This window comes from Zea mays, chromosome 9 (assembly GCF_902167145.1).
Source record: "Zea mays cultivar B73 chromosome 9, Zm-B73-REFERENCE-NAM-5.0, whole genome shotgun sequence".
NCBI classification, from domain to species: Eukaryota; Viridiplantae; Streptophyta; class Magnoliopsida; order Poales; family Poaceae; genus Zea; species Zea mays.
Genome location: NC_050104.1, coordinates 153,822,836 through 153,892,014, shown reverse-complemented (window position 1 = coordinate 153,892,014; position 69,179 = coordinate 153,822,836). Strand labels below are relative to the sequence as shown.

The 69,179-nt window shown below is 42.7% G+C and overlaps 7 protein-coding genes, 1 non-coding gene and 1 pseudogene across 14 annotated transcripts in view; 4 read left to right on the top strand and 5 right to left on the bottom strand.

Moving 5' to 3' along the window:
* Positions 1-3,171, bottom strand: part of LOC100283910 (uncharacterized) — a 3,993-nt gene extending 822 nt beyond the window's left edge. The window contains exons 1-3 of the mRNA NM_001156808.3: positions 2,548-3,171; positions 1,076-1,212; positions 329-981 (exon numbers count right to left, since the gene is read on the bottom strand). Coding sequence (NP_001150280.2) covers positions 329-981; positions 1,076-1,212; positions 2,548-3,101 — 1,344 coding nt within the window. The 5' untranslated portion in view covers positions 3,102-3,171. The remainder of the gene's footprint in view (positions 1-328; positions 982-1,075; positions 1,213-2,547) is intronic.
* Positions 3,172-11,485: 8,314 nt separating this feature from the next.
* Positions 11,486-14,814, top strand: LOC100280138 (uncharacterized). Of its 3 annotated transcripts, none has more exons than XM_020543632.3 (8): positions 11,493-12,098; positions 12,568-12,800; positions 12,883-12,916; positions 13,426-13,502; positions 13,645-13,675; positions 13,758-13,910; positions 14,131-14,265; positions 14,344-14,789. In XM_020543632.3, the coding sequence occupies exons 1-8, from the start codon at positions 11,796-11,798 to the stop codon at positions 14,413-14,415; spliced, it is 1,038 nt and encodes a 345-aa protein (XP_020399221.1). In that variant the 5' UTR covers positions 11,493-11,795; the 3' UTR covers positions 14,416-14,789. The 3 variants fall into 3 exon arrangements, with proteins under 3 accessions (XP_020399222.1, XP_020399221.1, NP_001313490.1); NM_001326561.1 differs by having other exon boundaries at positions 11,645-12,098; positions 12,883-12,964; positions 14,344-14,814; XM_020543633.3 differs by lacking the exon at positions 13,758-13,910 and having other exon boundaries at positions 11,486-12,098; positions 12,883-12,964.
* A 2,448-nt stretch (positions 14,815-17,262) lies between these two features.
* On the top strand, positions 17,263-20,274 carry LOC103640410 (cyclin N superfamily pseudogene; annotated as a pseudogene). The gene is made up of 6 exons (NR_144503.1): positions 17,263-17,698; positions 18,476-18,708; positions 18,787-18,868; positions 18,963-19,039; positions 19,821-19,955; positions 20,028-20,274. The product of NR_144503.1 is annotated as a cyclin N superfamily pseudogene (transcript).
* A 660-nt stretch (positions 20,275-20,934) lies between these two features.
* LOC100191571 (Mannose-1-phosphate guanylyltransferase 1) lies at positions 20,935-26,097 on the bottom strand. Of its 2 annotated transcripts, NM_001346587.1 has the most exons (15): positions 25,716-26,034; positions 25,523-25,620; positions 25,336-25,436; positions 25,169-25,247; positions 24,869-24,929; positions 23,853-23,899; positions 23,646-23,738; positions 23,386-23,476; positions 23,022-23,070; positions 22,466-22,582; positions 22,244-22,391; positions 21,995-22,087; positions 21,832-21,900; positions 21,392-21,434; positions 20,942-21,303 (listed from the first exon to the last, which is right to left on the bottom strand). In NM_001346587.1, exons 1-15 carry the CDS (start codon positions 25,771-25,773, stop codon positions 21,203-21,205), a joined length of 1,248 nt encoding a protein of 415 aa, NP_001333516.1. In that variant the 5' UTR covers positions 25,774-26,034; the 3' UTR covers positions 20,942-21,202. The 2 variants fall into 2 exon arrangements, with proteins under 2 accessions (XP_008658014.1, NP_001333516.1); XM_008659792.4 differs by lacking the exon at positions 22,466-22,582 and having other exon boundaries at positions 20,935-21,303; positions 25,716-26,097.
* Positions 26,098-29,493: 3,396 nt separating this feature from the next.
* On the top strand, positions 29,494-29,566 carry TRNAK-CUU (transfer RNA lysine (anticodon CUU)). The gene has a single exon. It is a non-coding gene; the product is annotated as a tRNA-Lys (tRNA).
* A 4,083-nt stretch (positions 29,567-33,649) lies between these two features.
* LOC541767 (MFP1 attachment factor 1) lies at positions 33,650-34,446 on the top strand. The gene has a single exon (NM_001111458.1). The coding sequence runs from the start codon at positions 33,706-33,708 to the stop codon at positions 34,132-34,134; it is 429 nt and encodes a 142-aa protein (NP_001104928.1). The 5' UTR covers positions 33,650-33,705; the 3' UTR covers positions 34,135-34,446.
* A 2,488-nt stretch (positions 34,447-36,934) lies between these two features.
* On the bottom strand, positions 36,935-40,634 carry LOC100273877 (Got1/Sft2-like vescicle transport protein family). Of its 2 annotated transcripts, XM_008660066.4 has the most exons (7): positions 40,399-40,634; positions 39,874-39,960; positions 38,539-38,630; positions 38,363-38,443; positions 37,933-38,030; positions 37,555-37,636; positions 36,935-37,470 (listed from the first exon to the last, which is right to left on the bottom strand). In XM_008660066.4, exons 2-7 carry the CDS (start codon positions 39,902-39,904, stop codon positions 37,432-37,434), a joined length of 423 nt encoding a protein of 140 aa, XP_008658288.1. In that variant the 5' UTR covers positions 39,905-39,960; positions 40,399-40,634; the 3' UTR covers positions 36,935-37,431.
* Positions 40,635-42,289: 1,655 nt separating this feature from the next.
* On the bottom strand, positions 42,290-45,617 carry LOC103640409 (WEB family protein At1g12150). The gene is made up of 2 exons (XM_008662998.4): positions 44,314-45,617; positions 42,290-44,201 (listed from the first exon to the last, which is right to left on the bottom strand). The coding sequence occupies exons 1-2, from the start codon at positions 44,413-44,415 to the stop codon at positions 42,459-42,461; spliced, it is 1,845 nt and encodes a 614-aa protein (XP_008661220.1). The 5' UTR covers positions 44,416-45,617; the 3' UTR covers positions 42,290-42,458.
* A 104-nt stretch (positions 45,618-45,721) lies between these two features.
* LOC100304428 (uncharacterized) lies at positions 45,722-56,362 on the bottom strand. Of its 2 annotated transcripts, XM_008660536.3 has the most exons (14): positions 56,196-56,362; positions 55,775-56,101; positions 55,593-55,699; positions 54,834-55,063; positions 54,156-54,323; positions 53,570-53,930; positions 52,921-53,064; positions 50,178-50,330; positions 49,979-50,095; positions 49,588-49,668; positions 49,356-49,505; positions 47,850-48,110; positions 47,246-47,350; positions 45,722-46,127 (listed from the first exon to the last, which is right to left on the bottom strand). In XM_008660536.3, the coding sequence occupies exons 2-14, from the start codon at positions 56,055-56,057 to the stop codon at positions 45,996-45,998; spliced, it is 2,292 nt and encodes a 763-aa protein (XP_008658758.1). In that variant the 5' UTR covers positions 56,058-56,101; positions 56,196-56,362; the 3' UTR covers positions 45,722-45,995. The 2 variants fall into 2 exon arrangements, with proteins under 2 accessions (XP_008658758.1, NP_001348349.1); NM_001361420.1 differs by having other exon boundaries at positions 45,731-46,127; positions 55,775-56,263.
* Positions 56,363-69,179: the final 12,817 nt, after the last annotated feature.

Genomic DNA, 69,179 nt, shown 5'->3' with positions numbered 1-69,179 from the left:
GTCCCAATGACAGGGCAATGGTATATGTGATAACATGTCGATACTCAGTAGGTAGCCTAAGTTCCATAGTATGAAACACTAAAAAATCATGTGAAGGCATCTCGATTTGATAAAATCTATAAGTTAAAGAAGAGCAGACAACTGAAACTAAGGATTCTTCTATAAAGAAAATAAACTAAAGACTCCAGCTTCTAGTTCTTTCAGATGTTGACACGCCATGACGCAATGGAATAACAGTACCATGGTCTCAAGTAGCAACAGTCAGTTGATCATTATTTAACTCTCTGCAAACAGGATTTCCATAAGCAAAACTCAAAGAAAAACTTACTTTGGTGATGGGACCAATTACGAACGACCCCATGATTTGCTCCTTTGAAACGAGGGTGATGAGAGGAATTAGAGCAAACGGAATCTGTATGGACTGAAGAACATTGAGTGCTTCATTCAGAATGTCCATAGTAGGATCTTCAGTATCGAAAAATAAAGCCACAATCATAGTTGGAATAATGGCAAAACTTCGAGTAATCATTGCCCGTAGCCACTTCTTCAATCGAAGATTAAGGAAACCTCCCATAACAAACTGTCCTGCATATGTGCCAGTAATTGTGCTACTCTGCCCAGATGCTAACAAACCAACAGCCCAGATATAGAGGATGGGAAAGAATGCAGTTCCATATTTTTCTTGTAAGTACTGCCCAGCATTCTCAAGACCTATACTGTCAGCCTGTTTAGACCCATAAAATCCTTTGGCAAAAACAGTTGTGACACAGATGTTAATGAAGAAGGACACGATGAGTGCAAGAATTGACTCGATGTTATAGTAGTAAACTGCTTCTAGAACACGAGATTTCTTGTTTGTGTCAATCTTCCTGGACTGCACTAGTGCTGAATGCAAGAAAACATTGTGAGGCATGATGATGCAGCCCACAATTCCAACCGCTTGCTTAATTGTCTTTGAACTCAATTTTGGAACCACCAAACCTGTATAAAATATGAAATGAGCAAACTCCTTAGATTCCCAAGGATATACAGCATAAAGGAAAAGATTTTGCCGACATGTTATAGTGAGAGTTACCGATCAGAAGTTCCTTGCCACTAGGCTTTGTTTCACCAAACATAACCGCAAATGAAACAGCCATAGTTGCAATCAGTACAGCGAAAAATGCCTCGAGTTTCCTCACGCCATAATTCTCCAGGAAGAGAAAGATGAAGCTGGCATCAGGGAAATACCATGAGTCAAATGTATCAGTTCTGCTAAATCCATCAGATAATTATAGACGGTCAATAGAAAAAGAGATAACCATAGAGTACCAGACAAAAGACAAACTGCTGCCATTTCATCATCACTAGACGATTTATTTAGCAGAACTCTTATATTTAATTCTTTCTGTTACTTTCACCGTTGCCAATCTCATATTCTAAAAGCGCCTAATCTTGTTCAACAACCAGTAATGCTGAAAGCAGAAGGCTTGACCAGGCAAGGGTAGAAGATAGGCAGCAAGTAGCAGTGTACGGATAGTAAACAAGGTCAGGATATGTCCATAGTTTAATGAATAATCCGAGATCATGGGTACAAGTCTCTAACTGGAGAGGAAAAAATATTAAACCAACCAATAAGCATAAATAAATATGTGAACCGTTGGGAAATTCTCAGCAGCCAGCAGGCCACAATCATGCTGCCATCGCCAACAGATGAAGCATGCTCTACTAGCAGAGAGAAACTGAGCAAGCAGAGTACGCAAACAGCAACAAAGTCAAAACGCAACCTAATTCGATCAGCGAGCAGCACATCAGCATCTCCACAAGCTACAGCAAACCAGTACAAGTGCTACAGTTTGTAGCTGCTCAGGAAGCAGATAATCACCAGAGAACTGCAATTTTTAATCCAAGGGATGCATTCGTACTGATTTTTTCCTGCGTCCAAAACAGGTGTACTCAGCAGAGTAAAAGCTTTTTTTACGAGTAAAAGATGTTATCCGATGACACACGGTAGCCATCATGCCCATCATCAAGTAATTGAACAGATAAACAAAAACAATGCTCCCATAAGCAGCAAAGGAACACCAGAAAGCCAACAAGAGGAGTGATCCCACTCAAAATCGATTTGACTCCAAGCACACCACAACAAAGGACGCGGAACTTTATATTACCTAATAATAGACCGGACCAAAGAATCCAAGGCAGAGATCCGATTAGAAGGAGTTAAGGTAAAAAGAACGGACAAAAACACTTGATCCTGCCAACATGAGGCATGAACTTTCCTGAGATGCCATTTGATTATGCCTAACAGAAGAAAGCAATAAATCTATTCGCTTCATCAACACAGCAGCAGAAACACCACATAAATTTATAACTTCCAGTTCAGGAGAAGTGAGGAGTAGACAGAGAGATTCAATTCAATCAATTAGAGGGGGGGAAAGCACGTACAGGGAAGGAATTTGCTATCCGTCACCCCCACACCAAAGCAGTCAACAAAAATGATTATGGACGGGAAAATAAATTTACCAACACTTTGGAGGTTCAAAACCGAGAGCGAAGCAAACTTACCAATCGAGCGCGGTGATGACGACGCCACCCCAGAGCGGTATGGCACCCCCCGAGAGGATCTTGATGGCAATCGCGCTGCCAATCACCTCCTGTATGTCTGCGCCGACGAGCGCGAGCTCCGTCATGGCCCAGAGCGCGCGAGTGGCCCAGGGAGGGTACTCCTGGCGGCAGAGCTCGGCGAGGTGCTTCCCCGTGGCCACGCCTAGCCGGGCGGAGAGCAGCTGCATCAGCGCGCCCATGATCGTTGCCCACAAGAGCAGCCACAGCAGCTGGTACCCCGCCGCGGCGCCCGCCTGTAGGTCCCCCTCCAGATTGCCCGGGTCCAGGAACGCGATGCACATGAGAAAACCCGGGCCCGTGAAGCGCCAGAGCTTCCGCCACGAGAAGGGCGGGCGCGACGCCGGCGTGCCGTCGTCTTCGCCGTCGGAATCCGACACGGCGATGGAGATCTTGTCCTCGGAGTCGTACGCGCGCTCCTCGTATTCGTCATGTGAGGCGGAGGCTCCGCCCCCGCCGCCGGGGAGGAGGCTCTCGGCGAGGTCGCTCGACGCCATGAGGAAGACCGGAAGATGCGGGCGAGTGGGGGGAGTGAGGATGAGAGTTGCTCTAGAACCAGGGCTGATTGGTTGGATGGTTTCTGCAACGATTTATACTATTTACTTCATCATTTTTCCTTAATACTGAGATGTCTGATTTTACCTTGTTATCTTATATCATCCTTTATTTCAAACTTCTTGTTATAAACAGTATTAAACGATGTTATATATAATTATGTGTCTCCTATTTTACAACATCTACTAGAAACAGTCTTATGGACCACTGAGACCTTGTTTGGAAGTGACCTATTTTTTAAAAAATCATCTATCTCATGTTTATAAAAACTCATTTATGAAAAAAAAACTACTTAATAGTGTTGTGAACCACCTCAAATTTTATAAATTAGTTTTAGCTATAGAAAACTAGCTTCTTTGTTTTTAAGAAAATAAGAATCCAGTTTCTATAAACTAAAGCATAAATTGATATATTTAGAACCACCTCAGTTTCCATAAACCAATTTGGGTCCAATCTTAGGCCATGTTTGGTTTCTTTAGTCTAGGGACTAAAGTTTAGTTAGGGGACTAAAATTTAGTCCCTAACATGTTTGGTTCTAGGGGCTAAAAATAGTAAGAATATACTAATTGACTCATAAGAAGACTAAAATGCCCTTTAATATTCTCTTGCTATTAGTACAATTGAACTAAATGAGAGGTAAATGTGGAATTAATATGGTTTAGTCCCTTTTAGCACATATGTGAAGGACTAAAGACTAAATCATTTTAGTCCTAGTGTTTGGCAAAAAAGGGACTAAATGGGACTAAAAACTAGAGACTAATCTTTAGTCCCTCTAACCAAACACCCTCTTAGTAGAGCTCTCTTAGCTTTGCTCCCAACGAGAACCACTCTCACCTAGATAAACCGTAAAAAACTGAACTACTCCATGATGAGAGTAGAGTGAATCTAGCCTATATTTTTACAAGATAGTGGGTAGGCCAAAAAATCTGCTCCTTCCACTTTCAACCTGCTCTCTACACTTCAACTCCTTAAAAATCACTTTATAGACGGTTTGTCAAACGATTTTCGTTAGATATATTGACATCCGCTATAAAATCCCTCGAAATCAATCTACTGTTACCAAACATGCCCTAAATGATGTCTCCTACTCTATTTGATTCCTTTAGTCGTCTCATGGTAATAAAATATCCTATTTAGACCATGTTTCTTTACTCCATTATTATATAATCCAGTTTTATATAGGTCACACGACTTTGTTGGCAGGATAACGAGTTAACGACCACCAAATCGTGGGGTCAGATCACCTTTTTTCCTTGCAAAAGCAAAAAAGGCCAAAAAAATGGAAAGCAAAAAAAGGCCAAAATAGGAGAGAACTCTCTTCTTCTCGCCTTCCGCCACTTCAAGGTGGGGTGCGGCCGTTTGGCCAGGAGCCATAACCTTTAGAAACTTTCGGCGTATCACAGAACTATGAGCAGTGCCAGATCTTAGGTCATAGCAAGTTTAATAATAAGGTTTTTCGGATATATATATATATATATATATATATATATATATATATATCATTATAAAAATTGAGTATTCTAAAATTGCATTATAATTTGTGATATCCTATAGTTGTCATTATTCGGTCGAAAAATGTTATTTTTCGCACATGCACCCCTTTTACATTTCTTCTTTCCTGCTCTTCTTCCTCTCTAGTTCCAAACCCTCTCTTGCTGCTGATGACAGAGTATGCGCCATGTCCCACCATGACCATGGCATCGACGCTGGCGATGGCGACAAGACCCCGTCTCCATACCCTTGTTGGGTGGCTGAGTGGCTCCTATAAGTTCCTGACGCCCTCCCACCACGCAAGCGCCTACTGTTGCCTGAACTCCGCGCTAACGTTCGAGACCGAGGCCACAACGGCGGTGAGGATGGAGGTCGGGACGACGAAGAAGGGGAGGGTAAAGAGTGTGTTCCATGTTAACCCTTCGTGTTGGAGGCTAGATCCGAAGGTAGACGGAAGTTGATAAGGGCATTTTCGTCTTCTCGGGCGAGTCATGTACACGCTAATATTGATAATGGTGCAGACCAAAATGTTTGATCGAATAATGGCAACCATCGGAAAACGTGAATTATAATAGCATCTTTAGAATACTCGGTTTTCATAATGGCGTATATATGAAAACCCCATAATAATATAGTCCATATCAGTCATATATAGCTAACTAAAAAACAACTAGTACAATAATTTTTCCATGATATAAGCTACATATTTAATATTTGTTCCATCTCTTACCCTCACAAAATGTTTTGGGATAGCCCACCTACACCAGCTTATTGCACTTATGTCGTGGTTTCGGGAGCCGGGGGGAATAAGATTTATGTTCAGCAGGAGTGCTAGCGCGGACTCACTCCGAATGGTGAATCGCTGGGACTCGATGAGAGATCTAAGACAAAGGATTATACTGGTTTAGGTTTACCCCCTATTCCAGTGTAGTGTTGATCGTAGTATTGCTTGGAGCGTGTTACAACAAGTGTGCTTGTGTATGAGATGAAGAGGGACCTTCCCTTTTATATCTTAAGGGGCAGACTACATCGATGTCTCTCTTAGAGAGAGAGAGAGAGTCCTTCGGTTGTCGTGGTGGGCCTCTCCTCTAGGTCGTGCGAAATAGTACTTCTGGTATGGTGTCGTCTGTCACACCTGTTGCTGTTGCGGGTTCGTGGCTGACGTCCCTGGATGATATGTGGCGGGTCTCGTGGTTCAGCTTCGAGGCTTGATTTATATGGCACAACCTTCTCTTGTCGTCGTGGGCCCTACGTCGTCCTTCCGTGCGGATGGATTCGCCTATTCGGTATGGCACCCTGTCGTGACGCTTCTAACATACCAGCTACCGCGGAGAGTTCGGTGCTGAGGTCGCCTCTGACCGGGGCTGCTTCGTCCCATCAAACAGCGTGATATGCTCAAGTTCGGTGCTGTGGTCGACGTATGTTCGTGGTTGTGGTCTAGAAGTTGGGCTCGCTCGGTGGGTACCTGGTCGGCCGCTACGTATCGCAGACTTGCTTGGTGGGTACTTGGTCGATCGTTCCGCCTCTCAGACTTACTCGACAGGGACTTGGTCGTCCCACCTTGCAGACCTTGATCGGCAGGTACTTGGTTGGTCGTTTCGCCTCGCAAACCTGCTTGATGGGGACTTGGTCGTCCTGCCTTACAGACCTTGCTCGACGAGGTCCTGGTTTGCTGGGCCATAACATGGATTATATGCTTACTCCGAGTACCCCATTCCGGGTACCTGACAATTTGCAAGGCGTCACCTAGGCGCGGCTCAACCCCGACACGTAGTGCTGGGCATTCAGTCTATTAGGGTAATTCGGTTCGATCTATTTGGTTTTGTGAATTTTCGGGTTTAAAAAAAATGAAAAATATGAACCAAAATTTTCAAAATGATTTTAGGAACGGTAACCGAATAGACCCAAATAGTAGAGAGATTAGTATCTTTGTTGAATATATACAATGAATAATTAATTATAAGTACTATTATTACAACCAGCGTATGTAAAAAATAGCATATAAATATATATACACTATGGTTAAGATGATATTATAATTTTTAGTTAATTAATTCATAAATCACATAATAATATCATCACATGTCAAGAGCTTTTTTATATTTCAGATTATTCGGTCTATTCGGGTTTTAACGATTAGAAACCGAACCTAAACCCATACCACAAAATGTAGCACATATATAAACCGAACACGAACTAAAAACCCGAATAGACTAGATTCAATTCGGGTTTCGGTTTTAAAGTGCCACGTACCAACACGCACGCAGCCAAGCACACACTTTGTGCATTATTGCATGCTACTCGGAGCGCGGTGATTTTTTTGATTTGTTGCCACTTGCCGCTCCAGTCACTGGATCACAGAGATCAATCAGAAAAAAAGAGATTAACCGTCCTGTATGTAGACAAAATCACGCTGTGGCGTGGCCTGACAGATTGACAGTGGTGCAGTGCAAGGCTGCATAATCAATCCTGCACGCACGGGAAGGTGGTTGGTAGGCTATCAAATCCGTCTCCAAACACGTGCAACACAACACAAGCAGCGCTGCCTCTGCGGGCTCTGCCACAGTGGTCGTTCCCTGTGGCCACCTCAACGCAAGGCGAGCGCTCTCGCCACCGGCCTGACCGTGTCGGCGGCGTGGCGCCACGGGACCGCCTCGTGTCCTGGCTTCCATGGACTACTCTGCCCGCTCGCTCTCCTCCTGCTGTGATCTGCAGTACGTAGTGACATATAGAATGACGTGGCATACTGCACCCAGATTCCACGTTGGCGACAACCACCCACGTAGCCGGTAGCCTCGCATCATGTCTGATCAAGACCTGCAAAAGGGAAGCAATATTATAATCTGACCAAAGTACCAAACACTGCGCTGGAAAGTATTTGCCTCAAATACTCCCATGTGAACGTGGCATCTCCTTTGAGAAAAATTCCCTATTTAATACACGAGATTTTTTTTTTCCTATTTGACATCTTAATTTAAAATATTTACTATCACTTGTTTTTTTCTATTTAACACTTCCGTCAACGCCGTTACTCATCGCTGTTAACTCTCTCTCTCTCTCTAAGTGGGTCAAAAAAAGAAACTTAAGCAAAAGGATTAAAATGGTGTACCTTAAAAAGTTATATATCTTTATTTTTTATGAAACTTTTAGTTCTCAATGACATCTACAATATTGTATTTTTTTATTAAAAATCCTTAAAATATGAAAAAAATAATATAAAATTTTACATCATATTAATCATATATCAGGGTTATCATCTTAGAGAAATCATATCGTTCTTAGAGAAATCACATCAACCTACAACCATCTCATCACCACGTAACTTTTTCTTCTACGATCTTTTAACTGACATGAAATGTTGTAATTTATTGAAACTGAAATATATCTGATTATATAATTAAGCAAATAAAATTAGATGACGCAAAACAACAATCAGTCGTTGCATAACTCAATCACATTAATTTAAAATATATGTTTTATAAATAAATTCACATAATTTTAAAATAAAAAATAAATACATAAAATATAAATTATAGATCAGACTGTATGGTTTTTTTAGTATTTTTGGACTTTAAATTGTTACAAAACAACTAGATAACGTAGCACACGTATGAACCAATCTAAAACACTCAATGTCACTAAATTTGGTCGTTACCAAACAAGTGCGGATAGGTACCGATAGATTCTACGACGATCGGTAGAGCTACCGTTCTACAGGTTGAACCAATCGAGGTTGATATCGCTATGGTCGATAACGACTACTACATGTCAGGAGTCGATACCGATTCGTGTTGTATCGAGTCCGATGAGGTTTGTTTGGACAAGCCACATATGGCAGGCGTGACAGGAAAGGACTCTTGTCGTGCTCAAAGTTTCTTATTGTCGTCAAGCCTTTTTTTTTTGGTACCCATCATGGAAAAAAGTCAATAGGAAAAGGATTTTTGTTTTCTTTCTTTTTTTTTCCCTGCGCCGCCAATGAGGATATATCCGCGCACGCTCCAGCGAATATACTTGTAGAGGTAGAGGCTGCATTGCACCACACGCAATAGAAGAAGGCCGCACAGTTTGGACCGATCGGACGAATGGGACATCTAAAAATTCTAAAACGATCGGGATACCAAAAGAAGCGAAGACGACTGGGCCTTACTCTCTATGGAACCGTGCCACCGGATGTCGACACCGTAACGGCGACGCGTGCACCGGCGGCCGGTGGCGGCAGCTGTCTCGTGTTCACTTCTCCTGCCATCAGCCGATGCTGACGATCAGCGCCAGCGCCCGTGACCCGTCGAAGCCGGCCCTGAAGAATTTCACCAGCGGGGAGGGCGAGGCCGCGGATAGCACCGTAGGCCCAGAAAGAAACGCAGCAAATTCGAGCCCATCATGAACTCCAGCGGGCCCCCTCTTCTCCATCCCCATAGCTAAGCTATGGGCCCAAGGAGATGTATGCGCTAGGGCGTGCTAGCCCTAGCCAGATGCCCCTGCCTGCCTGCATACAAAGCAGCGATAAGGGATTTTGTTTGTAGCGAAGAGGCTTGAGATGCATTCGCTCTGATGGATCAAATTGTCTCAAAGGGAGCGATGCCGAATCCCACAAATTATAATATATAACCTTTTCCTTGCTCGGTGTTTTGCTACAATTATTATATACTCAAATATAACTATTATTTATTTTCAAATACTAAGGTTTATGTGGTCTGCTGGTTAACCCTAAATTTTGAAGCAGCATTAGGCTCTTAATAGATTAGTATTTCATACTTATGCAGCTAGCTGAGCGTGAAAAGCCACTTGCCAGGTTAACTGAAAAAAAAAGACGGCACAATCTGGTCGACTGGCACCTGAAGATTGGCAGAGTCCAACACTCTGTTGACAGCAGGCCTATCAATGGTATGGTGAACTGGCTGGTGTTGATATATTGAGAGAGCAGCTTAGTGCATGCATATGGATGATGACCGTCGTGAGTCAACAACAATAAATTATTTTGTTCACCATATGGACACTTTTTCCGGTTATTTTCGTTAAACGTGGATTCGAGAGGATTGACAAGGATTGAGATGGATTTTACCTGTTATAGATTTAAACTGATTCTAGACTTGTTTGGTTATTGATATTCCATGTGGATTGGTGTGTATTTTGTGAGATTGAAATGCATTTTAACTTGCTATGGATTTAAACCGACTCAATCCCACCTAATCCACATGAATTAACACAAAAACAAACAGGCCGTCGATATCATCCAATCCATGTGGATTCACGTCAATCTATATGGATTGTGTGAGATTGAGTGAGTTTAAATTATAAACAAATCAAAATCTTTCATATTTTTTTCAATCCCATCCAATCTACGTGAGATAGAAATAACCGAACAAGAACTTAAAAGATTTTTTCTGAGTTTTGTACTCCGATGCCTTCCATAAATGTTTTCAAGATTCATGGTTACGCTTTGGAGTGATAAAGTCAGCAACAGGTTCGGATCATTCATGTTGGCATCAGATGTGCCGCCTAGCTGGCCTGCTGTGTGATGAGGGGAAATTTGAGGACTGAGGTGTTCCTGTCAAATGGTTGGTCAGGGGGCCAAAAGCCCAGCACGCAATGTTGTATTTAAAAGGATAGGAGGTACTTGTGCATATTGTCAAGCACGAGTAATTCCATTTCTAGGTTAATTGCAAAGACGGCACAATTTGGTTGACGCAGATGAAACCAGGCCTAGTACGATCGATCACGTAGCTGATGCTGATATATAGATTCTGACATGATTATGAACCATTGAAAAAAGGTCGATCAACACTTGTTAGATATTTGTGAGTTCCGTACTCGAGTGTCTTCCATAAAAGTTCTCAAGCGATGACAGAATTAGGCACTCTAATTATATTGTCAATGTAATGAGTGGCGTAGACAAGGGGAGTGCAAAAAGATTTTTCACTTCTATATCTATGACTAAAATAAAAGAGTTAATTTATAACTTAACACGTGTATGTGTTAATTGTTATGACTAGCAACTATTATACACCAATGAAATGTATATTTTATTTGTTAATCCTAGTTTTTTTTTACAAAACCACCAATAAATTAAGAATGCTGGGCCTGCCGGTAGCATATCATGATTTGGCTGTCTTGGAGAACCATAAAGCTCCCTTAACTATATATAGAGGAGCAATGTTGTGGCTCTCTTTCTCTATCTACTTTATTTATGCACATGAAAGTTTGTTACACATGACGCATATATTAAATTATTATCATTCATCTCAAATCTAACATATCTGATTGTTTGTTATATTTTACAGATAATATCTTACACCACTACACCCTACCATTTTAAATGGTGTTCTTTGTAAAATGTACAGAGCAACTATAAACATTGGATTTGAAATGGATGATGATGATTTAATATATTGCTCTCTTAAATCTTATGTATAATGAGAAGAATATATATATATATATATATATATATATATATATATATATATATATATAAGAGTGATACTATACTCTTTTTATACTTTAATCACGTTGTTTTTTGCGATGTTAATTCTATTTAAGCTTTATAACACGATGATAATACGTATCATGGCGTACAAATGTTATATGATTTTTTTATAAAATTTAAGAAATGGTAAATAAATGTTAAACAATTAAGTTATCGTATATAGAGAAACTGTATATGACAAATGATCTGAGATGTCCTATATATATATAATTAAGATGGATAGTAAAATATATTAGAAAGTATATATACATAGAGATATGGAAATGGTTAGAGAATTCGCAGAATCCGCGCGGTCAAATCGACGTTTTCAGGTGGAAAATTTGCGGGAAGCCGGGAACCCTCCAGAACTTTCACGCTTCTTTTTGCACCGTGTGGGTCCAATGAGTCGGTGGCACCAGTCTGGCTCTGGCTCTGCCTCTGCGTGATAGCGCATTTCGGCCTGCAGATGCCCGCCACAAGGCCATCTCAAAAATTCAAACCGCATCAAGCTTCCCAAGACCCCAGACGAACGCCGGCGCTTCACACATCGCCCGACCCGAACCAAACCCTTCAAACCCCAGCGAAAAGCGAAGGCAATCGGAGGAACGAATCCGCGCGACCAACACGTTGGCAGCAGCATTAGGATCCGGATCCGAAGACCGCCAGACCGGAGCCGGAGGCGATGAAGAGAAAGGAAAACTCCGCGCACTCGGCGCCGCCTCTCAACAGGCCGCGCGGGAAGCGCAAGGCCCTGGCCGAGCTCCCCAAGTCCAACGGACTGAACATGAACCACGACTCGGCGCCGCGGCCGTCGAAGCCGAGAACGCGGTCGGCGGCGCGAGCTGAGGCCGAGGCGGAGGCGGCGATGAAACGGCGGAAGGCCGGAGACGCCGCGCGCTGGCCGATGGACACGAGGCAGCCTGACGCTGAAGCGGCGGTTGCGCCATACGTCGGGGACATCGACCGGTACCTCCGGTCCCTGGAGGTGAGGATCTCACCCTTTCCACAATTCCATTGTGTCTAGGAACATGCGCGTGAGCGTATTTAGTTCTCCTGTTTGGCTGATCTGGGCTGTGAATGTGTGGTCGTAGTTGTAGATGATGTAATGGGCTCATTTCGGATGCGTGCTCATAGTGCTGAGATTTGACCAGTTTGATTTTAGTGGGGATTACGTGATTTAAATTTTGTTGGAGTGAGACGTTCATAGCTTTACTTGTTTTAAGCTTTTAACTGCTGGCTAGGTAAGTGGACAGTGGTTACGCTAGGATGTTGCGTAGTGCTGCCGTGGTAAAGGTCCTCGTCTAGAGTCTAGACTAGACGTTGCGTGGCCGCAACACCTTCACAAAAGGAAATGACTGTTTGGAGCTCAATTCAATCATCTTAGGTTTTGTATGGAGATGTGCAATTGTTAGCCTCTAAGGAGTCACTTTCTCTAAACTTTCTGAAACTGCTAGGTTGAACCGTTGAGGAGGCCAAGCCATAGCTATTTTCAGGATATCCAGAAAAACATCTGCCCCAAAATGAGGGCTATCCTTGTGGACTGGTTGGTGGAGGTGGCTGAAGAATTCAAGCTTCACGCAGAAACACTCCACCTTGCGGTTTCCTACGTGGACCGCTTTCTCACAATGAATGTCGTTGCTCGGAACAAGCTGCAACTACTGGGTGTCACTGCATTGCTCGTTGCTGCGTATGGAACTAAACCGTTTGTTTCCTTCTTTTTGCTTTTCTTTTAAAACTGCTCTTTGATCTGCATATTTCAAATGTTGCAGTAAGTATGAAGAAATTGAGTCTTCTAAGATGAAGGTGAAAAGATACACCGATATCACGGATAACACTTACACCAAGCAGCAAGTAGCCTTCCTTCTGCTGAACTTTCAATTGCATATGTTTATTTCCTTTGGACCGTAGATGATAGGCACACATTTCTATAAGGGCCCGTTGTTTCCCTTCATTTTGAGAAATTGAAATTTGATTAATATAATAGGCTATTTTTTAGAATGTGATATTCCACAACTTTTCAAAGTGTATATATAAGCCTATCTCAAATTCATGGGGTGAGAGATGAAAATTAATTCTATAGATTTACATGCTACTTTTCTAATATACAATTTATAGCACACTCTTCTACTTGTTTTTTTATAACATAAATGTAGTGTATAACTATCTATCTGATATGATTTAGAATAATATACAAATACATTACATAAATAAATATATTAACTCAATTAGTTTTGTCTAAATTATAATTATTAGAATAGAATTTAATTCCAACGAAACAAACGGGGCCTAAATCTATTCTGTATGCAACACAGGTGGTCAAGATGGAGACTGACTTACTAAAATCTCTTAGCTTTCAGATTGGGGGTCCCACAGTGACAACATTTCTACGGTATGTCTTCTCCATCATTGTTTCCTGTGCTTAGAACAAGCATAGCATTTGACGTAACTTCCCTTTGTATGTTACCATATAAGAATTATGCCCTGGACTTAAAGAAGTTCAGAATCTAATACTAGATAACTGTTTGTTTTAGGCAATTTATAGCTTCGTGTCGTGGAGGCAATGTAAGCGGTACTTTGGAGCATGTGCATTTACTTCTCTTAATGTTTTTTTTCGATAAATCTGTTTTTTTTATTCAAAATTCAGAGTGCAAGCAGAGGAAAACTTGAGTTTGTGTGCAGCTACCTTGCGGAATTGAGCTTGCTGGATTATGACTGCATAAGCTATCTACCCTCAGTAGTTGCTGCTGCCTGCTTGTTTGTAGCCAGATTCATAATCCACCCAAAGACTCGTCCTTGGGTAAAGACAACATGACCTTTATTGCCAACTACACCCTCGGTCCCCGAAAAATATCATTCTAGTAGTAGCTATGAATCTAGATGAATAACAATAATTATCCAGATTCGTAGCTAGAATGTCACATTATTTTGGGACAGAGGGTGTATCTAAGCTGTAGGGTTTTTCTGACATCAGTGTGTATAGTTCTCTTTTTCTGACTTCAGTGTTTATAATTCCGCAGAACTTGTCACTTGAACAAAGCACGGGTTATAGAGTCTTTGATCTGCAGAAATCCATTTATGTCATACATGAATTGCAGTTGACAATAAGGTGCCCAAATCAGGTAGCCATCAGGGAGAAGTACAAGGACCCCAAGGTAAATCCATTTTCACCGTTTTGTTGCTCTAATCTACATTTCGTGTTCTGTTAAAATCTGTTTGCCTGACCATTTCAGTTTGGGTGCGTGTCGACAATGGTTTCACCACGAGAAATCCCTACGTCTTTCCTTGAAGGTTGCCATAAGTGAAGTCCGGACTTGGACTTGGAGAAGGGTTTTTGCAGTAATGCTGCTGGCGAGTGGCGATGCAGAAAATAGCTTGATGGTAGGATAATTTAAGGGTAGGTCGGAAAATATACCATGGCCAGCGTTGTAGATCGTTGGTACGGTACTGGTCTCACAGTTGGTAGAATATGCAATTGAAGGCTTTTTGTACAGGAGTTAGGCTAGTCCGTGACACACACGTGTGCATCCTCTATGGTCTGTCTTTGCGCACATTATGCCGAGCGCCGACCATCTCGTGCTGTTGGCCTGTCTCAATTACCACCAGACATTTGACACGTGGAATCTTTTTAAGATTCAATTTTTAAAAATTGTATTTCTCAAGCTGTAACTTCGATTCACGAACGGTTTGAAGCGTGTCATTGAGAAAAATATAACGAACAAAATGAGATCCACGCCTATCTTAAGTTGAAATTTTAAAAATGTAAAAGAAATAAGACGTAGCTATTAACAGCTCTGCTATAACTGGTGATTTATCATTTTCGTTATAACTGAAATTTTGTATCTGTTGTAATTGCATCAAACTAGCTGTAACGAGGATTCTGTTGTAGTTACATGAATTACAGTTATCTAATATTGGTCTGAACTTTTTAAAGTCTAGTAAGACATCTAGTTATTCATGAGACTCTTATTAAAACTTATGATTATGAGAAGTTCAAAAAAGATCATTCCTCTTTTATTCAAAAAGGAGTCTATTGAAATAACAAGTATATATGTTACATACAATATTCTTTATGGTACTATTTGTCCACATATCATTATTGCTTCTACTAATACTCTTCGTAGCAATACAATTTTAACATCTTTGTGTAATAATGATACCTCACTTGTAACTGAAAGTGAAACACTTAAAAAGGAAGTAATGAGATCACTCATGCATTATGTAAAGTCTACGCCACTTGCTAAAGTTTTTGGGTAGCTAAAGAATTTCTCTCAACAAAGAAGGATTGAGCTACACCTCCAAGAATGGTAAGGCGACCTTTGCAACCCACAAAACTAGTTTTGTGAAGGAAAATGGTCATTTTTGATCAACATGAAATCAACTTTGGAATTTAGATAAAGCTATAAGAAGAATAACAAAGCAACATCTTCTATTAGGTTTGATTCTTGCTATTTACCTTTAAAAGGTGTTAATATATTAAGGTTAAATTCATTGGTGCACCTATTATTAGTCCAAAGAAGGCAATTTAGTGACCAAAAGTATAACACCCTAAAATATTATTTTGGAATTTAAGAAAAAATTCTCTAAAAAATCGAATTAAAATATATTTTAATAAGTTTTTTCTTACCTTTTGAAGTTACACCTCTAAAAAAAAGAAAAAGGAAAGAAGTAGTGCATTTCGGCCTACACGGCCTGCAGACCGATTTTTTTTGTTTTAAGCCATTTTTGTGACAAAAATTTACACTTAGACCCCTGAAAGACTTATTTCCCGTTTTGGACATGAAACTCGGCGCCATAGCCTATGGCGCCAAGGTAACACAGCTCGGCGCCATAGGCTATGGCGCCGAGCTCTGATGTGGCTAGGCAGCTCCCGATGGCTAGGGCTAGCGTGGCGTCGATGCGGGCGTGGCGTCGATGCGGCATCGACGCGACCTCCTAGCTCGGCGCCACATATCTTAGCGCCGAGCTAGGGAGGCCTATAAAACGGCCGCGCTGCTGGCCGAGAAGAGCTCATTTCCCCTTAATTCAAAACTTCTTCAAAGTTGCTCTATTCAAAGATTTGAAGCCCCACAAACGCCGCGAACAGGATGAGAAATCTCAACCTCGTTCGGGGCCGATTGAGCATCTAGCACAACATCTAGCAAAGGAGCTTCACTATGAGATGCATTTGGTATTTGTGGAGATAACCCGACTGGAGCATCGTAATGACTAAATGATAACTTTTGAACAACCACATCCAAACATGGTGGAACAATTGTCTTCACAATTTTGACATATTTCACCCAGTCATCTTCATTGGAAATGGAGATCAACCGTCAGACAATTGTCTCAGATGTAACATGGGACAACAAACCCTGAATTGATAGGGTATGGTCGTTTAAATTGCAATTAATCTCCTCACAAGCTCGAGCGAAAATCTGGCCAAAAAGGGCCTTTCATCGAACATCACAGTCACCTTCTTCATTCCATAAAAACTAACATTCCCATAAATATCTTCTTCCATGATTCCTCCATGGTATAGTGTCACTAGGGTGTCCATCTATTGCAAACACGACTTACTAACTCAATAATGCCTAAATACTTACTAAGTAATAAATAAGTAATAGCTACTTATTGACTACTAACTATATAGTAACTATTAAATAACCATAGCAAACAAAATTACATAATCTATGATCTAATAACTATATAAACTTTTTAACTAAAATAAATGAAAAAATTACCTCATGGCGATTGGCGGACGGCACACGGTGAGGGCGTGACACCGGGTGGCTCAGGGACGGAGCCGGCGTGGCGAGGCGCGGGGGGGGGGGGAGCTACGGCGGGAAGATAGAAGAGAGAATGGGGAAGATTCTAGCTCGGCGCCAAAATCTATGGCGCCGAGCTAGGGAGCCACGTAAGCAAACACGTCATCCATCGACGCCACCGCCACGTCAGCACTTGACGCCATAAGCTATGGCGTCGAGCTATGTAAACTCGGCGTCATAGGCTAAGGCGCCGAGATTCGGGTACAAATACTGAAATAAAACATTCAGGATCTAAATGCTTACTTTTTTCATAAAGAAGGTAAAAAAAAAATCGGCCCTGCAGATGCCCACCACAAGGCCATCTCAAAACTTCTAACCGCATCAATCTTCCCACTTCCCAGGACCCCAAACGAACCCTGGCGCTTCACTCATTGCCCGACCCGAACCAAACCATGCAAACCCAAGCGGAAAGCCAAGGCAATCGGAGGAACGAATCCGGATCCGGAGGTCGGACTCAGAGGCGATGAAGAACAAGGGAAACTCTGCGTCTCCGCGCACTCGGCGCCGCCTCTCAATAGGCCACGGGGGAAGCGCAAGGCCCTGGCCGAGCTCGCCACGTCCAGCGGAGCGAACATGAACCACGACTCGGCGCCGCGGCCATCGAAGCCGAGAACGCGGTCGGCGGCGCGGATTGAGGGCGAGGCGGAGGAGGCGAGGAAACGGCGGGAGTCCGGACTCCGGAGACTCCGCGCGCTGGCTGTTGGACACGAAGCCGCCTTACCCTGAAGCGGCGGTTGCGCCGTACGTCGGAGACATCGACCGGTACCTCCGGTCCCTGGAGGTGAGGACCTCTTGAGATTCCCACCCTTTCCACTGTGCCTGGGAACATGCGTTGGCCGTATTTACATCTCATGTTTGGTTGTTTTGGGCTGTGAATGTGTGGTCGTAGTAGTTGATAGCATTGATTACTAATTATAGTTGTTGTATATCTTGCACTTGCACTTCGATAGATGAGCTGTTTTACTGACCTGATGCTAACCCCATGTGTTGTGCTAATAAAGTCGTAGATATCTGCGGACAGTCTAACGGCCTCATTTCAGAGGGGTGCTCTCATGATGTACGCTTCAGCGATGAGATTTGACCAACTTGATTAGCGGGGATTATGTGATTTAAATTTCGTTGAAGTGAGACGTTCATATGTTTTCTTAGCTTTTAGCTGCTGCTGGCTAGGTAAGTGGACAGTGGTTGCACTAGGATGTTGCTTAGTGCAGCTGTGGTCAAGGTCCTCGTCTAGAGGTTGCGATGCCTAGGTAACTAGGTCCACAGGCCGCAACACCTTCACAGGTCCTCCTCTAGAGCTCAATTCAATTATCTTAGCTTTTGTGTGGAGATGTGGAATTGTTAGCCTTTAAAAGAGGTACCACTTTCTCTAATGTCATTCTCAATGCACAGTTTCATCACACTATTTCTAAGATGTCATGTTAACATTTGTCTCGTAAACAGTATATACCGAGTTTCATCCTCATGAAACTCTCCCATATCTTATGGTATTTCATTTAATGAGAATGAAACTCTAATGAAATACTCACTGAGAATGGGCTAAACTTTCTGAAATTAGGTTGAACCGTTGAGGAGGCCAAGCCCTGGCTACTTTCAGGATATCCAGAAAGACATCTGCCCCAAAATGAGGGCTGTCGTTGTGGACTGGTTGGTGGTGTTGGCTGAAGAATTCGAGCTTCACGCAGAAACTCTCCACCTCGCGGTTTCCTACGTGGACCGCTTCCTCACAATGAATGTCGTTGCTCGGGACAAGCTGCAACTACTGGCTGTCACTGCATTGCTCGTTGCTGCGTAAGGGACTAAACCGTTTCCTCCGTTTTGTTTTTCTTTTAAAATTGCTCTTTGATCTGCATATTTCAAATGTTGCAGCAAGTATGAAGAAATTGAGTCTGCTGAGATGAAGGTGAACATATACATTAATAGCATGGATAACACTTACACCAAGCAGCAAGTAGCCTTTCTTCTGCTGAACTTTCAATTGCATATTTTCATTTCCCCTGGACCGTAGATGATAGACACACACTTCTATTCTGTATGCAACACAGGTGGTGAAGATGGAGGCTGACTTACTGAAATCTCTTAACTTTCAGATTGGGGGTCCCACTGTAACAACATTTTTACGGTATGTCTTCTCCATTTTTAACTGTGCTTAGAACGAGCATAGCATTTGACATAACTTCCCTTTGTATCTTACCATACAATGTTTCCAAGTCTCTTGCTGGTCATTCTGGTTGACCGGCTTGGACAATTAATCGCAATTAATCATGATTAGTCGGACCACTTGGACAATTAATCGTGATTGGTTCAAACCGACTTGGATTATTAATCATGATTAATCGAAGGACTTGAAAACATTGATACCATATAGGAATTATGCCTTACTGGACTTAGAAAAGTGCAGATTAATATTAGATTACTGTCTGTTTTAGGCAATTCATAGCTTCATGTCGTGGAGGCAATGTAAGTAGTACTTTGGAGCATGTGCATTTACTTCTCTTATTGTTTTTTTTCCCGATAATCTGTTTTTTATTCAAAATTCAGAGTACAAGCAGAGAAAAACTTGAGTTCGTGTGCAGCTACCTTGCGGATTTGAGCTTGCTGGATTATGACTGCATAAGCTACCTACCCTCAGTAGTTGCTGCTGCCTGCTTGTTTGTAGCTAGATTCACAATCCACCCAAAGACTCGTCCTTGGGTAAAGACAACATGGCTTTTATTGCCAACTGCACCCTCCCTTCCCGAAAAGTACCATTCTAGTAAATATGAGTCTAGATAAACGATTAACCAGATTCTTAGCTAGAATGGGACATTATTTTGGGATAGAGGGTGTATCTAAGGTGTAGGGTTTTCTGATATCAGTGTGTATAGTTCTCTTTTCTGACTTTATTGTTTACAATTTTGCAGAACTTGACACTTGAACAAAACACGGGGTATAAAGTCTTTGATCTGCAGAAATCCATTTATGTCATACATGAACTGCAGTTGACAATAAGGTGCCCAGATCAGGAAGCCACCAGGAAGAAGTACAAGGACCCCAAGGTACATCCACCGTTTTGTTGCTCTAACGTACATTTTGTGTTTTGTTAAAATCTGTTTGCCTGATCATTTCAGTTTGGGTGCGTGTCGACAATGGTTTCACCACGAGAAATCCCTACATCTTTCCCTGAAGATTGCCATAAGTGAAGTCTGGACTTGGAGAAAGGTTTTTGCAGTAATGCTGCTGGCGATGTAGAAAATAGCTTGATTGTAGGATAGTTGGTATAATACGTGCTAGTTCACATTAGAATAGTAAGACTGAATTAAGCTTACCTGTTGAGTCTGAGATCTTGAACAAGCCATACAGTCAAGGTTTTGCTCAGTAACCTAGTTCACGATTCTCTCTTTAGCAGTAATGGATGAGACATTTTTACTATTAGAAAGGGATGTTAAACTAAGAACACAGATTTTAAAGCTCTTCTATTAAAAAACGCAACCGCTGGTATAGATCTTCATCCTTACAAGAGGAGAGGAGAGATGAGAGACACCTCTAATATAAGGGCAATAATGGATTACGATCCAAATGATTCTTCATGATTTATTTGAGCCCTCAGTTAATTTTAGATAAAAAAGAATAGAAATAGAGTATGACCTAAATACGATCTGATCCATGAAGTTTATAGTGTAAAATTTAGAGATCATCACCACTACTACTCTCAGGTGACACAGGCCAGCTTAAACCCATATTACGCTCAAATTTTCATTTTTTTAAAAGTAAAATGAACTAATTTCTCTTGAAAAAATAGAAATTCCTTGGGAAGATAGGATTGCCAAACAAGGCCTAAAAGAACAGAAAAATCAGCATCCAAATTTAAGCCAAGAGAGAATTTGAACCTAGTGGGGTTCGGTGTATGATCACACCTCTCACCCAACCAGCTAAGCTAGGCTCACGTCCTAAGCCCCTAGAGTTTGCAACAAATTTCTGATAGAGTAGTGCTCTAACTGCTCATGCATTTTTGTTAAAAATTTATACAACACGCAGTTGAATTCACATTTGATGTAATGTCTTGAGTCATTCTCACAAAAAATGGTGTCACCTGTTTGTACATTTTTTACATCACCACAATCGCTAACCAAAGTAGCATAGCAAGTCAAGATTGTGCAGTGTCATGCTGCAAGACAGGTATAAATGCAAACTAATAATCTCAATCTAATGGAAGGTTACATTACATGGTGAGAACGAATAAACTTAAACTATGTGATTGGTACTCAGACCTTATATGGAATTAGACAAAAAAAAACGATGGTTATTATAGGATGATCTCCTCTTGGACACTGACATTGAGAGTTTTATTTGGGAGCACGATGCTGTTAACTACAACTACTTCATCTTCAACATCAACGGCTTCACCTGTGTTAAAATAGGATGTCAATTCCAGAAACGAAATTATCACAAAATTATTTGGAATACTGTTGTAAATCATCAATTTGGGTCTTACCAAGAATAGTAATGCCAAGTTTGGCATTGTGATCACCTTCGCCCTGAATTCAGAACAAAACTTCCATTAAATGAAGCCAGCTGATGTGCTCAGGAAAAGAGTAGATCATACAGGCATGCATAGTCGCACCGATTTCAAATGTTGTAACTAAACTATTTGCATCCAATGTTCAACGTGGAATTTATTAGCTTTGCGGTTGGAACTATCAAACATCGATTCAAGAAAACTAGGTGCACTGAACTGTTCAGATTTCAGAAGCATAATCTTGGCAGAGAGAATGATCATTGTAACACTAGGACAATGCTCATGCAGTCACGCTTCTTGAATTGAACTTGAGAAAGAATCCTAAGACAAGCTTTTTAAGCTTCATACATAATGAGGATTGAGGATTCATTAATTTTGAAATGAATAAAAATGAAATGGTAAAGAGGAAAGCTTGCCTGTACACGTGACCATTTTCCAATGGATGATTTCCACCCTACAATTGAATGTATAACAACAGCATTTTCCTGATACACAAACAGAAACAAAAGAAAACAACAATGAGATATTCATGTCCCTAAACAAGATTTATCACTTGGTACAAAGGTACAGAAAACCAACCATAATTTCAACATCATCCAGAATTATGCAATTGATAAGCCTGGCACCAGCTCCAACGCGTGCATTTGCTGATATAGAGACATTTGGGCCAATCTGTTTACAGAGTTACATGATTATTGGTTAAATTTTATTTCTTGAATAGATTCTCCGATTTAAAAGCTATAAGCACTTCATTATTAGCCAACAACAGATAACTGAATATAATCCCATCATAATCTGACCAAAATAGTTAGACGAAACAGGCATTACCTTTGAAGTAGGATGCACCTTGGCAGATGGATGGATATAGACATCGCCAACAATAGTGGCAGTTCTTTTGCCATCTCCTGAGGCTAAAAGATGAGGAGAGGTATGGCGAAACTGAGAGAGATATAACCCAGAGCATCTCAAAGACATCCTAATCAAGATGAAACACAATGGTTAGTTAAAAATTCCAATATATTACAAAAAACATGAAAAGTATTTGTATACCCTGGGGTTTTGATCTGTTCCCAGAAATCAAGTGTCTGGTATGTGTACAGCTCCTTCTTTCCCGCTCGAGGGGATAAAATGTCTTGATCTAACCTAACAAAGTCTGGTGGAAGCGCCCTGTTTATATTAAGCTTATAAGGTCTATATAATAATAAATACTTTCTAGTTGGATTGGTAGCAATGATATCAATTGTATACTACTACCCTCCATCCCAAATTATCGGTCGTTTTGGCTTTTCTGCACCTAGATGTATGATATGTCTAGATACATAATAAAAGTTGTGGGCAATGTTCGCTTCTAAGTGCAGCTGCACCGCTGCAGACGTAGAACTATGTAATACTGTTGCTGGTACTTGTTTGGAATTTTGGATGCAGCCACAGCTGCTGTGGCTGATTCGGATACTCTGTATTTAGAAAAGCCAAAACAACCTATAACTAGAATGGAGGGAGTAGCTAGTTTCTGGAAGAACCACCACATAATGGTGAAGAGAAAGGGGCTAACAGCAGAAAACAAGATTTGTGAAAAAAACATGAAGAATATATCACGAATACATACTTAGTTGCTGAATGAAGAGCTTCAATGCTAGATACACGCCGCAAATTTGCTGAAACGTAGCACTTAAAGGGATTAAACTTGTGTTAAAACTGTCAATCAAGGGAACTAGAAGATTGAGTTAGAATATCTGCTACAAGTAATACATTTTAGAGCACCCATGTATGAATTAATATAAGAATATGAATATCGGCAAATCAAACATTTTTTTCCCAAATGACTTGCGTCAAAAGTAAAGAAGGCATTTACATCTACTTAGTTAAGAGAAGTTGACATTTGAAGCAATAGAATAAACAAAGAATGTTCTGTTTCAAACAATCACACACATTTACAAGGAAAATCGTTGTAATATAACATGAGACAATACCTCTGTCTTTTTTCTGTTTTAAGACATCCTCAATGGCGCTAAGGATATCGGGAGTAAATATATATACTCCGCAATTTATGAGATCACTCACCTACACATAGATAAACTGCATTACTGCTATCAACTATGCCAATTACTCACTGAGAATCATTGCATGTGAAAGGTGCAATCAATTTCAGAGCAAAAATATGACATGCAAAATCTCAACCGAAAAAATTACAACGAGCAAATAAACCAACAAAGAGCAAAACTGCACTCACAAAAGTCTCCGGCTTTTCCGTATAGTGCAGCAGTTCATTTGTTTCAGGATCAGCTACCAACTCGCCGAACTGGTTTGCTGACTCTGCTGATACCTGATTGAAAGTGTTAGAATAGAATATTAAAAGTGGGAATGATGTTAGGAGTAACAAATTATGCATGAGAAAGGCCAAATTAATATGTAATATTTTAGAATATTATCAGCATACCTTGTTGACTAGTAAAGTACCCATTCCTCCATACTTTTTATGGGCCTCTACAATGATGAAAACAGTTATACATTTAGCTGTTGGTATCCAACAAGACCGGCACTGCAGAAGCTATGTAGATGGAGTTATCTAATATCTTACAACAAAAGGCAATTATTAGAAGTGTAACACACTATCGTTGCCTCGTCGGACAAGTTTGACTTATATCTTCTGTTTCTCTATTCAATAAAGCTATAGATGGAAAATTAATAAAAGTTTAGATGCATATTGTGCATCTATATAGAAAGGTAATGAAAAAAAGGAAAGGCAAAGTATCTGGGAATAAACGGTTGATTTCTATCAATATTAAAAAAAGCTCAGAAGCTAAAATATCCGTTTCATATTCTCAATTATGCCAGAGATAAAAACCCAAGAATTTTGATGAATGAAGGGTTTTGTCAAAAAGTATTTATTGTCCAATGATAAATTAAATCGGCACATCTAAATTATCTTTAAAACACTCTTTCAGCAGTGAAGCATCCATGTATAGAACACCTAAAATTGACTGAGACTTTACCATTATTCACATAACGGTCGATCATTTCATCGTTTTCTATGCACTATACTAACAATACTTCAAACTTTTTAAAACATACATCCATATAATTTAGTGACCTTAAGTACAATACCGTACATTAGAAGAAGATGCATCTCTATAAGATGATGTAACCTCTGAATGTGCCAAAAACAAGCTACCAATGGCAAGCTCAGCTTCGGATTCAATACCAACCACTACACTTATGTTCCACTTACTCTGACAGTCTGACTAAAGTGACTCCACCAGGGGCACAAGAACAATGTTAGACGTGAGCTTGATGACAAGTGGACCCGCTATTTCGTTTTAAATAGCAAATCAAAGAACAACCTCATGATGTTCAATCATTATACTAGCTGACTAGGCATGCTTGTGATTAGAGAAGTGTGTCTAAGATCATGAAACACCATCACCAAACTGATAAATTTAACTAACAACCTACCTAGCATGTCTGGAAGAGGGAAGCTAGAACAGACGTCGCAATTCAGCAGAACTATGTGTGACTGCAAAACAGCAAGCAAAAGCAGTAACCAACTTTTAGAGGATGAAAGTTTTTTGATCCAACCGGCATAGGCGCATAGCAATGTAGTAGGTTCCTACAGACCCCAGCCACTGAATGTGTTCTGAATAGGCAAGCACTATTCAAAAAGTAATCCACTGCATTACTGCAGCTTTGTAAATATGCAACTAATCCAATTTCACAATTCAAACTGACAATCAGGCTATGGCACTAAGTCATTACCGGACTGTCTTCCATGATGTAATCTCTAAAGCTGTAGAGCCCTCCAGCTGACCCGTGAGGCTTATCCTCTCGTAGGTACCTAAAAATTGGCGAGACCCTGTCAATGGCACTGCTCTGAAATGTAGCCCGACATGCAGAAGCAAACGTCATCAGGGCACGAAACGAACCTGACAGGGATCCTGAGCTCGTGGGAGATAGACGAGACATAGAGCGCGAACTCCCGCTCCTCATAGAACCCGATGAGGTATATCTGTGCCAGGTGGGGGATCTGGGATCCAAAAGCCTTTTCAGACCGAACCATACGGATATCACAATTCCACAAAGGACAAGGGGGCGTAGGAATTGGTGGCTCACCCGGCTGCAGGCGGAGATGGGGTGGTGCACCATGGGCTGGCCGGCGATAGGGAAGAGCGGCTTGGGCACGTTCAGCGACAGCGGCCGGAACCGCGTCCCTGCACCCGACACAAGGACCAGAGCAAAACGATCAGAAGGGAGGGCAGAGGAGGGGTTCCGGGGGGGCGCGCGGCGCAGATCTAGCAGCACTAACCTTTGGTGGGGCCGCCGACCATGATGACGGCGACGACGCGCTGCTCGGAGCCGGCCATGGCTGCTCTGCTTCGGCGCCGGTGGCGGAGTGGTGGGGGGAAGAGACACGCGCGGGCGCGGGCGCGGGCGTGGCGAGATTTATGGCGATGGGATTTGGACGGGAGCGTGGACCGCGGGTCTCTTAGCGGAGGCGATGCCGATCAGAGACGTCGGAGGAGGTGGGGATCCCCTGCAGTACTGCATGGGCCACTGTCGCGTGGGCTCCGCGTGCGACAGGGCCCACGCGCAGTGACCCAACTGCACGGTGCAGTACGTCAGAGGATCCGTGGGGCAACGAGGCGGGAGGAGCGTGTGTGTTGGTGCGCAGCGGAGCGGAGGCGGGCGAACTGGGATCCGTGCAGCACCAGAGCTGAGCTAGCGCGGAACGGATACCGGTGGCCGAGGGGCAGAAGCGCAGATCGGAAGCTTCTTTCTCTAGATGCCGATAATAACGGTCAAGGAATGTGGCCGCTAGCGGATAACTGAGAGATTATCCCAGCTGGAGTTCACGATTTTCCATTGGGGTACTATATGTTAGCTGTTAGACGAGACAAATTTGTTTATTTAGGGCTAGTTTAGAAACTCTATTTTTAAGAGTTTTTTATTTTTCCAAAGAAAAAATGAACTAATTTTTCTTGAAAAACTAGAAATTTATTGGGAAAATTTGGTTCCCAAACTAGCCTTGGGTCCCTATATTTACTGCTGGCTAAAATACTATCTATTGAACTGCAGATCACTTGGACAGTGTTACCTGTGCACCATTGAAGCATGGCTAATCTGCAGACTGAACAGGGGTAAAATGGAAACTATACCAGGGCTGGACTCACAACAAATAACAGTGGGGTAATCTAGCAACAAACACATGAATAATGTATTGCGGGTTATTTTAACTATTGACAATGTTAGTGGGGTGTTTTAGTGAACGACAATGTATAGGGACCTAAATAAACAAATTGGCCAGTTAGACAAAGGCGAGATCTGGAAAAACGCTGTCTAATTGGATCTTGATGGTAGTACGATTCGAGCAAGAAATTCTTGCGATGATGCGGCACTTGCGAACGGAACCGTATCAATTGGTTAGAAGCAGAAGTTCTGTGTTTGTACACGATCCCAAGCACGGTACGCATTGACGTAGTCTGGCACATTTTTCTCGACTCTTCCTAGGAAGAAGCATGATTAAAATAATATTATTAATTGGATTTAAGTGAGTAATAGAGAGTATGTTATTAGTGGTTAGTTTTTATGGTGTGATTAAGTTTAGATGCAATTTATTTAATTGATTAGAATCATGAACGTGGGAGTGATTTGGTTGATAAATTTTGCAAAATTTAAACTGATAAATTATATAGTGGTATAAATAAAGAAATTTGCAGCATTGCGATCGGCACTATTTTTTCCTACGTTGGAAAAAGGACGTTTCGAACGGAAGCATACGAATGGTTTTCTCCTAAATTCAATAAATTCATTCATCCAAGTACCTCACGTCGACGCCACTTTCCACACGCAGTACGCAGCACACTTTCATTAATCTCTCTTTAGAGCTTATTTAAAATACAGGAATTTTAGAGGAATCATATAGAAATTTTATAGAAAACAGTTCGTTTTCATAAGAAAAACGTAGGGGGAAAAATCCTCCGTTCCAAAGGAGCGGCTTACTTCGGAGTTATGGTTGGGCCCAACTAAGCTTGAGTTCAAAAAAAAGTTTTCACATAGTTCTTATATCTTTTTTTCTTTTCTTTTATAAGCATACTGATCGTGCTCGCTTCTGCTAGCTGTGGCTGTAACAGTAGCAAGACATAACTACACAGGAACTTCACTACCAGTCTCGGCCATCACAGCCGATCAGGTTACATATCTCCATTTTACTTGAGTGCTTAATTGTGTGCAACATGCTTGCTGTAGACTGTAGTTGACTTGATACCTTGTTAGATCAAAGTTGTAAAACTGTAGTCTTGTTTACAAATTACAATGTTGGTTCCTTTCACAGCACCAAGGTTTCCGTCATTCATAATTGAATGCTCTTGTCTGATCCGTCGCGTGGCGTTAGTGTTACTGCCTTTGCCTACAAATAAATTAACTTCTAAATTTGTCCTAAGTTTAGAGTTTGTGAATATAATTAGATTTAGAAAAATAATATCAATATTTATGACACAAATTTCATTAAATACACCCTAGAATTTATATTTTTTGTGTCATAAAAGTTAATACTCCTATAAAATTGCTCGAACTTACAAAAGTGTTATATAATCTCAACTTTACTAGATATTGATATCACAGTCAGACCTAATATAAAATAGGAGTGATGACACACTTGCAACAACTACCACCAAAATATCAAAGCGAGGGTATATAAATTAGTCTAGGCAAGAGACCTAATGATAAAAATTTAGACTCTACTATTTACACCCAGAGAAATGAGCAGGGGCATGTGCACTCACTCGGCTATACGTAGGTCTAACCCTAATTGATATTGGTGTATCTTCTGTCATTAATAACAAAAAAAGATGACAGGAACGTAGTACTCACTCTTGTCCTCCCAACTAGGATTAAACATTTGGGTATACCCAAAATTTCGGGTCGGGTTTTTTGAGTTTTAAATATTTCGGGTATTCAACAATTGAACCCAAACTCGATCTGAATTAAGTGCCCGAAATTTCGCGCCCGAAATTTCGTGCCCGAAATTTTGGATTCCGGTTTGAGTATGTCTGACATACCCGATATACAATCTGACTTCTGCATATGTAGCCTGTCCGTGTTTGGCGTTCTATAACATGAGTACTTCGCCACTACTTACCACATAATTGGATACCTATGTGTGTAACCGGCCTCATGCGAGCATGCTCCCACGAATACGTTTCACACGTATCGGTGGATGCGGGACAAAGACCTCCCGCGAAGACGTGACTGCATATGTCTGACCACCCACCTGTGTATACGGGTAAACAGACACGCTGGTCAACACATGTCGGCTGCTAGACTACCCAGTTAGTGCTTCTGCAGCAACCAAACACATGGTTAGTGCTTCTGCAGCAGCTTCACGCCAGGCGTATCCAGGCGCCTAGGCAGGCCAGGCTTCACTCTACAAGTTTGCAGCTGCAGCTAGGGGTGGTAATGGGCTATAAACTTTACACTGCAAATTTTAAGGGTCGAATCGGATTAGGATCGGTCCTTATTCTTATTTATTTTTGAACTAATATTATTTGAGGGCCTTAATTTTTTGTGAAGAAGCATTTGGATCGTGATCCATTACCACCCCTGGCTGCAGCCGATTGCCAACTAGGCATAGCAATTAGCAACCACCTAACTAGCTAAGTACCGGCAGCAGCAATGCAGCACTGGCATTGCAATTGCAGAGTAGCAGCAACACAGGCAAGCAGCAACAGCAAGGTAGCTACCCGCTTTGGAGCCTTGGAGCTGGACTGCTGGAGGCTTGGCCGCTTGCCCGCTTGGACTTGTCCCGGCGGCCCGGGCGCCCGGCTCACTGCTCGTCTGCTTGCTTAGGGCTGTGACACACTGACACCGTGACCCGTGAGCCCGGCTCACTGCCCGATTTTTTTGCATTTTGGCCCTTCCTTGGAAAAAAATCACGTTTAGACCCTAAAAAATTTTAATGTCACTCGGCGCCATAGGCTATGGCGCCGAGGTACGTGCTGCGCTGGCACGAATGGATGTCATGGCGTTGACGTGTCACCGAGCTCGGCGCCATAGATCTTGGCGCCGAGCTCAATTCTGTACACAAAGCTCGTCTAGCTCAGTTGGTAAATCGCAAGGCTCTTAACCTTGTGGTTGTGGGTTCAAGCCCCACGGTGGGCGTTTAATACTTTTTGTCTTTGTCACTGATTTGTTTTTTTTGTCCAGATTTTTCGTTTATGTCACTGATTTGTCCGTCCACATTTATTTCTCATCTAGATTTTTTTGCAGTTTAATACAGTTTACCTCGCATGTGAATAACTTAAACCTTCCTTTTGAGCCGGAAATAATAAACAGCCAAATGAGTTATGAAAGATATTATTGTTTTTCTAGTGATTTAATGCATAAGTTCTGCACTTCTTACTTTAAATTTGAGACTAGTGTACTAGAAGGGTTCTTCATTTTTTTGTCTGAGTTATCTTCTGACCTTGGGAACCTACCCTTGTTTCCTTTTAATTTAACCAGAGGAGACTGCACTAAAGTTTAATGAACACGAGTATAGTGGTTGTATTACTGCTCGAGTCATGCAATTGAATTTAGTTGGTTTAATCCAATTGCTATATGACATGCATAATTAAAAACAATCACTTGTCCACCGTCCTGAATCTATAAAGAAATATAGCACCAATATCAAATTAAATTCAATCTGGCGACAAGAGTTCAAGACCTGTTATCAGCACATAACACTTCTATGGTGCTTTTTATGGAGATAGACTTGAGATTTACATGTTTTTTAAAAACATTTGTATAGGTTGACGGGAGGAACAACTCCAACTGGGTTATATCTCAGCTGGCGGTTTTGGACTCGAGAATGAGTTCGCTGCAAGATCAAACTGAACCGCAAAAAATTCTGAATGAGAAATAAATCTGGACGAATAAATCAGCGACATAAATAAATAATCTGGACAACAAAAAACAATTAGTGACAAAGACAAAAAATATTAAATGTCCACCATAGGACTCGAACCCACAACCACAAGGTTAAGAGTCTTGCGCTCTACCAACTGAGCTAGATAAACTTTGTGTACACAACCAAGATCTATGGCGCCGAGCTCGGTGTCACGTCGGCGCCACGACGTCCGTTTGTGCCAGCGCAGCACATACCTCGGCGCCATAGCCTATGGCGCCGAGCTGTGTTACCTCGGCGCCACAGGCTATGGCGCCGAGCAAAGGGTCCAAAAATGACATTAAAATTTTTTAGGGTCCAAACGTGATTTTGTTTCCGAGGAAGGGTCAAAATGCAAAAAAAATCGGGCTCACTGCTCGCTTGTCGGGTTGGTCAGGAACAGGTTATCGGGTAGCAGATTGGGTATTCGGGCACCGAACTTCTTAACCCGAATTTTGCTAAAAAAATGTCAGATACCGAACTAGCTAAGAAGTATCTTATTAGGTTTGTCTTGTACTAATTAAACTTTACCCTAACATGGTCGATACCTATTCAACCATCTCTAGCCAATTTCTTAGATACTACTCCCTCTATCTTAAAAAATAAGGCGCATAAAATTTTAGATTTTGTCATAAAAAATAAGGTGTACTACTACTTTTACCCTACGGTAGATCAGTAGATGCATGTGCCCTTCTCCATTTTTCTATCGGTGCATACACGTTTCTTTATATGGTGACGTATGATTATTTATCCCAGCCTAGTAGACGGGGAAACAAGATTTTTCTCATGCACCCAATGCGTAATGTCTGATACTCAATTAAAGCCGAAAATAATTACCTTCCATTCCATGTAGCATGTGTGGTACCACCTGCTGATCCGTTAAGCCAAAACATAGCGACATCAGAGGAAAGATAAGTACTGTAAAGAGTTGCACTAATATTCATGAAAAAAATCCACGCCTTATTTTTTGGGATAGAGGGAGTATAATCTAGACATGAGGGGAGCTAAAATCCCTATGTTCATCCCCTAGATATGTGCTTAAAACGAGCAACATTAGTCTACAGATGGCTCAACCTACATGAATCCTCACTGAAACAACAACAATAAGAAAGGCATTCTCCACGCGCAGTACACAACTCGCAATATCTATGAAACTATATACCTAAATATCCTCTATCTTAAATATAGAAAATAATTTCTTCATTATAGACTTCAAAGGTGTTCTCTAAAGGCTTCTCTAAATATAGAGGACACTCATAAATCTCTACATATATAGACTCACTCTCATCTTCTCTGTCCATTTTTATACTTTAGATAACATATTAAGCAAAACTCAGATATGTAAGATATTTAATGGTATGGTAAATATTTATATATAAAAAACTGAAGTAAAATATGTCTCTAATGTAGCTCTTTTACTTATAGACAAATAGATATAGAGGACGTTGTTGAAGATATAGATAAGAGAATATTTTAGAAAAATTTATAGATGACACTTAGAGAAATGATATAAAGAATACTGGTGAATACTACCATATGTGTCAACTAAACACACTAGTCAACAAGCCAAACGCCATCGACCAACACCACTATACGACAATAGTGGTAGCATGAGGCTGGTTCCAATCAAAGGCGTTGCTACCGCGTATGATCGGTTGGTATTGACTTGTTCGACTTCAACGCGGGTTGGTTCGACCACCTGATCGGTGGGCTGTCAACCGGTCATCTTGATCGTTATTGATCAGACAATACTGATCCAAACTGGTCAATAACAACAACTTTTAGTGATGTGGTATGTTTATATTGGTTCACGTGTGTGCACGTCACATAGCTATTTTCAAATATTTGAAGTCCAAAAAAAACAAAAAAAAATAATTCCATTTTTTTAAAAAAATATAGAATGTGACCTGCAAATTAGATTTTTATTTACGAATCATGCAATTTTTATATGTTTAAGTTATATAATTTTATTTATGAAATTATTAATTTTATGTGTTAAATTGTGTGACTTTTAATTGTGTTCATACTTAGATGAATCTATATTTCAATAAGATATCAGATATCGGGTTTTATTTTAGCTAAAAGTTGTAAAAGAAAAACTGCTGAGGTGACTATAAGCTTCGTAGATAAAAGCTAATATAACCGATGCAGCTCGCGAGCTGTGTTGAGAGAATTTCGTGACAGGAGGCCTAGTGCAGTTCGAGAAGGTTCGGCTCGTAGCAAGCACCCGACCGTTGGACGGGCAGAGGCTGTAGTACGCGTGTACTGACTACTGATTAATCCCCAACCCAAGCAGCCCAACGCTGCTGCTGCTGCTGATTTGTGATCGGCATGCAATTTGGCGTTGCCGCCTTGCCGGTGCTCCTGCTACGCCTACGACTAACGAACGGAAAGGAAATGACGGCTCAGATTCGACGCCGTGATTTTACCCCCACCACTCCGAATACAGCATTCACTCATATTTATGAATTTATCCAGATTTCCTACCTCTCACCGGGTGGAACGTTACAAATTCGAACTCATCTGACAATGAGGACAAATTGTGTGGTACTACATTGACAGCCTGCACTGAATCTACTGGCATTTTATTCGGATCCGTACCATTCCGATTTCCTCGCGGGTGATGATCACATCTGGACGTTAGAATTCAAACAAATTCAATTGCAAATAAGAGGGAAAACAATCTGTCAAAGAAAACGAACATACAAGACTCGCAACGACGCCACCCGATGATTTCTCTTTCTTGAAGCTACCGCAACACTCGAACAGAATGATGCTCATGAACAACGACGCACCACTGTCCACCGAGGTGACGCCACCGCTTTAAAATCCCCGCAGCCTCCGAACGGATCGAGCTCGCCCACCTAGAAATGACACTCTGACTAACGACGAGTTTTATCCCATATAGAGGAGTATGTTAATTGTTAATGGATAAGAACGTCTACCTATCCGTAAAATATATTCACATATACCATTATAATTATTTAATAGTCTATATTAACTAAAATTAAACTCTTTTCTAGCTATTATTTATATAGCTATCAAGTCATGTAATCATGTGATTTGTTATATGTGAAGTTAGAAAAAAAACACTATTTTAGTTTTCGTATTTAGCAATTAGAGACTAAAATGATATAAAATGTAAGAGATAAAAATTAGTCTATATAAATCAAACACCTTCTTAATATTTTAAATCTTGATATTTAAATGATTGATATATTGTAATTTAAGACTTTTCTATTGTTACAAGTTACGAGTAAAATTTTATGCTCGCTATCATATACATCTAATCGTAACCTTGCCATCCCTACCCCACCTAGCCCCCGCCATACTCCGACCCTAGGGTTTCCGTCCTCTTCCGTAAGCTTCCAAAAAAATGGCCAACGAGGAGCCGGCTCCCGTCACCGCTCCTGCCGCCGCCGCCCCAGCCGGGGGCGACCATTCTCCGGCCTTCTCGTTCAGCATCTGGCCGCCGACGCAGCGCACGCGGGACGCGGTGGTGCGGCGCCTCGTGGAGACGCTCGCGGGGGACACCATCCTCTGCAAGCGCTACGGCGCCGTGCCGGCCGCCGACGCCGAGCCCGCGGCGCGCGCCATCGAGGCCGAGGCCTTCGACGCCGTGGCCGCCGCGGGAGGCGCCGCCGCCTCCGTGGAGGAGGGGATCGAGGCGCTGCAGTCCTACTCCAAGGAGGTGAGCCGCCGCCTCCTCGACTTTGTCAAGTCCCGCTCCGCGGACGCCAAGGCCGACCCGCCGTCGGCGGAGGCCCTGGCCCCTGACGCGCCCGAGGCCCAGCCCGCGGCGTGAGCGCCGGACAGCCAGTCGTTCCGTACCTGATCTTCCTGAGATGAGATTGAGTCGCGTCTGGAGTTTGTGTGGAGACTGCAGCCTGTGTGTGTGGCAAAGTCTGGGTCTGTATGACTTGAACGTTAGCTGTTTGCACATCTATGCAGTTCTTCTTCCACGGATGTCTGATTTAGTGCGTGCTCTTATTTTACTTCTTGCAATGACTGCCCCTGACCAACGATTATGTTCCGTTTGCTGTGACGCTCATGCATCAGGCCTCGAGTGATAGATAAATCCGAAATAACAAGCAGAATCCTCCCATCTTTCAAGCCACATTTTTATCTGGTAACTGTCATCGTTGATTTGAAATCTGATTATGGGTCATAAGTTCAGTATGAATCCTCAATGATCAAATGCCTATATCGCAATCTTCTGTGTACTTTTTGCTGCTATACTGTATGTCAGCTGGCTTTGGAAATTGGAATCAATACCCAGCCAGCATCTCGTTCAAATGTGGCCTTGCTACTGAAACTGAATGAATCGTCTGTCTCCCATTTTTCTTTACGCCGACCAATTCTGCAGATGGCTTGTTTTTATCAACAAGTTCAAAGAGCATTTGCTGGGGTGCTGGGGCGTCTGGTTGGTGCTAAGCCTGTCTGATGACCCGGATCTACTCTCGGTTGAAGATGAAAAGGGATACTGAGGGCCTGTTGGGAGCCCCCCTTCAATCCCCTTCTCCTAAACAAAGCCCTAAATTGAATAGTAAAAATCCCCTTCTCCCAAGCCCTGAAATGTCGGCGTTCCCCGTGTCAAGCGAGCTTCGGCATGTATTTGGCCATTCCTCTTACAGTTCACAGACTGAATATAGCCGAGGAACCGTTACTCCGGTTACATCGGCGATCAATTGGGATGGCGGCTTCAGTCCCCAGCGACTGCATTGGATAGTTCAAAGCAAGCCCTGTACTTGTCGAACAATTAGTGGTAATTTCTGAATTGCACACGTTATCCAAAGTGCTTTGAGTTGATAAAAATCAGACAAACCCTTCAGCGCGTAGTGTCATTGTGTTTGTGTTCTTTCATATGATGGTCATCACATTGATGTGTGAGTGGCTGAGTGTGACGCACAGGATTGGAGGGAATCAGATGGAACTTTATTATTGTTGGTGCAAATCACACTTGCCACCAATATGTTCCAATTCAGGAAGCTTATATAACTCTTGGTGGGTAAACAAAAAAAAAAATCCTCGGCAGACTGAAGAAATTTCCAAACATGATAGCCATATGTCCTTTTCCATATTTATTAGTCGATGCTTATATCTCTCCGTTCTTGAACAGTTTGATGCCGTCCCTCCAGAGATTCGCATGCCACAAAATTCAAGGCCTAAGAAAATAAAAGAAGAGGAGGAAGGAACAAAACGATCTGGGACAGTGGAAATCACTTGACGATCGTGGACACTGGCACGCCTGAATGCAGAAGAAGTGCCAAAAGCAGCGAGCTGCACATGCAATGAAGAAATCCAAAACCAAATGTGAAACATGATGGTCCAGTTAACCATGAGACAAACAATGGCGGCAAGCGACTCCCGAAGCCTGTCTACAAGAGGCAACCTGAAAATAGAGAACGATTTCCCAGCTGAAATTTCTCGTGGCCCCCTCGCAAGGCTATCTACAAATGACTGAGAGCGCTCTCCTGGCAGTTTAGGGCCAAGCAAGGCATGCTTCCCAACCGAGTACAACATCATCTACAAGAATCTGCGCTTCATCACCAGATAGTAGCCACGGCTCTCTTGATTTCCGTTCCTTCAATGTTTCTTCTTCCGCAGGTGATGATGAGTTGCAGGGAGCTCTGCTAGATACAGCTCCAGAGTCTGCTGATTGTAATGGCATTGAGTTTACAAGATCGTCAAGTGATGGATGTGAGACATCAGGAGGCGACGACACTGACTGCATTCCTTCCAGAATCGTGCACTGCACGGGTCATCGAATTGGGCCAGTGCAACTCTACATTCCGGTCAGGGTAGCCTAGCTGTAGATACGGGCATGCCGTCATCTGAATGGTTTAGGTCGACCTAGTTAGAATAGATGCCTTCAACGGCCTGTGATCTGCTCTTGACAGGATCATTTGAGTTTTAAAATATTGTATGGTTTGGCTTTTGGAGTTACTGCGTGTGGCAGAGCAGTGCTACGGAGACATTGGGTATATGTGATTGTAGGATTGGCTATATTTGATTGTAGGATTAGGTTTGCTAGCGGCTGCAGAATACTTTAGTCACAATAATATCACAGTTTTGAAAACTAAGGTCCTGACCTAAGTTTAGAATGCTTTAAAACAAGTATAATATTTGCAATACTTCAGTTTTGAAAACAGAGACTTTAGCTAGCTTGTCAAACATCATTATGTCTATAATACAACAGTATTTAATAATACTGTGGTATTTTTCCAAAGCTACGAAAAAACTTCACACCCAAACACCCTAAGTTTTAGTGCTTGTAACTGAAACCCCGAATTGCGTGCGAACATGTTGCTTTCGGATATATATGTGGAATATCTGACTCAACGTATCATTCTCCTTTTAATCCTTTGTATTGGTTGACATGAATTTATGATACAATGCACTGGTTAATTTGGAGTTAGCCCAGTGCCAATCTGAGCTTAGATGCACTACATTGCTAAGTCAATAAGACGGACCATATGCACATTTATGAAGCTTCTTTCCAGCTTGTATTTTGAAAGGTACTTGCAAGGTGATAAACGGCTCACTTTTGATTAGCTGCGGAACCTTACAAAGCCAACATGGCGAGGCGTAGACGCCACTCCAGCAGACCAGAACTCATACCAGATTACCAATGCAATTTTTCTTTACAACTCAAAGCTGAGTTCCCATACTAGGCCTGGAAGGGGAATTACTGAAGAAAATAATCACATGGCGGTACAAGAATCACAAGTAACTTCGATTCTGCCAAGTCTCCTTTCTTTCCCATACAGCAAACGGAAGCTATTGTAGCCTTTGCATACCTATATCAGATATGCTTACATTAAGTAATGTTACAAAAAGACATGATGGGTAGTCACTACTTTCAGAACATCCCTAAGACTTCATTTCCCCCCACAAAGAGGCTTGCATGAGAACTTTCTTCAATGTATTAACGGGGAAAATGCATTCTGGTCTGTGGAAAACCACGGATGAGGGGTAATTTACACAACAACAAAAAATCCTACCACCAACTAAACAAGTTAAAGAAAAAGGCAAGGACGGAACATATCCATAACCGCATGATATTTGTGAGGGAAGTATGTTGAAATATAGCAGGAGTAAGCTAAACCGGAACTCGTTTTCCTCTGTAGCGGTCAAGGAACTGCAGATAAGGGTATCAAACAAGGAATAAGTCTCTCGTCTTGAGTAAAAAAAGAAAGAATGTTTTGTGTTCTGAACTCCTTACCGATGTGACAAACGGTTGTTGAAAAATCCATCCAATAATAGGAATCCTTTGGAGGAAAACAGCAAGGGTTGGCCAAAATCCACTGAAACTAAATCCATGTAAGCATCCATATAGAAGCCAATCTTTTGACATTAATGATGGAGTAAGAGCAAAAAAAAGTTTTGTGAATAGTTATTGGTAATGCATTGAATGCTTCAGGTTGATGTTTCAACCTTGAATAGCAGATGTGTACTGTTGCATTGTGTGTACAACCATTTGAATTGCTGCTATTTGTGGGTGAGTGGCAAGGGATTTGCCACTTTGTAAGATGGATGAATGTTAGAAGCATTTCCTGTTGCAGATTGCTAAAGAGAGAACAATTAAAGAGAATCATACAACCTGAAGAGTACAACAAAGCCATATGCTTCTAAGAGCATGCCAAGAAAGGGCCACCCAATAAGAACCAGAAAAAAGCCAGCACCAAATGAGATAGTACCCTGTTTATTACATCAGATAATTAGATATCATGGATTTTAACGTAGGCAACATATCTAATGTAAAAACGATTATGGTGCTAACAATGCTACCATCAAATCTTGTTCATCAGATCCACCATCTAAGGCTGAGTGCAATCCCACCTGAGGACAGCACGCATTATTCTGTGAAGACGCAGGGGTTCTTTAGAAAATAGTCTGAGAGAAGGTGGTACTGCACTGAGCCGTAGATGGTGAACCCAATGGACAAGATTTGATGTTAGTACCCTAATCGTTTTTACACTAGATATATTGCCTTTAAAGTAAACATGTACATGAAATTTAGTGATTCAAACCTTGTAGTTCTTAGGCTTGGTGAAGAACTGCATAGTGGATTTCAAACCAATTGTCAAACCCAAACCAGATAGAAAGAGGATCTGAAATGGTGGCATTTAACCATATGGTAATCAGTCTTGAGTTACCTTTCGCACTTCAAAATTCAAAGAAAAAATATTGAGTACTGAAAACCTACATTGCCCATTGCAATAAGACCCTTGTCAAAGAAGAAAATGATTCCCAGGAAGGAGAAGAATATTCCAAAGCCTGTTAGGCCTAGCCCAATCTCTATTTCAGGAGAAAAAAAAGAACTCAGCAAGTCACAGGTCAATAAGAAGGATAAAAAAATCAGGAAATAATGGCACAACCAAAGTTTGTTGCTCATAATTATCCTGCCAGATACATAATGCCACCGCTACAATGACTTACAGTTAACTTACAATGATAAATTGAAAAAAAAACACTAATAGCTTACTACATCCTACATAATTCTACTCAGATGGCTTTCACATAGGCACAATCATAAATGAAATAATGAAAATAGTGACATTTGCAAGCAAATGGCACCAGGACCAAGCCAGAAAAGACTACTAGATTCTAACTGACATTTGCAAATCTCACTGCTCAATTTCTGCTCCAAATTGTTTCATTATTTATGACAACATCATCAGATGAATGCAAGGGTCAACAAAAATTGATCAGAAATTGGTACATGTCGTTTAATGGAACCATATATGTTACCGAATTTCAAGACACTTTCTAACTAATTCAAGCATTGTTTGGAGATTTGCAAACACAACATTCAAGCCAAAACATAACCCACACTAACCCCTAAGATTATATGCTTATGCTAAAAAGCTTAGTTGGTATGGCTCCAATTCTGGTGATTTAATTATTGGTCCAACTTATGTGTAACACTGTGACCGGCCAATAAGGGGTGGATGACGAGCCAACAACACTTTTTTAGGGATTCCTTCGAAATTGGCCTGCTCTTATTTATCAGACTCCTGAATTGTTTGAGATCAACTCCAAATCGAGCTTAACAATCTGAGCCAAAGTCAAAAGTCATTCAAATCCAGTCATTTTCATTTTAAAAGAAAAATAAGTTTAATCGGGGCCCTTTTCAAACGAGCCACTGAGCTAACTCAACGATCTTTTTGTCCAGCCCACATACTGCAATGCAACGAAACATCAATTCATCACATGTGTTCCAAGGTCGTATCTTCATCATGTTTGATCCTTCAACCCACAAATGCATTGCAGAATTGAACAGAATAATAATACATGATAAAGACATGATTGACAATAATACTACTAAAATATTGGGTATGTGAGATCGTATGGAATAAAAAAACTCATGTATACCGGTCTTTCCATATGCATTGTATGTGGTGGCAATTTGCAGATATGTGAAGGTCATAAGTAATAAACGAGATACAAAAAATCACACCAAAAATGGAGTTCCTGGCACTACATATTGATGTCCCTATTAGCACCAATTCAAACAAAAAATGTAATGCCAGGTGCATACTCTTGAGGTCATTCATCTCGAAAGAAACCATGTTGTCAGGAGAAGGGTAGCAATGACACTCCGAAGCCGCAACACAGAATCCAACACCTGCAGTAAGTGTAAAATTAGGCACCAAAACTACAGACTCAGAAGACAACAAAGAGTATGAGTTCCACAAGGGTACTGAACCCGAAGGAAACAGGCAAACGAGATCACTGGAGACAACTCAGACAAGAGAATGTCACTAAATACCACTTCCACAGCACCGTGCCTTTAAACCTAGAGGCCGCGCAGAATTGCATCTGAAAACCTAGTCCCTAGTCCCTACTCCCTAATGAAACACCACCTACATCGAATCGAGTAGGCGGGATCTAGAACTAGAAGCTCCGCGCCAGAGATCCAGCCCTAGATGGCGGCTCAAACCCAAATAATTCCCCCGCGCGCTGAATCAACGATACCACCACACCCGCAGATTCATTTCAACCGAGATTCGAGACAGATCACAGTCCTGGGCACCACTACTGAAGAGCAGACGACGGAACGAACCTTGCTAGGGCGGCGGCGGCAGCGCGGAACGATGACTTCGCGGTGGAGAAGGCGCGCTGCGTGTGCGTCTGCGTCTGGGTCCTCGACCTCGTCTTGTTCTCTAACGCAGGATGAAGAACGGAGACACGGAGGAAACGAAAATCGCAGGACGGATGAATGCCTCCGTGCAGCGCGCAATATTTTTTAGCCCTATAAAAACACTAACATTTTTATAATAACGATGCTCAATTAAATTTCGAGGAAGTAAACGTTTTGACGAGAAATTGTATATTAGTGCTACCAACCGGTAACGGTGTCATGACGGATCACGATCCAGTTTAAGGGCTAGTTTAGGAACACCATTTTTACAAGTGATTTCAATTTTTCTAACGGGACGTTTAGATCCCTTTATTTTAGAAGAATTGAAATTCACTTAATAAAGTAACTTATTTAGTTTGAAATTTGACATTCCACTACTTTCCAAAATTCATATATAAGTCTATCTCAAATTCATAAGGTGGATGATAAGAAATGATTTTATGCATTAGTAGAATTTGTTTCTACTCCGTAATTTACATGACACTCTTCATCTCACTCATCTATAGTAAAAATATAGCTCATAAATATCTCCGATATCTTGCTAATAATGGTATACAAATATATTTTGCATAAAACCGAATTAGCTTAATTGATATATGTATAAATTACTATTATTAGAATGAAGTTCAATTCCAATAATCCAAACAGGACGCAAGGGAAATTAGTTCATTTTTCATTGGAAAAATTGGAATCACTTGGTAAAACGGTGTTTCCAAACTAGCCCTAACTAATTTTAATTTAAAATAGATAGAAATAAAACTCGATCTAAATATAGTCTCATCTTTAAATTTTATAGTCTAAAATACCATATGAGTCGATCATCACATATTAATTGGAGTTGATTTTGATAGACTTATACGTGATTGATCCTGTTGTGTGATTGATCCTGTTGTCTCTTGTCTGGTACTTCTGTAGATCTTTTGTTTGATGGACGTCTTCCTACCTCTAGATTACCTTGAGACCTTAAAATTTCGCTAGATGCAAGACCTTAACGTGTTTTTGTTTATCAATAGGTTAACCGTGAATATTGCTTTCCATAGTAATATAAGTATATTATGGATCTTTACCTCACTCATTGTTGTCCCATGTAACTTTACCTAGTTAATGAGCCAAGGTCACTATCTATTTCTTTCACATATATCTAGCTTTCCTACTTTTAGATTACACTTACCCCATCTAGATACGAGTGTGTGTATTTACCAAGTTTATAATTTATTTTTCAGTTTTGAGTTAATCATGCCACCTCTAGATTCTCGCTTCATTGTGAAAAATTGCGATACCTAGTATACTCTTGGTGAAAAGTCGTATCGGTCTTCAATCTTGATGCTCTGAAGTAAAACCTAATTGACCAAGAACCGCCAACAAGTTTTCCTAGCGTTGTTACCCTTGTCTCTATCTAGTAGTAAAAATGTATCATCCATTACTGGTAGAAAGGATAAAACTGAACGATGATGTTAAACTAAAGACATAGATTTGAAAATTCCATAATTTAAGTTAGAATCGAAGCCCTCAAAAAGCCATGAGCATTGAAGGGCAGGTTCGTTTGATATGTATCTTTTAGAGCTCTTCTGAAAAACAATTGTTGAGATTTTGATTCTAAGAAGCTAATGGTAGTTTTCGATAATGTTATTATCCTAAACTTAGAAAGCTATATAAAATCTACAAACCAGATTTTTTAAGCTTCCCATATAAGTTCAACTTTTTTTCTTTTGTTTTCTCTGAAAACTAAACCGGAAAGCTAGAACTTGTGATTTCACGCTGGGAAAAAGCTCAAACAAACAAAAAATATATTAAGGCAACATCACCTTGCTCCTTATAAATTAAGAAATAAATTAGGAAATAAAGCACCAATCATTTGTTTTAAAAAATACTGCACTGTTATACATACTATACTACTCTGTAGTAGGTAGCATTTGAAGATAACACTCACAATTGAGCAGATAAAGGACATTTGCAATGATATCAATCCCGCAACGGGACATTCACTTGTACTTCATGTTGAGCACCTTGCCAAGCGTCAAGCAGCGCGGCGTCGGCATGTCCTCCCCTCCTGGCCTGGCACTTCTCATCGCCCTAGACGGCGTCCCGGACGCGGACGCATGAGACGGCGTCGGCCGCGCCCCTTCGCGCGCCGGGCGCCAGCCGTCCTCCGAGTCCGACGTCGCGCGCCGCCGCGACGGGGTGTGCTTCCTCCTGATCTCCTCCCGCAGCTCCCGCTCCAGCGCCGCCTTCGCCTCCTCGGCCAGCTCCGCCCGCCGCACGGCCTCCTCTAGGCTGAACCGCAGGTCGCTGATCTCGGCGCGCGCCTCGTCCAGCTGGTTGTTCTTGACCGCGACGTCGGCGCCCTTCGACACGAGCACGTACCCGTCCAGCTTGGCCCCCTGCCCCGGGTCGGGCTCGAGCTCCTTGGTGTAGAACTCGTGCTCGTCTTTGGAGAAGATCTCTGTGGCGACGACGACGCAAGCATCCGACCTGCCCTCTCGCGGCGTGGAGATCGGAGCTGCGGCCGGCTCTGCTCGTGGTTCTTGGTTGTCAGGCTCGGCGATGCTGATGACGTCCTTGGCATCATCAGAGTGCGCGTTCTGGAAATCGTCCCTGGAGCTTGCAAGGACAAAGCTGGCGTCTGCCTTCGTCTCCTCGTGATCTTTCACAAGGACATCATTCCCTTGGCACGCCGCGAAGTCTGGAACTGCGCCGTCCGACTCATCTGGTTCTTGATTGCTGTTAGTGTTAGCTTCGATGCTTCGATCTTCTCCAGAGGTTTTAGCAACAAGACATCTTGTCTCTTGAGCATCGGAGTTCCCTTCAGCCACTGTCGTCTCCCCAACCATTACTGCCGCTCCTTGTTTACTCTCATTCTCAGCTAAATCCTCGGATGTATCAGCTTCCATCTTGCTACCACCAGATGGAACGGCGTCACAATCCACTCTGAAGATCTCATCAGAGACAAAGGATAATCCTGGTGAGTGCTGAAACGTGAATTCCGGCTCCGTTCCTGTATCTTCCACTGCTGTTTCACGTCTCTGAACCTGAACCTGATCATGACCATCGCAACCGTCAGCAGCGACCACCGTGACCGTTGCATCAGAATCTCCTTGCGGCGCCACGTAAATCTCGCTGGCCTGCTTCAGCTCCGCCCGCAGGTACTCAACTTCCACGGTCTTCGCCAGCAGCTCGGCCTCCATGCGCTCCACCATCTCCATCTGCCTCCTGACCACCTCGAGATTACTGCCGTCAGAGTCAAAGAACCGGAGCATGGCCTCCTGAAAGAAGACCGACCTCTCCTCCTCCGCCCTGATCGCCGCGACGGCGGACGACAGGACCGCCTCGTTGAGCTGCAGTATCCGGGCCAGGGCGTCCTTGGTGCCCTCCCGCTCCAGGATGGCCCTCGTCTCCACGGCCTCCACCTCCCGCAGCACGAAGGCGACCGACGCCCTGGCGGCGTCGAGGTCGGCCCTCACGGCGGCCAGCTCGCCCCTCAGGGCCTCGCGCTCGCCGTCCGCCTCCGCCTGCCGGCTCATGATGCCGGTGTTCTCCGCCTCCAGCTGGGCTATGCGGAGGTGCGCGTCCATGCAGTCTTTCTCGTACTGGTCCGAGAGCTCCTGCACGGCCTTCTGGAGGGCTTCGATCTGCATGGTGGCCTGCTTCTGCTGGTTCTCTCTGACTTCCAGCTGCAGCTTGCACGTCGCGAGCTCCTTGCTTAAGATGGCGATCTGATCTTCCTCCTGCGTACATACATGCGTTTTAGTACCAACAGACACATGTGTGTGATTAGTTGATGTCAGCGTTAGAACAGAGCAAAATGGAAACAGCTAGCAGTGAGTAGTGACGACGCACATTTCCGTCTGGACTGAGCCTGCTCTGATCGCTTCCCGGCCGGTCGAAGAGATCCACTGCTGCCTTCACAGATTCTAATGGTGTAGTGTCGATCTCGGCCATCAGTAGTCGTACAGTTTCCAGCAAGTGCCAGACGATGATGGGCCGCCGACCGTGCAACGAGCGAGGAGATGGGAGTCGGAGGCAAGAGGGGTAGATAACAGTAGGCAAATCCGCAGGGACACGCGGAGCCGGCAAAGACGAGGCGCCGTGGCAAACGACGCGTGCTGCCCGCTGCCGTTGCAATCCAGGGAAAATGCCCACGAGGCGCTTTGGGCGTGGAGACCGCGGGCCCGATGCGGTCGCTTTGCCTCATCGGCACGCCCGCCCTCGCGGCTCGCCGGGGTGCGATGACGCCTGCCGCTCCTTCTGACGCTGTCGCGTGCATGTTCCGGCGAGTTCGACCGAGCTGGGCACAAATTCTGTCTCGTGTCCGGTCCACCATGGTCCATGGTGGCTGCTCCTGCCTGGGATATTCTCACATAGCTGCGCCAACATATATATGCCGGACGCTTGCCTGAATATTCTCGCGTCGCGATTACTACGTACGTGTAGCAAACCCTCGGGGCCCGACAGTGCGTATGCACTGCCATACTGGCATACATGGCAGCCAAGAGAGTGCGTATGCATTGCCATACAGGCATACTTGGCAGCCAGTTTTTATGAATTACTATGACAGTGCATCTACCCCAAATATAAAATCAATTTCCTGAATCACTCTAGGTCAAATTATTTCAAATCTGATAAAATCTATAGAGAAATACACCAGCTAAATTAATATTACTAGATACAGCAAAAAAAAAACATTTTCAAAATATACTTGTTTCGTTATATATATATTGTTACTCTTCCTTGTAAAGTTACTTGACTCATCACTCGTCTAATCTTCTCGATCGAGCATATTGACGTTATACTTCTTTCCATGGCCAATTCACAGCCAGCGATGATCAACCGACAACCACTCGTGGCCGAGATCCAACCAAAACAGAGTAGCATGGCCGGAAATGCAAGATGGCCGACGAACTAGACAATTCATGAGTTTGCAAAAGCAACAAGAATTGCTCAGATACCCGTGAACAAGGCTTATTTGGGTCATTATAATTGCCCTCGCTAAATTTCATCTCGTATAGCACAAGCAAAAATACATAAATTTTCAACTACCAACCAGCGGACATCATCATCTGGCTGTCTTACCGGAGAGTAACTCTAGGAGCTGATCTGTTGAGCATTGACACAGTATAAATTAGTCAACTGCGTAGTCGCAGATCGTGAGCCATTAGCTGACAATTTGTTCGGAGGGCTCCACCAGTGAGCGTGCTTGACAGGAATCCCGCCATCACCACTGGTGGGGTAAAAATACAGTACGAAAGGAGGCATGAACACTGAATTATGTCGATTATGTTCATATTCATGGTTAACAACGCTATCTCGTCTAAAGTAGATTATGCTATTGCATGAAAACAATGGCAACTCCTAGCGACAAAAATGCTGATTGTACGAATCTCAGATTTGTTCTCAAGTGATCATCTCGTCGCTAGCATTCGTCTAAAGGCGAGCTAAACAATGGCAGTACAGAGCAACCACACATGCGAAAAGGTAGATTAACAGGCTCATCGGATCACCATCCACGACTACTCTACTTATCAGTAGTAGGTTGTGCCATAATAAGGTTGAGCTGCCGCAGGTTGTTGAGGATAAGCTGACGGCGCTGTAGGTGCTGGTACTGGTGCTGCTGGAATTACTGCAGGCTGTGGGTAGCTTTGTTGTGTATAGGCCTACGATAAGCACAACAGTTTGCATCAGACAAAATCCTTCAACAATTTCAAAGCTACTGTGGTGACCAAGATAGAAACAAGATTACTGGACAGTTAGACATACCAAGTAGCTCCAGTTAAACACGATAGCTAAATGCTAATAGCGAGCATGAATGCATGATACTTACTCAAGACCAATGCGCATGTAACACACGTAACTACATAAACCACAGGTGGTTCATATCAGCCAATGGTTACACCGGCTGTATACTCAAACAAAATATGATGTGGCCATATAGACAACGCTAACACCAAGCTGACTAAACTATGCAGTTTCTAGTCAGATATTAATCAAACATATGATGCCAAACAACTAAACCAGTGGGCCCAGCCATCCGTGACGGAGTCAGCTGCTCGCCCCATCCCCACCCAACATCCACATCTCCAGCAGCAGTCCTGATTCCTGAATTCCTTATACCCTCCAGTGGTTCCATTTTTTTCTCCCCCACCCTGGAATAATGGAATGACCTATCCCAATTTCAATGTGATCCTAGTGCACCACCCCCATACCTGCCAGAACTGCTGCTCCCTGTGCACAAGCCTAATCACCGGAGGTCAAAGAATCTTGGCAACCCACACAGCCCCTCTAACCCTATATCTCCCAGCCACAAGTTTTCAGTCCAATGAGTGGATTCTCGTACTGAACAATAATTGTGCTAGAAGAAAACAGTTATTGCCAGTAGACTTAATGTTATGATCAGCTTAATTAAACAGATCACATGCAACTACGAAACAATGCCATGTTTGGGTAAGACTACTTCAGAACTAGTGCACAGCATGATACAGCAAGCTATGAACTTAAGAAAATGCTTGAAACAAAGAACTAAAGACCAAACAGTTACAACCCAAAACACAAATGTTGGCAGCTTAACTCTGTTGTGACGCAATCCATTTAAACTCAAATTGATACCCTAAGTCCCAATTCCTGATTTCGTAACTGAATACCAGTAGATAAACTGGACTGAGGAAAGATTGCATGACATGTCAGTCACCCATTTGCAACAAAATTTAGGAAGATACCTTAATGTGTTATAATTGAGAAGCATTCTGTAAATTTGGGATGGAATTAAACACAATACCTGTGCAGAGTATGTTGGAGGATAAGCACCATAGGCAGCTGCTTGAGGAGCAGGCTGGGGCATTTGATGGCTGTAGTCGTAAGTTCCATATGCAGGATATGCAGCCTAAAAAAAGAGTTCAAACATACAATCAAACCACTATAGCACGAATTTATAGCCAAACAAATAATAAGATTGACTGTTTGTAAAAATCAAAAGCAAAGATATAAGAAACGGGACTCTTACTCTCATCGAGAGGAGAGAATGACACTACGAGTTGGGGCAATTTTTCGTGTGTGAGAAATAAACGAAAAATTGTCCCAACTCGTTGTGACATCCTCTCGATGACAGTAACAGTCCCGTTGCTTATAAAAGAATCATAGGAATAAAAAATATCTCGCAAAAGGTTCCAGAATCAAGATGTTTCAATATTGCAATAGCTTCAAATTCACAAAGAATAGCAAGAGGCATTGAGAGAAATAACCATCAGACCTCTCTCTAGTTTGCGAGGAATTAGACATACAATCAGCAATGACAATTTTCTTTTCCAAAAATGCATCTTATCTTAATCAGTGCAGCAAACAAAATCATAGAACTAACAAGCAGATTTAAATGAATGTATGACCTGCTGTGCATAAGAAGCTCCCCATTGTTGCCCAGATGCTTCAGAAGTTGCAGGCCAAACAGGAGGATTGGAAGCATTTGGATCAGTTCCCGTGGCTGACTGAGTAACCACAGTTTTAGCAAATTTGTCCCTGTCTGAGACAACAGTGTCATCTGCTTTCCGTTTCTTTGATGGCAGAATGCTTCTCTTACATGAAAAAAGAGTTGTATGCCGAGTTAAAGCCTTCTTGATTGACTTTGCATCCCCAAAGAGATCCAAAAACTGCAGACAAATCAGAAATGAATCAATAATCTATCAAGCTGGATGAGGCCAAAAATAAAATACCAAAAACTTTGACTCAGTGAGAAACCCCAAACAGAAGAGTATCTCTATCTTACATAGAACTAAGCGAAAGGGCCTCTAGCTGAGTAACACTCCTCGGGTCCTAGGTTCGACTCCCCATGGGAGCAAATTTCAGGTTGTGGTTAAAAAAAAAACCTCGTCTGTCCCACACTAAAGCACAAGGCCCAGCCCCAGCCGCGGTCGTTTCTCACATGGGCTATGGTGCCATTGTGTATGGGTGGGGCACGGGTTCGGGGTTGACCTGTGTGAGAAGATCTTCTTAATATAATACCCGAGGGCTGTCTTACCCCCGCGGGTCGCGAAAGGGCCTCTAGCTGAGTTGGTTAGGTGGTCTGAGTAACACTCCTCAGGTCCTGGGTTCGACTCCCTGTGGGAGCAAATTTCAGGCTGTGGTTAAAAAAATTCTCTCGTCTGTCACATGCCAAAGCACAGGTCTAAGGCTCAGCCCCGGTCGTGGTCGTTCTCACATGGGCTTCGATGCCGCGGTGTATGGGCGAGGCAGGGGTTCGGGGGTTTTCTCGACCTGTGTGAGAAGGTCTTCTTCTTAATACAATGCCCGGGGGCTGTCTTACCCCTCGCAGGTCGAGTTTTTTTTACCCCCGCGGGTCGAGTTTTTTTTATCTTACATAAAACTAACATTACAAGATTACCATATTTGATAACTGTGCATACATAGATCATAGGGATTAACCGTGGCTCTGACTTTAAGAAGAGTTCCACATCTATATACAACTTCTATTGCATTACCTAAACAAAATAAAAGAATGCAGAGGTTGGCCCCACATCGAAATTTCCAAATAGTATAACAATCTACTTCATGTACCCAATGAGAAGGAATCAAATCATACTTAACAATTAAATATGATGGTCCAAGATTAAAAGCAGAAGCATATTTGATTTTCCCAAATGATCATACTCCACTTGTCCCAAAATAGTTGACACTTCAGCTATGAATTTGGACAAATTTTCTCCAGATTCATAGAAAAAGTGTCGACTACTATGGGATGGAGGGAGTACTTAGTTTACAGTAAATACTTCAAGTTCCCAAATGATTACAATTAACATTTATCCTTAATAGCAATCAAATGGTATTACAATCTACTTTATGTTCCCAAAACCAAACCAAGGAACTACAATATTTAATGAAGCTTTTAGGTATTTTACCTCTAAAAATATGGAAGATATTTCCTCTTTGTCAACTAGACTTGCCACCTCTCCCTGAGATGATTCAGGTGTAACAAACTTCTCCACAAGTGAGTCTAAAAAATCAATACGCTTTTCGCATGGAAAAATTGACTCTAGATGAATGACAGCCTGTAAAATAGATGTAACATTAGTTAAATTAGGGACAAGGCAGAAAATTGTAATAATTTCATATAATCATAAAATCTTTAACCTCAAGCACTGTTTTTGTTACATTTAACTGCTCATGCAGCACAGTTAATATTTCTCTTGCCTTCTCCAAATCTCGGATGGCCTACACATTTCAAGGAACACATTAAATTCACTAATCTGAGTGTCGTTTAACTCGATCAACTATCGGACAAAGAGAGAAAAAAAAAAGAAAGGACATCGCCTAGATGGCTAGATCAAACAAAACTGGAGTGCTTCAGAAAACAAATCGTAAGATGTACAGTAGATGAAATCATCTTACCATAAGTTTTGACCAACTGAAAAACATAGAGGAAGGTCGAAGGTGTTTTTGTACAAAAATTTAGACACACATGTGAATGATGTGTTTTCCACTTTAATAATATTAATAATATGTATTGTGATAAAAAAATTACCAAAAATAAGAAACGGGAGTACTGAATAAGCAACGTCGGCAAGAGCTGGCTCTGTTCCTTTCCCTTCTCAGCAGCGATGGCCTTTTCATAAACTGAACAAGATAATTCTTTATCTCCCTACAAACATAGACAGCTTAAACAAACTCTTGCACATTTAAAAGGAAAAAGGAACATGATAGCTGTTAGTACAAAGTCATACCAGTCGGTGTTCCATATTAGAATGCTTCACGATGGCCTCTAGAAAGCCAGGACATAAATCTGAGTAAAGATGCTGATATTCTGCACGTGCTCCAGAAATATCCCCATTAAGCTCCTTAAAGCGAGCACTAAATAGATGGATCTCCGGCTGCTTCTGTGAAACAGAAAAAAGAACCGGTGTGTAGCTATTAGCAATATATTCTCATTTAGGTCATGGTATTTGAGGGAATTTTATTTTTCCAATCTTATGAACCAAAACCGATCATGACAGTATAGTTTCGAGTTTTAATGCTTCTCAAAGTATCTGTGTCCAAACTAAAGTTTTGGAAATCCAATCCCAAATAAGAACTAAAAAATCCATATATATAAACACTCATCTATGATGACATGCCGCAGTGAAAAATACGAGACATGGTTTTGGTTAGATCCAAATTTAAACCTAGCAGTTAGTACATATGCATAAAGGAGTACACAGAGCATGCATGATAAGGGGAAGTAGAAATGTAGAATGCTACAAGGTAAAAACATAAGTGTCATGTATTACCTAAATTTCATTTCCCAAGGTGTAACAGGATTTGAGGAAGTTCTCCAAGGTATTATTTGATCATTAGTTTCTCTTGCATTATCAATTACTAAAAAATAATTTATTACCAGAAGACATGTGAACTACTCAAATAACAGCATGTGGACTCGGGGAAAACCTCTAGCAGATCTATTGATGCATCTTTTGTGCACTAAACATACATATATTTTACTAATTGGCGACCTAATTTACGGTGTTTGTGTTATGGTTGCTAGATCGGTGAGGGATTGGAGAGGGGTATCGATGGACAAGAACGTCGGCCGGGGGCCTCCGCCCACGGCCGAGCAAGAGGAGGGTTTCTCCCTTCTAATTCTTGCCTGCTTTATTTCTCATCCATTGATTACATAAATAGGCCGGTTGGTCGCCCCTATCTAGCTAGACATCATTATCTCCTTAAAACTCTCCTAAAAACTCTCAACAAACTACTAACTGATAACCTTCCTAGATAATCTCAACTAATCTCCTAAATAATCTCAACTAATATTCTAATCTTATCTCTAACTATCCTTATCTAATCTCCTTGGAGGGCCATGGCTGCTGCTGTCGTAGCCCCTCCGTGGGCCTCCTTAGGCCCTGACACTACACCCCTCCTGGACAAGCAGCTCGTCCCCGAGCTGCCGCATAACGGGTGCTCAAAGACCGAGTCTACTTGACCCAAAACCAGACACCTAGAAGACAAGCCTTTTACATCTCAGCTTATCTTATTATTCCGAATCTAAATTTTTTTGACCCCATAAGATAAGGCGGACACCCTCCGCGCATTGGACTTGCACGTGTGCAGCCACCTGGATCCCATGGACGCCATCTAGACGAAAGGGGAGCACATGGACGGGCACCTGGAATAGGTCGCAACAATAACCAGCGGAGGCGCCCTCGTGGCGGCCGGTAGCGGAATGTGGTGGCGCTAAATAGTGCGCCCTTGCCGATGACGAGGGGAGTGCCTTCCTTACCGCCGCTGCCGTAGAGTTGAAGTGCGTCGCCCGCGGGACACGTACCATGCTCACACTTGGAGATAGCGGCCCGGAGCCGCTGCTGATGGCCGTCCGACAGGGCGAGGTCGCGCCCCCGTGTGCCGAGGTCAACCGTCACCAAGGCTGCCTCGAGCATCTGTCGGCGCATCTCCCGCACTCCCCGTCGTGCAAGGAAGCCACGAGCAGCAGCTTGTATGCCCACAGTCGCCGACGTCTGGAGCCGTGCGGACAACGCCAGCTGGTGCTGCTCATGTTGCACTGATACCTTGATTTGCAGCAGCCCTTGCTCAACCTTCTGGAGCATGGCTTGCATCTTTGCGAGATCAGCCCTTATGTTGGTCCACAAGTCTCCCATCAATGGAGCTGATGATTGTTGAGCCGTGGCTGCCCCTAGTGGCGTCGCCCATGGGGACGGAGACGTCGTCAACGAAGATGATGTGACAAAATTTGGCGTTGTCCCTGGAGATGGGCACGTCGACGTCCAGGATGTGGTGACAAAATTGGCAGGCGATGCTGCCCATGGAGATGGGGACACTGGTTGCCAGGATGGCGTGACGAAGGTGGCATACGGCGCAGCCCATGGAAATGGGGACGTTGGTTGCCAGGACGGTGTGACGAAGGTGACATGCGGCGCAGTCCATGGAGATGGGGACGCCGGTTGCCAGGATGACGCCGCGAAATTGGCAGCAGAAGCCATGGGATCAGATCGAAACCCAAGCTAGCCGATACCAGATGTTATGGTTGCTAGATCGGTGAGGGATTGAAGAGGTGTATCTATGGGCAAGAACGTCGGTCGGGGGCCTCTGCCCACAGCCAAGCAAGAGGAGGGCTTCTCCCTTCTAATTCTTGCCTACTTTATTTCTCATCCATTGATTACATAAATAGACCAGTTGGCCGTCCCTATCTAGCTAGAGATCTTTATCTCCTTAAAGCTCTCCTAAAAACTCTTAACAAACTAACTGATAACCTTCCCAGATAATCTCAACTAATCTCCTAAATAATCTCAACTAATCTTCTAATCTTATCTCTAACTACCCTTATCTAATCCCCCTTGGAGGGACCATGGCTGCTGCTACCGCAGCCCCTCCATGGGCCTCCTTAGGCCCTGACAGTTTGCCTTTTCTGAATCCAAATACACCCTACAGTTTTAGTGGTAGAAGCACATTGCCATACTAGTTATGAAATAATACCTTGACAAACACATGAGTAGCACGAGCCAGGGCATTGTTTGCTAGGTCTAGACTCCCTTTATCCTCCATACATTGCACATAGCGGATCCAGAATTCTGAATAACTAGCACATGCAATCACACACCTTTCATACAATTTGATAACCTGAAAACAATTTAGCATACCATCAGAAACCTTGTGCATGTGAGGAAATAAAGGGGGTAAATAATGATAGTAAGGATATGGTATTGACAAAAAAAAGAGAAGTTCACACAGATTACTCCATTAGCTGATTATGGAGGCCCCTCCATAAGAAAGGAGGGACCATCCTGCTCGATAGATAGATGGTTAAGAAGGTGAGCATTAAGCAAATACCTGCATATATGAGATTAAAAATTCAAAACTGGTATTTGGTACCATATATCATGAACCCAGAACGACCACTGCCAAATGAAAGTTTGGAGTACTTAGCCTCATCGAAACCAAACATTATGTCCACGCTCTATCCTCAGTTCAACATCCCATTACAAAGGAAGCTTCGTCCAAATACTAGCCGTTAAAGGATATAGTTGAGCCAATAAGACTGGATTGTAAGTTATAAAATTCCAAGTGTTCCATAAAAACTACTAAATAAAAAGGACAAGGGGTTCCTAGAAGTGTAAAAGCATACCTTATTAATGTCTTCTTCCTTCTCGATAAAGTCAAGGTAGCTATGCCAATTTTCAAGCTCTGGATTGTCAAGAGGCTTGACATGAAAATATGGCCTTCTAATAGCTAGCTCAAAACCAATGATCTCAGATTCGTACTCTTTAGCCTTCTTGTACATCTCTTCCCTCATGGAGACATACTTTGCAAGGTTTTCTGCATCTGCCAAAGATGAAAGTTCTGGTTGACCAGCCTTATCGATATCATCAGGATGTGTGTCACCATCAGGCGCTTGAGCACTGGTCTCAGACGTGACAACATACACCGAGGCTTCTTCCGCAGTAAGTATTTCTGAAAAACTGTGCTTTGAAGCCAATTCCTTGAGGCTGTGTAGAAATAACAATTAGCACCACAAAGCCAAATGGTTAGTGATGCACATACATTACTTTAGTTCACACATGGCAGACCTAACTGTTGTTAATGATTTGTTTATTGATCAATTTATCAGACAACAAAGCTATGAATTAGCGCAGATAAACAAAAGATAGTTAATATTCATAGTAACACACAAAAGAAAGCTTAAACACACAAAAATATGTCAAAGAACTTACCAATTAAAATAGCGATCAAGCTGCTGGATGGGATGTTCCAATACTCTTGTATATATAACAGCGAGGTGACTCCATGCCTCCAGTGACTCTTCATACTTAATATACTCATCCCACAAAATATTGGAGCGATAATCAGTTCCAACGTATGCCAAGCCACGTTCAAACAGTCTAAGAAACCAGAAGGCAGAGAAAGTTACTACAAAGGTTGAGCAGAGTTACTGATTCACAACAAAACAAGAGAGAGAAAACAGAAGTACATCGACGGAACATGCAATGATGATGCCTGACAGGTGCAAAGGCAGTAGCTAAATACATCCAAGGAGGAAGAAATTATTCATGATAGGCATATTTCAACTTTATGTATATGGCCATATATATGTAGAGTTTAAAGCATCTTTGATCAAATAAGCATGTTAATATGTCATATAAAAGCTAATGTATGAAGTATGAACTGACATACGCTCAAATAAAATGACTAAATCAAGACTGAGTTCACAAAAGGACAAATAAATCCATTATGCTTAGACCCTAAATGTAGGTAACTTAATCAAGAATTCATGTATGATAATATAATATAGAATTCAAATGCCCAATCATTTCAAGTAATCAGAAGACAGAAACCCTAGGTACAGAAGTTTCGTTGAACAGGCATATTGTGTATGGATTGCTAATTTCTACCTTCGGACGATATCTGGGTCATCATATGTTGAAATTGCGAATTGACAATAGTTATACCAAATGTCCACTGAATAAGTAACTGCAAGAACTGCTCGCTCATACACCTCAATAACTTTATTGACACCATCAAGTCTCGCTTCATGATCAGCATATTTCTTCCAGTACCCAAAGCAAAGAGGGAATTCCGTAAGAAATGAATCGTACACTTTCCGTATCTTCAAAATATCGTTCTGGACGAGAATATACAAAAGTATGCATTAGCATAAAAATTGTCATCATATCAAAGAGCTCTGGTTTTTATGGCTGATTAATCAGACTGAATTCAAATTAAGTATACTTTATTCGAATACCAAAAGCCATTCAAGACAACAGCAGGGAAAACTAAATAAAACATTAGATGCATAAAAACTTCAAATTGATAAAGGCAACATAAGGATTACATAGTCTACTAACAGGATATAGACAGAGAGACAAGCAAGGAAGCAACTGATCATACAGCAAAAATAATGCATCGTTACAATATGCTCCAAATCAAATAACCTGTGTTGCTGCAGCTGCACCAGCGGCCGCTATATTCTACAGTAACATGTGAGGCTGCAGATGATGGGTGGGGGGGCTTCCGAATGGTGTAAAAGGCATGCACAAATAATTGCAGATTGACAAATAGCTTATAATTATAAGCTGCCGCAGAAATCGGCTCATTTGCACAAAATATGTTAGAAGAATGGTTGTATCCACAAACGGCTAACCAAACATTACCTCAGCATTTTTCTCCGTCTCCTCAATAAGTGTGGTCCAGGCATTGAAATCTAAGCAATTTGCAGTAACAACACTCCACAATCTAGCCTCTTCTGCTGAAAGCACAGCTGCATAACGAAAGCGGCATGTTAAGATCAAACAGAACGTATACCAAATTAAGCAAGCCTGAAGCCCAAATTTACCTTCCTCGTAGGATGGCTCAGGAACCGGCTCGCCTATCTCGGTGACGGCTGTGCCATTCTCTGCAGCTCCTGCAGATTGGTAATTAGACATATCGCCAGTCGTCCCATTCAACTCCGTGTGCTCGGCCTGGTAGGCAGAAGTATCAGCTGCCTGAGCCCCACCGTCAGGGGCCACGGCGCTTCCGCTGGTCACAGCCGAGCTAGGTGCATTGCCAGTCGCAAAATCAAAAGCCGCGGCGCCAGAATCCGCGCTGTCGACGGCTGGGCTTTGATCTTGCTCCATTGCGCGCGGATCGCACGAGAGGTACCCCGGACCAACGTGAAGCCCTAAGGCGAAGAGACCGAGAGCAGAAGGTGAAATTGACGCGCAATAAGTGGAAGGAGGCGTGTATAGGTGAGAGGGAGGGCGAGGGGCATGCACCGGAGAGCCGCCGATGAGAGACACTGATGGGGAGTGAGGCGGGGTAGAGCGCGCCGGCGAGGAGGCGGAGGGGGGTAGGGTTGGAGCCGGGGGCGTAGCGGTGTGTATGCAAAAGACAGGATTAATGTGGAGGCGCGGACATATGTGTGTACACTGTACAGAGAGCTCGATGGCTTGCGGCAAGCCGACCAAGAGTTAGCAAAGTTAGCGCACGTTCGAAAGCGAAATATTTTAAAACTATGGTTTTATAATAGTATAGTTTTAAAATATTGTTAATTAGTTGTCCGTAAATTACTATAAATCTACAATTACTATATACTATAGACCTTATTTAAATGTAAAAGTTGTTTGAATATGCTCCAAGCATTTAATCATTTATATAGGTATAAAAAGTAAACAGAAACAAATGTAAAAGACAACATGTAGGTCAGTGTCAAAGCTCTTTAGTTCTGACCGAGATTTCCATCTGTTTTGCAAACGTAAAATATGAATAAATAAGATAGGGACGATATTGTCAATATCTATTGTGATAACTAAATATTGTAATAGTGTTCTCTTCATTCCAAATTGGAAGTCGTTTTGGCTATCTTACAGACATATTTTACAATGAATCTAGACATAGCTTATGTTTAGATACATAGCAGAAGCTGATATGCATCTAGAAAGCAAGGGTTCGAGTTCACCGATGTCGACTAAATCTGTGGGCCTGAGTGAGAGTGTGAGGCTGGAGGTGCTGATGCTAATGCTCCACTTGCTGCTTGGTTGCCATTTTTTTCACCAGGTTATGTATCGTCGGTAGGAGCTTCGCCAACACAAAGATTATCTTAGGAACCTCTATGCACATGATCAGTCTATCTTGTTATGAGCCTAATTCAAAATGGGCAGAGTTGAGCCAACTCATGGACCGATATGACATTCTTGTTACAATAAAAAAGAAGCGATGTCGATAATTATTTTATGCTATCATTATGACGCAAAAGACAAAGAAGTAAAGTTGAGCACCGGTGCAAACTATTTTCATGGATTAAACTACTGCAAAATTTTAAGTTGAACGTTATATCAAGTGTTCATATCATACCACTCCATTTTGGAATTCTCCGTTGGCATATAGGTGCATCACTAAAGCTTTGACCATTAAGTAGCCCACAAATAGCAAGAACGGATAGATAGGATTCCTATGGAGAATAAGAACATCAATGCCACACAATTGTTAGGCTGAACATAGAGAACCACATAGCATAGTACTACTCAAGTACGGAAGTACCTAACAAGCACCATGATCTCAATGAAACCAATAATAGCAATGGCCATGATTGCCCGAGGAGGAAGCAATTTATTATTACCACGCTTGTGATCTTGTTGGGGCAAAAAACGAAAGGTAAAGTCAAACATTGAACATGGATGTAGATACAACTTTCACCCCTACGGGAAAAAAGTCACACCATGATGACTGATATAAAAAACCAAAGCTCTGCATCCCTAAGGCAAAAAATGTGTGGGATCTAAGTGTTGAAATGGTCTCACAACCATTTCTTACTCAATATCCACTTTTTCTCTAAGTCTGAGCTGTTTTTTCCGAATTTGGTGTTTTGATTCCAAATTTAAACATGCATTCATATACTTAGTGATCAAATCAACATCATAAAGTTGTGATGGGCATTAAACATCAAAACAAATATATAGGTGGCTTTTAGGACCATTTCCCTTTCACATGCGTACTTGGGATACCCGGAAACAACAACGGCGTCAACGTTTTGCGTTGTTCCCCTATTTTCTCCAGGCACGTGCATGGATAAGACCCTAATTAGTTTTACAGCTAACGGGACACACGCACAACATGAGGTACTACATAGTTGACGGTATTTATCCTAATTGGCTATATTTTTAAATGGTGTGCCACCCTACTGAGCTCCGGACAAAGCACTTTTGCATCATACCAGGAGTCTGCTCGAAAAGGTATTGAAAGAACATTTGGTGTACTGCAATCAAGGTGGGCAGTAGTGAGAAGCTCGACATATGGGTGGTCCCGATCCCATATTAGTGACAAATAACTACTTGCATCATAATGCATAACATATATACTACTATATAATTCACAAGTTTAAACATTACAAAATCCATCCAGCCAGATCACTCTCACACTCATAAGCTCCACTAAATCCATCAAATAAATTACACCCAAACTTAACGCACCATCAAAACCAAGGTTCATATCGCTGGATAACACGTCTCCCTTACTCAAATATAATGGCAATATTATTTGGATCGTCACCCATCCCTCATCCTCCCCTCCCCCTCCTCCTATGAGTTTGTGACCCCTTCGCCTGCAACCTCCTTCTATGACACCATCGTCCCCGTTCCCCTCCCCTCTCGCGCCATCGATCTCTCCCCAAGATTGTAGCATTAGCACAGACTATATGCTAGTGGTAGTAGAAGACGAATGTGGCATGTCTGCCAACAAAAGCTTCGACAACCCCAGTGTGTTAGTGAAAATCGCCTATAGGGGGTTACGCGGAACCTACAAATTATAAACTTTAAACACGAACTTCACCCGAGCTTAGTGTTAGAACAAATAATGATGAAACCAAAGTTTAGTAGAGAGTCCTTCTTGCTATGAGTTGCTCAATTAATGTGGATAACTTTGGGGGCTAACTCAGAACGATTGCAAGCAATATAACTCAAAGAGAGGGAGAAGAAGAATCAAATCACAATGCAAGATTACACACAAAGACATAGGTAATTTGTTTTCCGAGGTTCCGTTCCAAAGAACCTACTCCCCGTTGAGGAGACCACGTAGGTCGGGTCTCTTTCAACCCTTCCCCTCTCTCAAACGAACACTTAGACCGATTGAGTATTTCTTCTTAATCTAGAGGGTCACTTAGACCCCGCAAGGATCACCACACAATTAGGTGTCTCTTGCTAGCTTTACAAGCCACTTCAGAGTTTAGAAGGAGATGAAGAAAGCACGATCACGAAAGCCAAGCAACAAGAAAAACACAAGATCACACTCTCTCTAGACTTTCCAAAGCACTCATCACTAACGATCACTAGTCACATTTATGACGCTTGGAGGAGCTTGGGAGCTTTGAATGTGTATTGGGATGAAGTGTTTGCTATTGTATTCAATGAGGATGACTGAAATGCTTGGATATAGTGGATGGAGGTGGTTGGGGTTATATTTATAGCCACCAACCACTTACCAGTCGTTGCCCACTTTCTACAACCACGGACGGTCCGCGCTCTTGGCTCGGACGGTCCGTCCTTGCAATCAACGGCTAAAATCGCAACAGTCAGCAGTAACAACTATATCGACGGCTATAAGTGCATTAAATATGTCGTCAGATGTCAGATAAAGTAGTTGCGGACGTTCTCGACATGCAACTCGGACGGTCCGCGAGGACGCTTTAATTCCTTTTTACCGAACTTGGCTCATTTAGGTTTCTCTGTTTTCCAACGGGCGAACTGTCCGTGCCTAAGGTTTGGACGGTCCGCGCTTGGTCCCGTAATGTACTCTTCTCTCCTTCAGACAGTCCGTAGTAGAAGTTTTGATATTTGCATAGTTCCTGATCGAGGCTCACCGAGGTGTCGCGGATGGCCCGATGGAAGGGCCCGGACGGTCCGCGCATAGGTGAATTCTCGCAAAAGATCTCATGTCCGGAATAATCTATGATATTCTGGACATTTGACTTAGAATTAAGATGTTTTGGCCTTATACACCTGAGAATCAATCAACTAGCCAAACTAGTTAGTCTATTAGGTTGTGATGACCATCGATCATCAAAATCAATTTAGAGGAAATGGTAAAGGCCATTTCCCTTCAGTTGCTCAGGCCCTTTGATAGCTCAAAGGGTGGTCTTTACAATGGTAACTTGTATTTCTATCGGGGGAGCTCGGCTTGCTGTCTCTCAATGGCGTAGTGAAAGGGAAATGTGCCCTTGGGCCATTTCTAAGTGTTTTGGTGATTTAGTGTCCAACACAAGTGCCTAAGTGTCAAATGGTGGACAAAGTACAAATCAAGTATAAAGGTATGTTTCTCAGACTTAGTACATTGTTTTAGAGACTAATGTATTGTGTCTAAGTGCTGGAAACAGGAGAAATCGAATTAGAAAAGAGATGGCTTTGTTCAGCCAAAGCCAGCTCTGTCTGGGTGCACCGGACAGTGTCCGGTGCGCCAGGCTAGCTCAGGCGAACTTGCTGCTCTCGGGAAGAAATTAACGGTGTATGGCTATAATTCGCCGGACTGTCCGGTGTGCACCGGACAGTGTCCGGTGAGCCAACGGTTGGCCGCTTAATCCGGGCGCGACGCGTGGCCGAGCCAACGGCTAGAAGGGGCACCGGACTGTCCGGTGTGCACCGGGCAGTGTCCGGTGCGCCAACGGCTCCCAGGCGCCAACGGTCGGCTTCGCCAAATAAGGAAAGAGATCTGCACCGGACTGTGTCCGGTGGTGCACCGGACTATCCGGTGTGCCAAGCGACAGAAGGCAAGAAATGCCTTCCTGGAATGCACTCAACGGCTCCTAGCTACCTTGGGGCTATAAAAGGGACCTCTGGCGCATGGAGGAGGACACCAAGCATTCTCAAAGCATTCCTAAGCACTAAGACATCGATTCCACGCTTTTGATTCCTTGCGATAGCAATTAGAGCTCTAGTTGAGTTGTGAACTCATTGAGTTGTGTTGTGAGCTCTTGTTGCGACTTGTGTGCGTGGTGTTGCTGTGATTTCTTGTCTTGAGTGTGTTGCTCATCCCTCCCTTACTCTGTGCTTCTTTGTGAATTTCAAGTGTAAGGGCGAGAGGCTCCAAAGTGTGGAGATTCCTCGCAAACGGGATATAGTAAAGCAAGCAAAACACCGTGGTATTCAAGTGGGTCCTTGGACCGCTTGAGAGGGGTTGATTGCAACCCTCGTCCGTTGGGACGCCACAACGTGGAGTAGGCAAGCGTTGGTCTTGGCCGAACCACGGGATAAACCATTGTGCCATCTCTGTGATTGATCTCTTGTGGTTATTGTGTTTGTTAAGACTCTTCTCTAGCCACTTGGCATTATTGTGCTAACGCCTAATCAAGTTTTTGTGGATTAAGTTTCAAGTTTCACAGGATCACCTATTCACCCCCCCCCCCCCCCCTCTAGGTGCTCTCAATTGGTATCAGAGTCGTTCTCTTCACAAAGGGACTAATCGCCCGAAGAGATGGATCCTAAGGGGAAGGGAATTGTGATCAACGATAAGGAGAAGGAGTCCTTTGTCAACGAGCCGAAGGATGACAAGCCTACCGACTCGGGCTCGGGCCACAAACGCAAAGATGGGAAGAAGAAGAAGACAAGACGCATCAAGGAGATCGTCTACTACGACGACAGCGATGAGTCCACTTCTTCCCAAAAGGACAACGACGACAACGACTACGACAAAAGAAAGACGGTTAATTCGAACTTTTCTTTCGATTACTCTCGTATTCCGCATAGCTCAAATGCACATTTGCTTTCCATCCCTCTTGGCAAACCTCCACACTTTGATGGGGAGGACTATGGATTTTGGAGTCACAAAATGCGTAGTCACCTGTTCTCTTTCCATCCAAGTATATGGGAGATTGTTGAGAATGGAATGAAATTTGATAGCTCGGATAGTCCTATATTAATTAATGAACAGATTCATAAAAATGCACAAGCTACTACTGTGTTGTTAGCCTCTTTGTGCAGGGACGAGTATCATAAGGTGAGCGGCTTGGACAATGCCAAGCAGATCTGGGACACCCTCAAGATCTCTCATGAGGGGAACGACGTCACCTTGCTCACCAAGATGGAGTTGGTAGAGGGCGAGCTCGAGAGATTTGCAATGATAAGGGGCGAGGAGCCAACCCAAACATACAACCGGCTCAAGACCCTCATCAACAAAATAAGGAGCTACGGAAGCACGCGATGGACGGACCACGACGTCGTTCGCCTAATGCTAAGGTCCTTTACTGTACTTGATCCACATCTAGTGAACAATATTCGTGAAAATCCTAGGTACACCAAGATGTCGCCCGAAGAAGTTCTTGGGAAGTTCGTGAGCGGGCGAATGATGATCAAGGAGGCGAGATACGTGGACGACGCATTGAATGGTCCAATCAATGAGCCTCAACCCTTTGCTCTCAAGGCAACAAGAAGCAAGGAGGCGCTACCTAGTAAGGTGGCACAAGTTGAGGCGGCAGGACTAAATGATGAAGAGATGGATCTCATCATCAAGCGCTTCAAGACGGCGCTAAAGGGTCACAAGGGGCAGCCAAGCAAGACCAAGACAAAGGGGAAGCGCTCATGCTTCAAGTGTGGTAAGATTGGTCATTTTATCGCTAACTGCCCCGATAATGATAGTGACCAGGAACTGGGGAACAAGAGGGAGAAGAAGAAGGCATACAAAAAGGCTAAGGGCGAGGCACACCTTGGCAAGGAGTGGGACTCGGATTGTTCGTCATCTGACTCCGACAATGAAGGACTCGCCGCCACCGCCTTCAACAAGTCATCCCTCTTCCCAAACGAGCGTCACACATGCCTCATGGCGAAGGAGAAGAAGGTATGTACTCGAAACAATGCCACTTATGATTCTTCTAGTGATGATGAGTCTAGTGATGAAGAAATAGATTACTCCAGTTTGTTCAAGGGATTGGATAGAACTAAAATAGATAAGATTAATGAATTGATTGATGCCTTGAATGAAAAAGATAGACTTTTAGAGAAACAAGAGGACCTTTTATATGAAGAGCATGACAAATTTGTAGAGGCACAAAAATCTCATGCTTTAGAAGTTAAAAGAAATGAAATGCTTTCTTGTGAACTATCCTCTTGCCATGAGACAATTTCTAGGTTAAAGAGCATAAACGATGATTTGAATGCTAAGTTAGAGATAGCTAGTAAATCTAACTCTTGTGTAGAACATGTTATGATTTGCAATAGGTGTAAAGACTTTGACATTAATGCTTGTAGTGAACACCTAGTTTCAATTTCCAAATTGAATGATGAATTGGCTAGTCTTAATGCCCAACTTAAGACTAGCAAGAATGAATTTGACAAGCTAAAATTTGCAAGGGATGCCTACACGATTGGTAGACACCCCTCAATTAAGGATGGACTTGGCTTCAAGAGGGAAGCCAAGGACTTAACAAGCCATAAGGCTCCCATCTCCGCCAAGGAGAAAGGGAAGGCCCCTATGGCTAGTAGTACTAAAAACAACCATGCTTTTATATACCATGATAGAAGACAATCTTATAGGAGTTGTAATGCTTATGATGCTTTTGACTCTCATGCCATGTTTGTTTCTAATTCTTCCTATATGCATGGTAGATATATGTATAGAAGATATGTTGATCATATGCCTAGGAGAAATGTTGTTAATGTCCCTAGGAAAGTTAATGAACCTTCTACAATATATCATGCTTGCAATGCTTCATTTGCCATTTGTAGAAAAAATAAGAAGGTGATTGCTAGGAAGTTAGGGGCAAGATGCAAGGGAGATAAAACTTGCATTTGGGCCCCTAAGACAATTGTGACTAACCTTGTAGGACCCAACAAGAGTTGGGTACCTAAGACCCAAGCCTAAATTTGCCTTGCAGGTTTATGCATCCGGGGGTTCAAGCTAGATTATCGACAGCGGATGCACAAACCATATGACGGGGGAGAAGAAGATGTTTACCTCCTACGTCGAAAACAAGGATTCCCAAGATTCAATAATATTCGGTGATGGGAATCAAGGCAAGGTAAAAGGGTTAGGTAAAATTGCTATTTCATCCGAGCACTCTATATCTAACGTGTTTTTAGTTGAGTCTCTTGGATATAATTTGTTATCTGTTAGTCAATTATGCAATATGGGATATAATTGTCTATTCACAAATGTAGATGTGTCTGTCTTTAGAAGAAGTGACGGTTCATTAGCTTTTAAGGGTGTATTAGACGGCAAACTTTATTTAGTTGATTTTGCAAAAGAGGAGGTCGGTCTAGATGCATGCTTAATTGCTAAGACTAGCATGGGCTGGTTGTGGCATCGCCGCTTAGCATATGTGGGGATGAAGAACCTTCACAAGCTTCTAAAGGGAGAACACGTGATAGGTCTAACCAATGTTACTTTCGAAAAAGATAGACCTTGTGCAGCTTGTCAAGCAGGTAAACAAGTGGGAGGAGCGCATCACAGCAAGAATGTGATGACCACATCAAGACCTCTGGAGCTGCTACATATGGACCTCTTCGGACCCGTCGCCTATCTAAGCATAGGAGGAAGTAAGTATGGTCTAGTTATTGTTGATGACTTTTCCCGCTTCACTTGGGTATTCCTTTTGCAGGATAAATCTGAAACCCAAGGGACCCTCAAGCGCTTCCTAAGGAGAGCTCAAAACGAGTTTGAGCTCAAGGTGAAGAAGATAAGGAGCGACAATGGGTCCGAGTTCAAGAACCTTCAAGTGGAGGAATATCTTGAGGAGGAAGGGATCAAGCACGAGTTCTCCGCTCCCTACACACCATAGCAAAATGGTGTGGTAGAGAGGAAGAACTGATAGTCGCCTAGAGGGGGGGTGAATAGGGCGAAACTGAAATTTACAAATATAAACACAACTACAAGCCGGGTTAGCGTTAGAAATAAAACTGAGTCCGCGAAAGATGGAGCAAAACAAATCGCAAGAAAATGAAGAGTGTGACACGTGGATTTGTTTTACCGAGGTTCGGTTCTCGCAAACCTACTCCCCGTTGAGGAGGCCACAAAGGTCGGGTCTCTTTCAACCCTTCCCTCTCTCAAACGGTCCCTCGGACCGAGTGAGCTTCTCTTCTCAAATCACTTTGGGAATCAAACTTCCCGCAAGGACCACCACACAATTGGTGTCTCTTGCCTCAATTACAAGTGAGTGTTTGATCACAAGAAAGAATGCCAAAGAAAAGAAGCGATCCAAGCGCAAGAGCTCAAATGAACACTACAAATCACTCTCTCTAGTCACTAAGGCTTTGTGTGGAGTTGGGAGAGGATTTGATCTCTTTTGGTGTGCTTTGCAATGAATGCTAGCTCTTGTATAGTGGTTGGAAGTTGGAAAACTTGGATGCAATGAATGGTGGGGTGGTTGGGGTATTTATAGCCCCAACCACCAAACATGACCGTTGGTGGAGGCTGTCTGTCGTATGGTGCACCGGACAGTCCGGTGTACATCGGACATGTCCGGTGCGCCAGCCACGTCACCAAAGCCGTTGCGATTCGACCGTTGGAGTTCTGACTTCTGGGCCCGCCTGGATGTCCAGTGGCGCACCGGACATGTACTGTAGAGTGTCCGGTGCGCCAGCATGGGCGTGCCTGACGCCTGCGCGCTCTGGCGCGCATTAATTGTTGTTGCAGGCGACCGTTGGCGCGAAGTAGTCGTTGCCCCGCTGTTGCACCGGACAGTCCGGTGTACACCGGACATGTCCGGTGAATTATAGCGGAGCAGCCGTTATGATTTCCCGAGGCTGCCAAGTTCCAGAGCCGTGTCTTCTTGGAGCACCGGACACTGTCCGGTGTACACCGGACAGTCCGGTGAATTATAGCGCGCCGGCTTCTGAAAATTCCCGAGGCAGAGGAGTTCTGCGCGAAGGTCCCCTGGTGCATCGGACACTGTCCGGTGCGCCACCGGACAGTCCGGTGCGCCAGACCAGGGAGCCTTTCGGGATGCCTTTAGCTCTCTATTTTGAACCCAACTTTGGTCTTTTTAATTGGCTTGTTGTGAACCTTTGACACCTGTATAACTTATACACTAGAGCAAACTAGTTAGTCCAATTGTTTGTGTTGGGCAATTCAACCACCAAAATTAATTAGGGACTAGGTGTAATCCTAATTCCCTTTCAATCTCCCCCTTTTTGGTGATTGATGCCAACACAAACCAAAGAAAATATAGAAGTGCATAATTGAACTAGTTTGCATAATGTAAGTGCAAAGGTTGCTTGAAATTGAGCCAATATAAATTCTTACAAGATATGCATGGATTGCTTCTTTATTTTTGACATTTTGGACCACGCTTGCACCACATGTTTTGTTTTTGCAAATTCTTTTGTAAATAATCAAAGGTAGATGAATAGAATTTTGCAAAGCATTTTTAAGATTTGAGATTTTCTCCCCCTGTTTCAAATGCTTTTCTTTTGACTAAACAAAACTCTCCCTAAATGAGATCCTCCTCTTAGTGTTCAAGAGGGTTTTGATATATCATTTTTGAAATACTACTTTCTCCCCCTTTTGAACACAATAAGATACCAATTGAAAATACTCTTTTTGAAAAGCTAAGTTTTTGAAATTGGTGGTGGTGCGGTCCTTTTGCTTTGGGCTCATACTCTCTCCCCCTTTGGCATGAATCGCCAAAAACGGAATCATTAGAGCCCTTTTATTACTCTTTCCTTCTTTGGTCATAAATAAATGAGTGAAGATTATACCAAAGATGGAGTCTTTTTGCTTTCTCCTCCAAAGATGGAGAGTTGTGCGGAGCGACGACAAAGGGTGAGTTACGGAGTGGAAGCCTTTGTCTTCGCCGAAGACTCCAATTCCCTTTCAATATACCTATGACTTGGTTTGAAATAGACTTGAAAACACATTAGTCATAGCATATAAAAGAGATATGATCAAAAGTATATAAATGAGCTATGTGAGCAAGTTAGCAAAAAAAGTTTCTAGAATCAAGAATATTGAGCTCATGCCTAAGTTTGGTAAAGGATTGTTCATCAAGTGGCTTGGTAAAGATATCGGCTAATTGATCTTTAGTATTAATGTATGAAATCTCGATATCCCCCTTTTGTTGGTGATCCCTAAGAAAATGATACCGAATGGCTATGTGTTTAGTGCGGCTATGCTCGACGGGATTATCCGCCATCTTGATTGCACTCTCATTATCACATAGCAAAGGGACTTTAGTTAATTTGTAACCGTAGTCCCGCAGGGTTTGCCTCATCCAAAGCAATTGCGCGCAACAATGGCCTGCGGCAATGTACTCGGCTTCGGTGGTGGAAAGAGCGACCGAATTTTGCTTCTTTGAAGCCCAAGACACCAAGGATCTTCCCAAGAACTGGCAAGTCCCCGATGTGCTCTTCCTATTGATTTTACACCCTGCCCAATCGGCATCCGAATAACCAATCAAATCAAAAGTGGATCCCCTAGGATACCAAAGCCCAAACTTAGGAGAATAAGCCAAGTATCTCAAGATTCGTTTTACGGCCGTAAGGTGAGCTTCCTTAGGGTCGGCTTGGAATCTTGCACACATGCATACGGAAAGCATAATATCCGGTCGAGATGCACATAAATAGAGTAAAGAACCTATCATTGACCGATATACCTTTTGATCCACGGACTTACCTCCCGTGTCGAGGTCGAGATGCCCATTAGTTCCCATGGGGGTCTTGATGGGCTTGGCATCCTTCATTCCAAACTTGTTTAGAATGTCTTGAGTATACTTCGTTTGGCTAATGAAGGTGCCCTCTTGGAGTTGCTTCACTTGAAATCCCAAGAAGTACTTCAACTCCCCCATCATAGACATCTCGAACTTTTGTGTCATGGTCCTACTAAATTCTTCACATGTAGACTTGTTAGTAGACCCAAATATAATATCATCAACATAAATTTGGCATACAAACAAATCATTATCAAGAGTTTTAGTGAATAGAGTAGGATCGACCTTTCCGACTTTGAATTCATTAGTGATGAGAAAATCCCTAAGGCATTCATACCATGCTCTTGGGGCTTGCTTGAGCCCATAAAGCGCCTTAGAGAGTTTGTAAACATGGTTAGGGTACTCACTATCTTCAAAGCCGGGAGGTTGCTCAACATAGACCTCTTCCTTGATTGGTCCATTTAGGAAGGCACTTTTCACGTCCATTTGATAGAGCTTAAAGCCATGGTAAGTAGCATAGGCCAATAATATACGAATTGACTCAAGCCTAGCTACGGGTGCATAGGTTTCACCGAAATCCAAACCTTCGACTTGGGAGTATCCCTTGGCCACAAGTCGAGCTTTGTTCCTTGTCACCACACCATGCTCATCTTGCTTGTTGTGGAAGACCCATTTGGTTCCTACAACATTTTGATTAGGACGTGGAACTAAATGCCATACCTCATTCCTAGTGAAGTTGTTGAGCTCCTCTTGCATTGCCACCACCCAATCCGAATCTTGGAGTGCTTCCTCTACCCTGTGTGGCTCAATAGAGGAAACAAAAGAGTAATGCTCACAAAAATGTGCAACACGAGATCTAGTAGTTACCCCCTTATGAATGTCGCCGAGGATGGTGTCGACGGGGTGATCTCGTTGGATTGCTTGGTGGACTCTTGGGTGTGGCGGCCTTGGTTCTTCATCCTCCTTGTCTTGATCATTTGCATCTCCCCCTTGATCATTGCCGTCATCTTGAGGAGGCTCATTTGCTTGATCTTCTACTTCATCAACTTGAGCTTCATCCTCATTTTGAGTCGGTGGAGATGCTTGCGTGGAGGAGGATGGTTGATCTTGTGCATTTGGAGGCTCTTCAGATTCCTTAGGACACACATCCCCAATGGACATGTTCCTTAGCGCGATGCACGGAGCCTCTTCAATACCTATCTCATCAAGATCAACTTGCTCTACTTGAGACCTGTTAGTCTCATCAAACACAATGTCACAAGAAACTTCAACTTGTCCAGTGGACTTGTTAAAGACTCTATATGCCCTTGTGTTTGAATCATATCCTAGTAAAAAGCCTTCTACAGTCTTAGGAGCAAATTTAGATTTTCTACCTCTTTTAACAAGAATAAAACATTTGCTACCAAAGACTCTAAAATATGAAATATTGGGCTTTTTACCGGTTAGGAGTTCATAGGATGTCTTCTTGAGGATTCGGTGTAGATACAACCGGTTGATGGCGTAGCAAGCGGTGTTGACCGCCTCCGCCCAAAACCGATCCGAAGTCTTGTACTCATCAAGCATGGTTCTAGCCATGTCCAATAGAGTTCGATTCTTCCTCTCCACTACACCATTTTGTTGTGGCGTGTAGGGAGAA

What these genes read in the sequence shown, in the direction of transcription:
- LOC103640409 (XM_008662998.4), bottom strand. Translation starts at nt 44,415, where the DNA reads ATGGCCGAGATCGACACTACACCATTAGAATCTGTGAAGGCAGCAGTG. An exon ending in GGCTCAGTCCAGACGGAAAT is followed by an intron (nt 44,202 to 44,313) that starts GTGCGTCGTCAC and finishes GTATGTACGCAG; the next exon opens with GAGGAAGATCAGATCGCCAT.
- LOC541767 (NM_001111458.1), top strand. Translation starts at nt 33,706, where the DNA reads ATGGCCAACGAGGAGCCGGCTCCCGTCACCGCTCCTGCCGCCGCCGCC.
- LOC100273877 (XM_008660066.4), bottom strand. Translation starts at nt 39,904, where the DNA reads ATGGTTTCTTTCGAGATGAATGACCTCAAGA. An exon ending in CGAGATGAATGACCTCAAGA is followed by an intron (nt 38,631 to 39,873) that starts GTATGCACCTGG and finishes CTCCTGAAATAG; the next exon opens with AGATTGGGCTAGGCCTAACA. An exon ending in AACAACCGTTTGTCACATCG is followed by an intron (nt 37,471 to 37,554) that starts GTAAGGAGTTCA and finishes CCTTATCTGCAG; the next exon opens with TTCCTTGACCGCTACAGAGG.
- LOC100304428 (XM_008660536.3), bottom strand. Translation starts at nt 56,057, where the DNA reads ATGGAGCAAGATCAAAGCCCAGCCGTCGACAGCGCGGATTCTGGCGCC. An exon ending in CTACTCATGTGTTTGTCAAG is followed by an intron (nt 50,331 to 52,920) that starts GTATTATTTCAT and finishes TCTGTTTCACAG; the next exon opens with AAGCAGCCGGAGATCCATCT. An exon ending in CTAATATGGAACACCGACTG is followed by an intron (nt 50,096 to 50,177) that starts GTATGACTTTGT and finishes CTATGTTTGTAG; the next exon opens with GGAGATAAAGAATTATCTTG.
- LOC100280138 (NM_001326561.1), top strand. Translation starts at nt 11,796, where the DNA reads ATGAAGAGAAAGGAAAACTCCGCGCACTCGGCGCCGCCTCTCAACAGG. An exon ending in ACACTTACACCAAGCAGCAA is followed by an intron (nt 12,965 to 13,425) that starts GTAGCCTTCCTT and finishes TATGCAACACAG; the next exon opens with GTGGTCAAGATGGAGACTGA. An exon ending in CTTCGTGTCGTGGAGGCAAT is followed by an intron (nt 13,676 to 13,757) that starts GTAAGCGGTACT and finishes TTCAAAATTCAG; the next exon opens with AGTGCAAGCAGAGGAAAACT.
- LOC100191571 (NM_001346587.1), bottom strand. Translation starts at nt 25,773, where the DNA reads ATGGCCGGCTCCGAGCAGCGCGTCGTCGCCGTCATCATGGTCGGCGGC. An exon ending in GAGCTCAGGATCCCTGTCAG is followed by an intron (nt 25,248 to 25,335) that starts GTTCGTTTCGTG and finishes GCCAATTTTTAG; the next exon opens with GTACCTACGAGAGGATAAGC. An exon ending in GAAAATGGTCACGTGTACAG is followed by an intron (nt 21,435 to 21,831) that starts GCAAGCTTTCCT and finishes TTCTGAATTCAG; the next exon opens with GGCGAAGGTGATCACAATGC.